The sequence below is a fragment of the Manis javanica genome, chromosome 4 (genome assembly GCF_040802235.1).
Source record: "Manis javanica isolate MJ-LG chromosome 4, MJ_LKY, whole genome shotgun sequence".
NCBI classification, from domain to species: domain Eukaryota; kingdom Metazoa; phylum Chordata; class Mammalia; order Pholidota; family Manidae; genus Manis; species Manis javanica.
In genome coordinates this window covers 157279971-157350719 of record NC_133159.1, presented here as the reverse complement: position 1 = coordinate 157350719, position 70749 = coordinate 157279971, and the positions used below count along the sequence as shown (strand labels likewise).

Here is a 70749-nt window from a genome sequence, read left to right as displayed (position 1 = left end):
TGATCCGTCCACCTCACTTCTCAGGGAGATCCCTGACATCATCGTGTCTAAGTGATCAGATTCTCCAATCCGCACATCCCCACTCCAGGCCTTTTAGAGCAAAGCTACTGACAGGCTGGACTGCAAAAGGTACGCGCTTTGTTCAGTCACATGGCTAATTCTTGGCCTGACCCTTTGGACCACTTCCTTAGATCTCCCTTTCACTTAGACTGGACACACCCAGGCCTGCATGACACCAAAAGTTAATTGATAATGTGGGTAATTCGGCCAGGAAGATCACCTACGAGACTGGGTGGGGGGAGAGAAACTCTGAGGGGGTGGGGGGTTGGTGTATAACAGCAACCCCGAGAGATCTCCATGACATATTTCTCCCTGCCCCCATCCAAAATCCTCAGACCTACTCTCAAAGCTGCACAGGAGAGACAAAAGCCAATAAGTGGAGGCTCCTCTCACCCCAAAAACTAACAAGATGCTGCCTCCAGGGTATTCATTTATCCTCTCTGTAAAATGGGCAGATTCTCTCTCTCCCTGTACCTCATGAGATAAAAGATGTGAATGTACACAGATACTTGGAAAGTTAAAAAGCATCATACAAACTCAAGAGGGCTTTCTCCCATGCCAAAGTTGGGACTTGAATCCAACCGCTGACTCATAGCCCAGTGTTCATTCTACTCGGCCACAGCTGCTGAGCAAGGAGGTAAGCGGTGTCAGGCCAGGGCAGGGCCAGCCCAAGGCAGCAGGCAAGAGCTTGTGAGTAACCCCCTGGGATGGAGAGTGTGACCTGGGAAATGAAGGCAAATCCTAATGCTCCCTGGGCTCTGGGTGAAGCTGCAGAAACAGCACTGAATTTCCCTCCTCTTGATATTAAAATGCCTCATAATGCTCTCTCCATGCCCCAGCTATGTTGTGGAGCTGGAAATTAGCATTCTGTTCCAATACACTGTGGCACCTTCGCTTTGGGGATTGAAATGATGGTTTTTAATAAGCTGGCCCCAGGCACCTGTCACCAGTAATGGAAGTTCTGCCCAGGGAAGACAGATCGCTTCTTTTTAAAAGACCACAGGGCAATAAATATCCCAAGTCATAACTCAGCTTCCAAATCAGGCCTCAGGAGAAGCACTTCCATCTTCTAGCACTAACCCTGGGGCTGCTGGGCTTACTGATCCTGAGCACTGACCTCACTCACAGCTCTTCCTTGCCTCCACTCATTGCGCTTGGTGAGATCTACATAGACATGCATCAGTGCCTTATGATTGCATCAGTGGAGGTAGGCTACAGGGGGAGCCAGAGCCATAAGTTTTAATGCTCAGCTATCAGCAAACTCAAATTTCTGCTGCCCCAAGGACCCAAGTCAGACTTTAGAATAAGCTCACTGCAGAAGCTCAAGCAAACGGAACCATACTCATTAATGTTATATTTTTCTTCTTAAATCTGACCACTTGCACCAGTTGTGGGGAATGGATACTGGTGCATGGGTAATTTGAATTTTAAAGACATCACAGAGCTAGTGAAGTGAAACATATACCTACCCTATAGTCCAGAACTTCTATAGGAAACGAGTCAATCTCTCCACCAAAAGACCTGTTCAAGAATATTCAGAATAACCAAAAACAGAAACAACTCAAATGTTCATGAAGAAGTGAGTGGATGAATTATTGTGGTATGTCCATATAATGGAATAACATAAAGCAATTTAAAGGAATAATCTACTAATACATGTAACAACGTAGATGAATCACACAGACATTTTGTTGAATGGCATAAACCAGACACAAGGAGTAAACACAATATGACTCTATTTATAGGAAGTTCAAGAACAGGCAAAACGAATCCATAGCAAGAGAATCAGCATGGCAATTCTCTCTGGAATATTATACTAGAAAGGGCCAGAGGGAACCAGCGGGGCATGGGAAACATTCTACTTCTTGTTCTGAGAGATGGTTATGTGGGTAAATATTCCTTGAGCTGTAGACTTAAGATTAATGCACTTTACTGAATTATGTTATACCTCAAAAAGGGGGAAAGCTTTTAGTGTAAAATACCCACAGTATATTTTTCTAACAAGACGTCTTTAATGCCTTTCTTCATCACATGTTAAAAATTCCACTTTAATCTCATCCTAAATGAAAAAGGAGTGAAATGATAATTTTAAAAAATCTTTAAATTACAACTGAATACAGAAGCACAGCAGTAACTGAGGTGACAAGTAATTTGAAAGATTTTTTTTCCCTCTACTCCAGCGTCCCAGGATTAAGCATATGTTCTGGCCAGCATCCACCACCACAAGATAGTGCCAATAAAAGGAGACTCAGACACCAGACACCATTCCACTTCCCCACAGGTCCTCTTCTTCACCAGAAGGGCAGTTGTCCGAGCAGCCTCCAAGTCCTACCTGCTATCCTTTTAGGTGAAAAAGTAGATACAAACTAGCTTCAAAGTGAATTTGTTTCCGAAAATTTTTAATTTTTGCAGTATATAGAAAGCAACCCGCTTCTATTTTGCATGACAATATTAGTCAGGTCAGCTATTCATATGTTAAGTTTAACTCTCTTTGTAAAACTCTTCAATGCTATTTTTATTCCTCTTCTACTCACAGGGAAATTCAAAGTCACATGCATGAAACTGTAAGAGAAACACCTTCTTTACTTAACAAGGGTTTGCACTGGGGTGAGGGAGAAGGACTAGGTTCTTTTTGCTCCCCCTCATCATGAGCTCTCAAATATTTACTTTTGGCCTCTATGAACCAAAGATAACAACCTAGCAAGGGGTGAATCCATTCAGTTTGGGTTGGTCTCTACCCGTTCCTCACTTCCTCCACTTATTTCCTGAATTGTTCTTTGTTTATGTAAACAGATAAAGACTTGTGGGACTGTACACAGAGAAAAGACAAATATCAAATGATTTCCCTCATTTGTGGAGTATAACAATGAAGCAAAACTTAAGGAACAAAACAGCAGCAGACTCACAAACTCCAAGAAGGGACCAGCGGTTACCAAAGGGGAGGGGTGGGGAGGTGGGGTGGGGAGGGCAGGAGAAGGGCATTGAGGGGTATTATGATTAGTACACATGGTGTGGAGGGGATCTTGGAGAAGATGGTGTAGCAGAGAGAAGACAAGTAATGACTCTGTGGCATCTTACTACACTGATGGACAGTGACTGCAATGGGGTATGGGGGGGACTCGAGAATATGGGTGAATGTAGCAATCACATTGTTTTTCATGTGAAACCTTCATAAGAGTGCATATCAATGATACCTTAAATAAGAAAAAAAGAGTAAAGTGCACAAATCTTAAATTTTCAACTAAATGAACTTTTCACATATGTACACACCGATGTAACCACCTCATGTAACCAGTGGTTACATGATTCCATGATCAAATAATGGAATATTTCAAGCACTTTAAAAAGTCTCTTTTTGTTCCCCTCCCAATCAATACCAGGAAGGGAGAACATTAACCTAAAAAATTTGAAGTATTTTATTCCAGGGAGATTCTATTCTCATCTCACTATCAAACACACTTAAGGATATAACAATGTTCTCTTTGTCTTTTATGGCTTATTTTTTGAAGTAAACATGGAAACTCTCTAAATGAAACGACTAATAATTACAGAAATTTTCCAACTGACGACAGTCCTAGAGGACTGGATACTATTCAATCATTAAAATCATGCTTTTAAAGAATATTTAATGACACTGAGAAGTGTTCATAATCTAATATTAAAATAAAAAGGCAAGATACTAGATTGCTCATGCAGAAGCTCAATTTTGAAATTATACACATATACAAGGGAAAACAACTGAAGAAAGTACAAGATTTGTTTGGGTAAACTTTTGGGCAGTAGGATAAGGTACAGTTTTTATTCACTTTTTAATTTTTAAAAATATTTTTTAAATTGACAATGAGAAGGTGTTACTTTTCTAATCAGGAAAAAAACTTTTCTTTTTAAATGTGGGGACAACTGAAATGACCAACATTAGGGAAATGGTTTTCTGAATTATGACAACTGATTTCATTGCATATTTTTTAGAAACGGCATTTAGAAGACTGCAATAACTCGGCAAATTTCTTACGACATAGGAAACATTGTGTTTTAAAACCAAGATAGTATGCGTATAACTAAACTGGGGAGGGGAGACACGGAAGTGGCTAATGACAGTGGTTACAAATTGTAAAACATGCACATTGAAATAAAGAAGGGAAAAATTTTTTTAAAGACAGTTGTGTATGAAGTTTTTAAAGTATGTGTGTGTTTAAAGCCCCCATATTCTATTTTCTGCAATCTGGATAGGTTTTTTTCAGTTTGAGGGGTTGTTTAAGGCAGGAATGTTGGGGTAATTATTTCAATGTGTTTAGTCTGAAGCTCTTGGGGAATGGTGTAGATGTGGCCTCTTTTACTCTGAATCAGATTCCTCAGAAATGGCTGTATGGAATAAACACTGTAAATCCCTAACTTTCATAAATTCTAGAACCGAACTAACGCTAAACTACCCAAGTGCCAAAGACTTAAAGACCGTTTCTGGGAAACTCAAGCTCTGAGACCTTCCCGTTTTTTGTTTGTTTGTTTTCCCCAAATAAACGGCTTTGTTTCCAATCGAATTTTCTCTTCTGCAAAGCTGAGCGGAGCGGAGGGCGGGGACGTGAAAATGAAACAACAGACTAAAATTGAAAAGCTTTTCCCGCAGCTTCTGCGCACCCCGCACCCCCACCCCCAACCCCGCCCAAAACACACAAGTACAGACACACAAAGACCGGATTGCTTAGGGCTCTCCTGGTCTGCATGAAAACAGTGGCCGCACTTGCCCTAAAAATGGGGGCCAAGTCTGCGAACTTGACCCAGGAGCCCCTGCCTCTTATCCCCAACCGTCCAACAAAGGGAAAGGGTTGGCTGGGTTCTTTCCAGGACTTTGTTCTACCCTGGGTTCCTTCCAGGTTGTTTCTTCTATCCAGAGGGGACAGAAGGATGGGGAGGAGGAGAAGACCACAAACCCCTTTGGTCCAGGTAAAACCCAAATTAGCGGGGATGGGGGTAGCGGAGGACACGGAGACGACCCTCCTGACAACTCTCTCAGGCCTCTTTTCCGGTTTGCCCCTGAGGACCTGCCTCCGGCATTTTATCTGGCCCCCAAATAAGGAGGCCAGGAGCTTTTCTTCGTTTCTCCGGGATTTAGTGCCCTCTCGGCCGCCCGGGGCCGCCGGGGCTCCCGGCTGGAAGGCCAGGGCCTGGGAGAGTCCGCGCGCCCCCGCGTCCACCCCGCGCGCCCCGTCGCCCCTGGACCGGACCTATTCAGCCAGGAAAAAACGCCGGGATCGAGTCTTTGATCCTCCCTTGCTCCAGGATCCTGGATTCTTTGAAAAAGAAAACAGCGAGCACACCGATACCGTCTCCGCGGGCCTCTGTGAGCAGCCCCTGCCGTCTCCCTGCGGCTGGGAAGGGCGCGCCGGGGCTGGAGGCTGCCCGCGCCAGTGTTTCCTCGGCCCCGGATGCGGCGGGACGAGGCATTTACAAGCTCAAGTTTCCAGATCCTGAGACGACCGAGGGCTCCGCGAGGCTCACCCGCCGAGGGAGGGCGCGTTTAGAATACGCAGGAGATGGCCTCGGGTGGCCCTCTAGAATGTTCTCTCATAATTCATCTGCTTTCGCTCCTACTCTTTTGCTATTTATGTATTTGTTTTTCCTGGTCATTAAGAAATCTTTAGGGGATTTTATTGCCTAACAACAAGGTAAGGAAACATGAATTATGATGAAAATGAAATGGTTCCATTACGTTGATCCTGATTAAAATATTGGAGTAATTTTCCCTGTGGCCTCAATAATAGGGTTTTCCAGCGCAGATCTGATGAGTTTTTCTACAGGAGGCAAGGATCAGAAAAGCTCGTTGATAAAGCAACGCAGGCTCCAGCCTCTCGCGTTCCAGATCCTTCCACAACCCTCCTCCGCCCCTTTCCCTCCACAGTCTCCGCGTCCCAGTCTAGCTCCCCAAGGGGTAAAGGAATGTTTATGGTCTGACTCAAGTTCAATGACAACACCCTGCTTGGAGGGGGAGGGGCAGCGAACTTCAACCATCAACCAGACAAAGAAGAGCTCAGGTCCCTGGCCACGCAACTGGCTGGGCCCACCTAGGATCGGGGGGTTTAGGGTCCCCGGGAGGGACACCAATCCCACTCCCCGAGATCTGTCTCCTTGACTCCCGCCTGGAGCCTGTGATGTGCAGCCGGTAGCGCCGGCACCAACTTTTGGTGCGTGCCTGCCTGTTCCGAGTGAGGTGGTCACAAACTGAATGGGAAAGAGGCTGATTCCAGCGCAGGCTTCGCCCTGAGTTCAGGACCCGGTGAGACACCCCTGCTTTCTACCCTGCCAGCTCTGACCCAACCAGAGCCTGGAACCAGACCATTCTTCTCTGCTACCTGACTTTTTCTGTCGCCTAATCCGATCCCTAAATGCCACGGGGAGAGGGTGAATCGTTCTCACTCCCTACTCTCATTGTCCTGGTTGTACTCATTTGCCCCACCCCACAATGTCAGAGGTCACAGAATATAGTGCCCCTGCCTCAGGTCACACCTGAGGAAGCTGCAGACCCAAGATCTGGCAGAGTGAGGGGTAGGGCTCCGTGGAAGTGGGAAGGCAAATGGCATCTCCATTGTCTTTCCTCCAACCTTTCACCCACAATGGAAGGGTTTGCATGCAGTAGACGTCAATAAATAGGTAGTGAACTGAATTAAATTTCCACTTGTGTTTAATCCTGTGTTTGCATTTATGCAAATCTGCGCAGTGCATCCAGGAGGGGCTGGATTTAGGGAGTCTGAGTGCACCTGTATGACATCAGGGGATGGCTCCACGTGGAAACAGATGTTTGTCAGTGTCCAGAGGGACTTTGTGAAAAGAGATATGTTGGGGCTCGGGGAGAGGCTGGACTTCCTATTCTCTTCTGGTTAGATGCTAAGAGCTCCTGCCTTGGGGGCCTGCCCTGCCACTGCCTTCTGAGTGACACCAGTCAAGTAACTTACTCTCTTTTAGTCTCAATTTCCGCATTTTGTAAAGTGTGTTCTCAAATGTGGTTTTTGACGGCGTGGGGGCGGTAGCTCTGAGGGGCCATGGGCAGGAGCTGGCTTGGAGGAGAGGGTCAGACAAGTCCCGAGTCTCTGCAGATTACCTTGCCTACACTGAGACCAATGAGTTAGCAGTGCCAGTGGCTCAGAACGGGGGCATGTGGCCCCCCGCTGTTTCTGTGCCGGGCTCTGAGCCCAGGTGCACCGCGTGCCAGTGGTGGGTGGCCCTTCCAGTTGCTTCTCAGATCCTGGCACTCACCATGCTTCTGAAAAGGGTACAGGAACGGGAGAAAGAAAGCAGAGGTTCAGAAACTAAGGTGCACTGCTTTATTTTTTTAAAACAGCCCCAGACTTCCCCTTAAGGGCGGGTTAGTGATAATTGTTTTCATCACAGCTCATTTTCATAGAACTTTCAAAGTAGGTATTTTGTAAAGTATCAGTATAGTTTTAAATAAGAATAATAACAATACCATTAACAATATTATTAATTTTGTCTGTGCCAGGACTGCATCCAGCCGGAGACAGAAGTAGGTCATATGGGGGCCCTGCGGCTGGGCTCCCACCCGCCAACCTTTCTCCCACCAAGGCAGTGCCCGTCCCGCATGCTGCGAAACACTTCCTTTGTCCCTTTCTGCCCAAGCAGCTGCCGCTGTGCAGGAACCCAGGAGGACGTGCCCCTCCTAGGTGGTCTCTTTGAGAGCCTGCCGCCCACCCTACGCTGTCCTCTGAGTTGGCAGAGGTCCCCAAATTCCTAGGAGGACATCTGCAGAGGGAGGACCCTCTGAGGCGGGTCCCAGACTGAGAGCGGTATCATCCTTGACCCACAGATCAGCAGTTTACCTTATTAGGGAGAAACACACTCTTGGAGGTAGTGAAATGGGCCAGTCTCTGGTCTGAGAAATGGGCTCATAACACTCTTGCTCCCTTTGCAAAGGTCAGGACCAGAATTCAGCTTGCCTCGAGGCTCTGAGTTTGGCAGGCACGGGGCCAGAAGCCTTCAGCCTCCGAACGGCGCAGGGCTCTGCTCACGCATCTTAGGCTGGCGGAGGAACCACAGGAGCGCAGCACTGGGTGCCCCCCTCCCAGCACAGTCTGGGGCGGGGCTCAGCGAGAGGGCGCACAGCCGGAGGCTCCCACCTCCCGGCTGCGCTGCAAGTCCCCGAAGACTGTAAAGTCGCCTCCCCACTGCAGACTGAGGCCTCCTCCTCTCCGCGCCAACCTGGACGGCCCCCTCTCTCCTTCCCAAGGCCGGAGGTGTCTCCTCCTTCCTTCACCTTTCTCCAACTTCCCATAAAGTGGTTAGGAGGGTAGGGGTGGGGGCTGTGGAGACCACCAGCCTGAAACTTAAAGGTCAGTGGCAAAGTCCCTGACCCTCTCCTCCCCTCCGGGCTCCGTCAGACGCTGCCTCTCCCTCCCCATCATTCTGGGGGCAATTGAACGCTTGCTGCCTCATGTCTCCCTCTCATTTGGGGGCAACCTAGGCGAGGCGGCAATTTAGTGGAACTCTCCTTCACCGTCTTCTCCAACCACTCCCCCCCCTTTCTACTCAAAAATAGCCGGTAGCTGAGCGGAAGAAAAGCTGGTATCAGCTGCCCATTGGACGTTTTAAAACCTCCAGGCCCAGGCCAGCGCCTGGGGAGAGGGGCGGGGGTCCCCCTCCGGTGGGAGGCCCAGGGCGGCTCCAGTGCTTTCTCCCTCTTTTCCCGAGGAGGGACTATACAGGTGGGTGAGAATATGGTACAAATTTCTTACAACAAGGGAACCTCCACCTTTCAACCCCTCCCCAGCAGTCGTCTCCGCGCTTTATTTCAAGTTTACGGTAACGGGTTCATTTATTTAATTCACTGTTGTAGCCCTGGGGTTTCTATTAGACGGAACAGGGGCGGAGCACGAAGAGGTTCCCCCCGAAGGAAGCTTAATTAAAGTGTAGCACTTAGGATTAAATAAAACTTTAATAAAGGGGGAAGGGGAGAGCAGCCTGCTCCGCGTTGGAGGAGGGGAGCGGGCGCCGCTCGGGCAGCTGCCGCAGACAAAGCTTCCGGCCCCGGAAGGACTCAGAGCTGGGTGAGGCGGCAGGCACCGCGGGGCAGAAGCTCGGCTGGCTGAGGCCTCGGCAGTTCCAGGACGGCTGGAAGCGTAAGCCCGCGTGAGCGAAGGACCCCGGAGCTGGAGCCCCGGGTGCCTCTCTGCTGGGCTGCTGCCGGAATCTGGATTCGAAGACAGCTTCCGCAGGCCTTCTACACAGCCGTCCCCTAATTTGGCCTCTGGAGGCCTAAAACCTGCTTTCAACTGAGAAAGGTTTTCGGTCCTGGAACCAGCTTAGACGCGACCCTTCGATCCTGTTTCGAAGCTGCTGAGACTCTCAGCCTGAGGATAACCGGCTCCGACTAAGGGAGAGGCCATGGAGGGCAGCTCCCAAGAAATTTATGCTTCACGGTGAAAAGAAGCCCGGTATATTTGTGCCCCTCTGCTTTTATTTGTCCGCGAGAATGTTGTCTGAATTTGCCTGTTTGTGAATTTCGTGTTCACACGTTGCAGTCTGAATAATTTTAGCAAAACACCCTCCTGGAGCTTAAAAAGTGGCCCTATTTAAAAGCAAATCGCTGCAGGCAATTAAATGTAGATATATGGGTTTTGTTGTAATTTAGACACTAATTAGTGAAAGATTTTTAAATAGTCAGTCTCGGTGGGAGTGGGTATAATTCTTCTCCGGAGTAATATTGGTATTTGGAAAGGGATTCCATAAAGGGGTTTAATACAAAACTAAACATTTTTTGCACAGGCTCTATACAAGTAAATCAATCAGAAAAAACTGGGGGGCCAAGGGGGTGTGTCGCTAATTGTTCCGGCAAGGAAGATAAATATAATACTCCAGTGGAACGAAGACCTGAACGGAGGGCAGATGGCGCCGCGGCCTTGCTTGAGGAGCCCTGACCGCCCTGTTCTTCTATTCGATGGAGCTGGTGCTGCGCGCCTTGCCGTCTTCCTGGGTCTCTCGGCGGCTGGCCCGATTCATCTGCCGATACCTTGGCCCAATTCCAGGCGACTCCGGATCCTGGCGCGCTCGCACGCAGCCCCGAACTCCCCAACCCCGGAGGCCCAAGGCTCCGGGCGACGGGAAGCAGACGCTCGGTTTGGGGGAGAAAGCCGAGCCGCCCAGCAGGCTTTCCTGAAATGGCGAGCTTCTACCGGAAGGGGGCGCCCTCGTCTTTTTAATAGTCGAAACACATTGGTAGAGAAACAAATCTCTAAAATCCCGAATCTTTTTTCTGACGTTATTACGAGCGCATAATCAAAGAGTCCCGAAACTTTAAGTCCCTGATCGCCGCGTAGAGGAGTTAGAGCCCTGGGAGTCCAGAGTCTCGAGGTCCGTGACTCCTTCAGGCCTTTAGGCCACCTCGGTTAGTTCAAGCGGCAGCCCTTCTTGTGGCCTTTCCTCTCCTCAGATGGGGTCCCCCCACCGTGGTGCTCCCCCTCATTTGCTCCACTACCTACCCACATGCCGATCCGCGCTGAAGTCCCGTCATTTCTGAAGCGGCGAGGGAGGAGGTTGCTCTCACTACCACGGAAAAGCTGGGGGATCAAAAGCTAGTCGCGTGGGACTTCGCTTGAGGGAGAGCGTGGAAGGCAGAAAGTAACCTCTTAGCGGGGCGCACCACCGAGGAGCTTAAACTGGACCACGGGGCTTGGTAGGTTTTCTTAAATCACGACCTTGCCCCCACCACTACCACCAAGCACACAACTCCAAGGAGACCCAAGGTGGGAGGGTGGCCACCCCCAGCCCTGGGCTCCTCTTTGGTACATAGATTTAGAAGCATCTGAGTCACTTCCCAACTCACTCCCAGGACAGGAGCCAGGACCAGGATTCCACCTGACCGCCAGCTGTACACAGGGTTTCCTGGAGAACAACGAGCCCGAGTCAGCTCCAAGCTGCCGTCGAGACTGTGGTCCTCCACCGGCTGCTCGACGCCCTCCGGGTGGCATCTCAGAACACGGGTCGGCGGGTCCTCTCCACTCGTAGCCTGTGCGCTGGATAGCAGGGAACGTGTTTGGAGAGATCCCCGAGCCCAGGCTGCAGGAAGACCCAGCCCAAATCCGCTGGCTCTTTGGCGCCACCGAGGTGGCGAATCCCACCGCGCACTGGGCCCAGGTACAGGACCTCAGGGAACCAGCACGGAGGTGAAGACTCTGTGTGAGGGTCTCTGGCTCTGCGGCACTGCCTGCAGTCAGTCTGTCCAGGTTTCTGCAGTTCCGCGCTATGGATCTCGGTCTACGTGGACGGGGAGATCAGAGTTGGTGCTAACCTGTCCTCCGGCCCAAGAATTCAGGATAGGTGGAATGAACCAGCGCAAAATGAAAAGGAAACGAAATCTGTAGCTATGATCGTCTAGGACGTCTGGGGTTTCCCACCCTGAGTCTGGGTCTTTGGGCTTCCGCCACACGCTGTTCTTTCATCCGGAAAAGGGCCTGCCACCATCTCCCAGGCCTGAGACCCAACTGTTCTTCTGGGTGTCAAGAGGAGGCAAGTAGAGGATACACGGGTGGTGAGGGGGCCATTTTCTCTCCTGCCCCACAATACCAGCATGTCTGAGACAGCGCCTGCTCGTAGGATAGGAAACTACACTCGTTCTGTAACCATTTGTGTCTGGGAGGGGCCGCGTCTACAACGCCTAAACTACCTATTTTATGCAGCTCCCAAATGCCCAATGATCCATGTCCTGCTTAGAACAGAACCACCAAGAAAACTTAAGAGAACTCCTGGAAAGTTTTGAGGAGGAAGTGAGAAATGGTGACTTATCCATGCACTTTCTCAAACTCCATTTCTTTGGAAGGAAGGACAGACCTGGGAGGGCAGCGCTGGACTTCATTTTCACACAAGAACAAAATCTAAGAGTTGGGGAGTGGAGACTTCCAGGGCCAGCGGGTACAAGCTAGGAGGTGGGCAGGAAGAGAGGAAGGGTCACCATCCAGCATTCTCCTCATGCCCCCTGCCATCTTAGAAAAATGCTAAGTAGGCAAAGTGGGCCCAGTACTGCCTTGCTCCTCTCCGGCAGTCCCTGGAATGGGGGATGGAAAGCGGTGCATGAAAGTGGTGCAGAGGAAGCTGCCCTGCTACCGGTCTCCTTCCAGGTTTATTCATGATCAGCTCAATGCATGGAAATGGTTTCTAAAGTGCTCTACAGAATCTAGATAGAAAATACGAGACTAATCATCATGGCTACTAGTACTGGTTATGGTGATTGTGGCCATGGCCAGGATGAAGAATTATGACTGGGACAGGTCCTTTGGATGGTGTTACTCTGGTGAACTGGGCTGTAACTCAGGGCCTCACTAGCTCTCTGGGACATAGTGGGTACCCAGGCCTCCCTGAGGAACAGCCCAGGAGCTATGGCCTGGAGAGAATGTCACCTGGGGCGGGGGCCCCTCAGCAGAGTTCTGGCTCCCAGCCTGGCCTTGTCAGGCTCTTGGTTTCCCCAGTACACCCCCTCTTCTCCCCACCCTCCCCAGCCAGGGAGCTCCCTCACGGAGTAACGCTGGTCTTGACCTTGGCAAGCACCTTCTTCTCCTTGACTCGGCGGTTCTGAAACCAGATGGTGATCTGGCGCTCTGAGAGACTGGTGGCTGCAGAGATCTTGCGCCTCTTGTCCTTGGTGATGAACTTGTTAGCCGAATATTCACGCTCCAGCTCGCGCAACTGTCCCTTGCTGTAGGGAATGCGCTTCTTGCGGCCTCGGCGGAAGGCGCAGCTGTCTGGAGGGTGCTGCGTGCTTGAATCTGTGCGGTGGGAGAGGGAAGTAGAGAAAAAAACCTTCAGAGCCCTGCCTTTGAGCCCAGGTACAGACCCAGGCCCCACAAGCAGTTATCCTACAGGGACACTCAGGACACCCTGCTGGTGCACGTGTGCTCCCACTCCCCCACTGCACACAGGGACCCTCAACTTTTAGATGGTTCTCTGATTTCTCCTCAACCTTGAAAAGCCCAGGCTCCTACAGGCCACCCTCAACCCATCAGTGCCCTCACACCTGCAAGTCTGCAAACTCACCCTCCACACATGGCCATACCTTTGCTCACGGTCACATAGGTCTACACTCACATGCATTTTCAGACTCTTGGCCACTCATATATTCTATAGACAAATTCTGTACAGAAGGGGACAAGTTTCTGCCCCACTCCCTGGCCCCCTGCCCTCACCACACACACACACTCACCCCTACATGGTTGCAGGAAATCTAAATTTTCCTTTGGAAAGTGAAATTTTCATCCAAGACAAAGTGAGGGGTTGTATTCTTTACAGAACATCCAATCTCTGTTTCGGCCCACCTCACACCTATACTGATGGAATTGAGTTACTTAGCCTTTTTGTAAAATTAAACTGGGATCTGCTGGGGAGAAACACCCTGCTCCCCATCCAAAAACAAAGAGCCAAACACTCAAACATATTGAAAAGCAGGTCTTAAGGCCTCCTAAGCAGATAGCATATAACTCAGGCCCCTCTGGCCTTCTGGGGCCTCCACCCAGGCTCTCCAACTGCTTGGATCCTCCTTCAGAATCCTAATAGCCAACGGAGGAGCACCAAGCTCTTCCTCACCAGCCCAAGTCTCTTTCCATTTCCTCCCAGTCAAATGCCAGCAGGGCCTACAACCCCACGCTCTCGGCGCCAAGGGGACTCAGAGAAGTGGGGGCAGGTTACCTGCAAATGCAGCCTTCCAGAAGGGACCTGGTGGGTTCTGTTCTCCCTGGCAACACATCTGGCTGTTCCAGCCACCGGTGAGGGCCCAGGGCTGGTAACTGTCCACAGGCAGCAGAGTGTCATGGCGAGGCTCACCGGTGGCTCCCAGAGTCTGCACCACTGACACATCCAGGTAACTGGCCATAGGCTGATAGGGTCCCGGGTACCCGGGATAGAAGGCAAATTCGGTGGGGCGGCTGGGGTACTCCTCCCCGGCAGAGGGAGCCTCGGCGGGGTAGGCGGCTAGGGTGGCCGCCTGGGCACAGGGTTTCAGCGAGCTCCGGGACACTCGGCAGGAGTAGTACCCGCCTCCAAAGTAGCCGTAAGGCACCGGAGCTGCGGACGCTCCCTGGGGCACCCCGGAGCATGGGTGGCACTGCTTTGGCGGTTCTGCAGAGCCTGGCAGATCCAGGGGGGCGTAGTTGACAGCGGGCATCAGCGTAGGCGCGGCCGCTGGGTGGCTGGCCAGTGGGGAGTGGGCGACTAGATTCCGACTCCCTCCAGCTCCCAGCAAGCCTTCGATATCCTTGGCCCCGTCCAAGGTGGCATAATTGCCGGGCTCCATGGGGACGAGGGTCGGCTCATGGGGTGCTGGTGGTGGAGGATTCAGGGGGCACCCTGCTCGCTCTCCCCACCCAGGCCCCGGGAATCCAAAGCGTTTTAAATCGCTTCCAGCTCGCACGGCGCCTGCACCCGCTCGGCCTGGCCGTCCTGACGCAAGAGACGCAGGTGCCCGGGCACGCGCGCTGATTGGCTGCGGCCTGGGGAGAGAAGCTCATAAAATCTTCATGGCAGAAATTGCGAAAATACTTTACCCGCGCCCCAGTCTCTCTCTCTCTCTCCCTCTCTTCCTCCCTTCCTCCCTCTGTGTCTGTATCTCCTCTCTCTCACTCACTCACCCTCCGTCTTCCTCTCACTCACCCTCCGTCTCTCTCTCTCTCTTTTATTGCATTTGAAAACAAGAGAGAAAAGAGAGGAAGTGTTCTTTCGCTGCTTTCCAATTTGGAGCTTACCCAGCTCCGAGTCCAGGGGAGGGGAGAAGTGGGAGGCGGAGGGAGAAGGGACAAGGAGCCTGCCCCACCTCCTTCGCCTCCTCTCCCTCCCTGGCTCTCTGTCTCCTCTGCTTTGGCAGGTTTAACGAGAGAATAAAAAAGCTCTCCCTATAAAGTGTCCATCTCGTGGGGGAAGGGGAGTCGGGGGGTGGGGCCAGGAGGCCGCTCGGGGCCTGAAAAGGGAACCTGGGAATGCGTCTGAGTCAGAGGAGGCTGGGAAATGGAGATTTAAAAGTATTTCTGGGAGCCCCTTGCTTTGGATCCTGGATACTAGCATCCCAGTTCACTCCAGGTGTCTCTCACATCCTGGATGCACCCTAATAAGCTGCTCTGGGGCCCAGGGGAGTGCCTGGAACGCTTCTTCCCACGGGACCCCAGCTACAGTCTAGAAGTTGCTCCCGGTTTGGGGTGGAGCAGAGAGAGAGGGAGGGGACCACAAGCTCCAAAGGAAGAGCCTGGAACTCACAAAGTTCCTGAAGGGGAAGTGGAGTTTCTAGAAGTGGCCTATGAAAGGGGGTCTGGATTTCTGGTTAGGGGTGGGGAAAGAGACAGGGAAACACACACACACAGAACCTGTATATTCAGAGACAGAGAAAGGGAGAGGAGACCCAGGGAGGGCAGCACAAAGAGGGAAAGAGGGAATTTAAAGGAGGGGTTGGAAGAGGATCTTTTAAAATCTTATAAAATCCTGAAATTCCAGTCAGAACAGAGAGGCTTTCTCCCCCCTTTCTGGGATCTAAGGAATTTGGGGGAAGGCAGGCCTGGCTAACTGAACGTGAACTAGTTGCAGGGGTTCTAGATCCCAGGAATGCCCAACCCTGGCCTGTGTGAAGATGCCCAGACTCTGCCCTGCCATCGTCCTCTCTTCCAAGAGGCCCAGGAAACACCCTGGCACTGGTCCACTCCCACCCAAGCTAAGTGTCCACAAAGCCCAGGAACCCTATCTGCTTCTTCCAGGCTTTAAATATCCTTAGAAGGAAAAGGGAATGGGAGAGGAAGCCCAGAGCTCCGGAGGAGTTGCTTGCAGCCCCTCTGTTGGGGCCTATAGTGCAGTGCAAATTGGGAGGCTCAGATGATTGTTTCACAAATCTGTCTTCAGAGGTTTCCTTTTCCCTTCGCTACTCCCTAATCAAATCCTTCTAAGTCCACTTTTTCTAAAACCACCCCCCACCCTGCAAGGACAGGAATTTTTCCATTCTATGCCAGGGTCATGGCAGTTTTATAGAACAGACCACCCTGAGCTCTAGGTGGACCCAGCCACGCTCACTCACCTGAATCTGAACTTGAGCCATCTTTCGGGAAAGGCCCCGTGCAAACTGGAGTTGCCCCAAGCAGTAGGGCTGTAGTGGAGATTATAGATCACTGTCCATGAACATTGCTAATAATGGAAGACATCAAGCATGAAATCCTCACTAGGTTTTATTGTATTTGAAAACAACCTGAGAGAAAAGGAAGATGTCATTTCGATGCTTTCCAGTTTCTTATTATAACCATTTGTTTGTCTAATTATGAAAGACAGAAAGACCAGTATTTTTTAACTGAAGATTAAGAATTTTTCTCTGGTTTTTACTTGATAATTGACAGTACAGGCATGAATGGATTCCTACACTTAAAAATAATTTAAATCATATCCTATGACCCAGTAATTCCATTCCTAGGCATATACCCAACAGAAATGAATGTTTATGTCCATCAAAAGGCATGTACTAGAATATGCAAAGCATTTTATTCGTTAGAGCTCAAAAATAGAATAGAAACAATCCAAATGTCCATAAATAGGAGACTAGGTAAATAAATCATGATACAGTTAAAGAATGGAGTATTCCATGGCAATAAAAAAACTGCTACACATGGATGAATCACACAGATATGCCAGTGAAAGAAGCCAGACACAAAAGAATAAATTTGTAGGATTCTATTTCTATGCAGTTTAAGAAAAGGAAAAATTAATCTATGGTAATAGCCATCAGAAGGAAGTACCTTGGAAAGACGGACTCCTGATTGGGAGGCAACATAAGGAAGCCTTCTTGGGTGCTGGAAGTGTTCTCAAGGGCGATCTGTATTCTAGTTTCCTGGGTGTGATCACTTTGTGAAAATTCAAGCTGTACACCCACTGTTTCTGCACCTTACTGTACATCAGTTTTATTTCTAATTTTTAAATATGTAAAGATTCATAGCAATATTGCCTGCCACTGTGTTTTTGGATATGTAGTGTTATCCATGCCCATGAAAATAAGCAGCTAAAGTGCACGTAACTGCATCGTGCAGCACAGAGATGACCAACTCAAACTTTGTACTGGTGAAGTTCTCCAGCTATGCGGGAGACCCCTATGTAGGTACATTTCAATACAAATAAACATTATGGGTTTTTTGTTTCTACAATTTATTCAGCATCTTCTAGATCCCAGGGAATAGTTCTGGATATCATAATAATTAATATATGAGCTTGTGTTCCCATTTCCTGTACATGCATATTTATGTATGTGCATCTGTCTGTGACCTATCACAGACCTCAACTGGAGTCAGGGAAGATAGGATTAAGTCTCCTTATCTGTAAAAATTAGCTGTCTCCTTATGGGGACAGTAATTCCTACCCCACAGGAACGCTGTGAAGATGAAATGAGATTTTTGGCACATGAAAGTTTTTATAAACTGAATAAATATGACTTCTATTTTTCTTTTCATATGTGTAACTGTGTCTAATGAACTACAAGCCATCTGTTTTTATTTGAAAAGAAAAGGACAGTGGTCCTAAAGAGAACTGGTCAATTCTCATTTGCTTCTCTCAATCCCAGAGTGAGCTGGAGGTTCCCAGATAGGGAAACTGAGGCCTCAGATCCTCTAAATCCTCCGTGGCGCTCCACGTGAGTTCAGGGCTGAAGTCTCCGGGACAACCCAGGCATCGTACCTCCCAGCCCAAGGGGCTGAGACAGCCCTTCCCCCCAGCCCCACAGATTCCTTTGTGTCCGCCTCCAGGACTCCTGAGCTCCCTTTACTGACCTAGCCAAAAGTGCTGAAAGCCTCAGCTGCTCCTTTACATACCGGCCAGACACCTCCAGGAAGGTCAAGGCCAAGTTGAAAGTTAAGAGTCTGTTTACCTCCGGGAGCCCATTCAGCACGGCCCCACAGACCGCCTGTGACCTTTACAGCCTGGCCTTTGAGCGCGGCCGCCGCGCCCCCGGGAGTTCCGGCCCCGGGAACTTGGAACCTCCTTGTCAGCTCCCGCCCCCGCCCGGGCTCGGACCCGTGACGCGGGGGAGGGGGCGAGAGGCACCCACCCGCCCCACTTGGGCCATTTATGAAATTATATATCATTTTTGTAAAGCAAGGTGAGTGCCCACTGCCTTCGTTCTCCCAGCTGGAACAATGTAGGTGGTGGCGACGACTGCGGGCCCCCAGGTCGTCGGTGATGAATAATGAGAATTTATTTGCAGGGGCGACGCTTCCCTTTCTGGAAACGTCTGGGCTCCGCCGCCCAGCCAGACTGCGCCGGCCTGGCTAAACGGCTTGGAGTCGCTTCCTTTATGAAAATGGCCTAATTGGGGGGTGCGCTCTTTTCTTCCTTTCTTTCATCTCTTCTTTCTTGCCGTCTGCATTGTCTCTTATCTGTCTTTAGTCTCTTGGTATCTTTCTTTTTAAATATATATTTATATTTCTCTTTCTGCCTTTCTTTCCTTCAATTTTAGTTATCTTGCTTTTTGTGCGTTTGTTCTCATTTCTTGTTTTTGTCTTTATTGCATACTTTCTGCCCCCTGCCCCAACCACTATTTTTCCTTCAGTTACTTTCTCCCTGTCACTTACACAATTTTTTTCTTGTTTGCTTCATCCTCTCATTTTCTTCCTTTCGTTTTCTCTTTTTTCCTTCCTCCTTTTCTGTCTTTCCCTCTCATCTGTTTTGCTGTTTCTCTCTTACCTCATTTTTGCTTTTCTCTACTCTTGTTCTCCCAACCCTCATCCACGTTTTGCCTTTCCGGCCCTCTCATTTTTCCATTGTTCTTCTCCGAAGTCTGGAAAGGGCCTGCGGGGCTGTAGCTCTCCCTTCGCCGGAGAAGCCTGTAGGGCAGCCTGGAGCAGTGTCGCTGGCCCGGAGCCCTGCCAGCAACTAGGATGGCCCGGCCTGGCTGGGGATGAGGCAACCCAGCCCTTCTCCGTGAGATGAAGTCAGGAGGGCCTCTCCTGGCCTTTGAGAAAAATCTTTGGGACAAACTGATGGCGGGGTCCAGGAGCTACAGGAACCAGAGATTGGGAGGCACAGCTTGTCAGGAGGCTGCCCTCTCTGTCCCTCTCACCCGGGCAATCCTGGGACATCCTCTGGATTAAGACATTCTCAGGACAAACCCAGCTGCTTCAGAGATGGGGGCCAAGGGACACAGCTATGAAATTAGACAGTTGTGGCTTCCACTATGGGACAAGTGGATCTGAGGTGCAATCGAAAGATGATCTGCTAGTGGGAGAGGATAGCTCCGACCACACAGCCGCTGCTGCCTGCTCTGATGGCTTCTGGAAATGGGAGAGCACTTAGCCAAGCCCAGGTACTGTGAGTGGGTTCCGGAGTGGAGAGAGGGAGGGAGTGATGAAGGGGGGCCAAAGGGGGCCAAAACAGGGTTGCTGAACAGAGACTAAAGGCCTCCAGTCCTCTGGCTCTGCAGCTCTGGGTCAGAGCAAACTGCCTGCTCCTTGCTTACCATTTGTGCAGTGTGCTGAGTTGAAAGGCCCGCTGTCGCCAGAGTCGCCAACCCTCTCTTCCCACCCTGGGCTTTGCTGGGGAGGCTGATCTCAGTTATCCACCCCCTGCACCCAACCCAGAGAAGCCCTTCCTGGATCTGGCCTAAATCATTAGGAATTTGGGGCTGAGACTACAGAACACAAGTCTTATGCTAGGTTTTGTTAAGGCTACAGTGTTTCATGGTTATTTTCCCTCTCTGCACCTCTGTATTCCTATCTGCCCTGTGTAAGGCGGGAAGGGCCAGACCAACCAGTTGCTCCTTAAGTATATATGTGAGTTCACTCTGGGCACAGAATGGCCTGCAAACAGGCAGGAGCAGAGAAGGGAGCATTACTGGAGATCAAGGGTGTTAGTGTGGAGGAAACAGTGGAGGGAGCCAGAAGGAGGCCACTAGGCTTGCCCACTAATCATTCCACGTGGAGCCAGGGTGGGGCACAGTTATTAGGTCCTTGAGGGAGCCCAGCCCTGTGACCTGGTCTCTGTGGGGCAACTGTCACGGGCTGACTCAGTTGGGACAAGCAGCCCCAGGGTGTAAACTCCATAGCAGCTCATTAAATTGAACCAAATCAGTGCAGGAGATCCTCCACCTCCACACTATAATTCCCTGAGGAGCCCTCCTAGCCTTCCCTACCATACACACACTTGGAGGTAGAGAAACAGGGGTGGGATGCCAAATGGGGACATGCAACCAATGTCTTTGGTGTCTGCTGGTGTCTGCAGCAGCTAGCTTCCTTTGGTCCAACCTCTGGGATCCTGGGTGGGACTTGGGAATAGGGAATATTTCAAAAAACCTACCTCCAAGTTCAAGAAAGCAATCTGAGTCACAAACTCTCCCTCCCCCATCTCCACCTTGTTTTTTCCCTCTAGGAATGTGGATGTAGGTGATAATTATCAGGATAAATGCTGGTTACTCTCAGGGCTGCTGCTCTATAGACCCTGCTAGAGACAAAGACTGAGTTTTCACTCTTGAAATCAAGAGGAATATCTGTACCAAGGCTCTGGCCCCTAGAGTCCTAAACCCAACTATTTGGTTTGAAATGGAGCTGTAGGTTTGAGGCTTAGAGGAGAGTACAGTTTGAGATATTTGATTTCTTGCTCTGACTCCATTTCTCTTGCTGAGAGGCCTGAGACCCTTCCAGTGGCCTAGAACTTCACCATCCTGTGGCCCACATCTCTCTCTCTCTGTCTCTTCCTCAACCCCATAGCAAATGCTTTTTCCTTCTCTGTCCACTAAGTTATCTGTTCGAAGAAACAAAGTTGGGAGAGAGAAAGGCAAGCATTTCATACACACACACGATGAAGCAAAGAAAAATGTCCCATATTCCATGACTTCCAAACTTGTCCTGTTCATGCTGCTCGTAGTTCCTGTCTTTGAAGGTGCATACTAAGATGGGAGGGAAAGTTGCCACAAACAACTACCTCCTTAAGATTCAATAGAGGCTTGAAAATAACTCTAAGAGTTGTTTTGGCTGTTCACACACACACACACAGACACACACAATCTGCCTTCCTGAAGCCCCTGCCTCAGATGTACTTCGGAGGACAGTCTATCTTAGCCAGGCCCCTCATTTCTCACTTAGGCAGGCCCTGGCCAGCTATTTACCACAGACCCCAACAGCCTGTGAGGCTGGAGACTCTGACTGACTGTCTATAGCCTGTCTACAATGACTCTGAATGTGCAGAGCTGATATTGGACCATGGAACCCCTTTGTCAAAGTGAGATTTGGGATTGGAACAGAGCTGAGGCTTATAATAGGTCTTGGCTCTGGACTGCTTGGGCTTAAACTAGTACTTCTCCAGGCTCCTCAGAGGTTTTCTAAGAGTTATGATAGAGTAATGAAGTGTCTTTCAATTTAAATTGGAAAATTGCCTGCCAAACTTTTTTTTAACAATATGAATCTCCATAGACTTTACAGCTTTGTCCATGATTGGAGGGGATTATAGCTGCTATTGGCCCCGGATGCCAGAAATCTTCCTCAGAGAAATGAAGATCTTTGCTCTCCTTGCCCCACCCCCATCCCAAGTTGCTTTTATGGCTGGGGTAGGGCTTGGGAGGAGATTCTGATCTTGGAGGCTACTGCATAGAAACTAACACCAGGGACTAAGGATCTAGAAGTTTAAAAGGACAGAAAAACTTCCTTCTATGAAATCCTTAATTAGGGCTATCTCTGATTGGAGGATATGCGGGGCTCCCCTTTCTCTTTTCTGCTTTTGAAGAATAGGAAGATCCGATTCCTTGTTACCCAAACTGGTCAGTTGGTATGTGGGTTGGAAAGATCATTAGCGATCATCAGTTCTAGCCAGCTATGTGCTCAAGTGGCTGGATGGCAGATGCTGAAGGAAAGATGCTGTCTTCCCAAGTCGGAATGAATTGACCTCAGGAAAACAATAGCCAGTTCTGTGGCTCTGAGCTGCTGGAGTGGGAGCAGAAGAAGGGATGAATAACACAGAAGGTAGACAGTGTTGGAACTTCCAGGGATGTCCTGAGTGTCCCTCTCCTTGTCTCCCCAGGAGAGTCCCAAAAGTCAGGCAGACTGGAGCATGAGTATGTAGATCATCCACAAGTTCGTTCCACGTTTAACCAGATCCTCTGGGGCCAAAGCTTGGTCACAGGGGCACCCCCTTCCAGGCTAAAGGATTGCTAGTCTGTTTGTTCCAGCTCCGTTAGGCAAGGCCAGGACTCCCAGTTTCTTATTCCTAAAGTCAGCCTGGAAACCTTCCCTAAGAATAAAATGCATTTCCAGGAGCCCACATAGAGGCCTACGGAAGTCATGGGAAGCAGACCCCATCTCTTCATGCCCTAAAATCTCTCAATAACCCAGGATTATGGGCACAGGTCCAGCCCAGATCTCCAGCTGTCTGCATGTGTGTTTGGGAACTGATGTGGGTAAGGACTGGGCACATCTGGCCTCGAGTTGGAATCCCCCACACCAGTCAACCTTGGGCTCTGCTTCATTTGTCCCCTGCCTGCCCCATCTGCACAGTTTTACTAGCCTTAGGAATCACAGTCCCAGGGGTGCAGGCCAAACCTTGGCCCACAGGAAGCACAGATGGACCGTGGACAGTCCCGCAGCCCAGGGCCCTTCCTGGCCTGAGATCCATACATTTTAGGTGAGGTAGGCTACTCCCACCAGATAGAATTCATTGGAACGAAGGGGACCCAAGGACTTTCTATCAAGATGAGGGGCGGCCTAGGACTTCTCCCTTTTATCCAAGAGCCTTAATTCCCTTCCTTCCGCGTGTGTGAACACCTGGACGGGCAGATTTTTCAGTGTTGCGACGGAAGACACCGCACGCAGCGAAGTTTACCCACCGGCTCTTGGACGGCAGAGCGGACCCGCAGGCGTATGAGGTCTCTAACCTCAGACGGTGCAGCTGGGGAGCGTGAAAGCCGCCTCCCAGACCTCCCTTTCACCCACCCACACACCGCCTCAGTGCCAGAAGGCGCACCCTGCCCTCCAGGGGTCCTTCTGAGGCGGAGGTTCCACCTCAAGGCGGAACTCCCCGCTGGTTCAAAACCTGCTTTTCAGCGACGCACTGCCGGCTGCCCAATCCGGGTTTTCCAAGCAGCGGTCCCTGGACGCTGCTTTGGCCAGCACCTCGCGCCCACAGATCCCTCCACCCCTGTCCCGTTGCTCCTCGGGCTAACTGGGGCGGATACTTCAAAATCCTCACACACACCAAAACCGAAGGGCCGAGGACCGTAAGTGCCCTGTATGTACCTTTCATTCAGTCCTTACGACAGGACCCTGTTAGGGGGGCGATTGTTACTCCTGTTTTGTAGATGAGAAAACTGAGGATTGGGGGATTAATTTGCCCAACTTCTAGAGGCTGCTGAATAAGTGCCTGCTCCAACACCGGGCTTTGCCGCACCCAAAGCCGGGCTCTTCCTATTTCACTTTCTTTTCTCTATTCAAATACCAAGTCGTTTCCAATTTTTTTAATGGAAATAAATCTCATTAAAAAATACAAAGTGACACTAAAAATATACCTAAGATATTTGGACGTTAATTAAACCGAAAGGGGAAAAAACAAATTGCTTTGGGGATAATAAAATGTCTCCAAAATAATGGAACCTTCTGACACACATTTTTGACCAGTGACCCCTAAAACTACCAAGATGCAGACTAAGTAAGTTAACACACCCACACCCACCCCACTCCTGCCACTCTGTTTCACTTTGGAGCTGAGTCCATATGAGTGACTGGGAGCTCTATGTGGAAATTTTCATCTATAGGTGAATCAGCTGAAACCCCAACTCCTTAACCTCCAATGGCCTTGTTGCCCACACCCACAGAACTGCAGAGAAGAAAACATTGTGGGAGCCATCTGGTGCTAAAACACTCTGTCCTCTCCCTGGGGAAAAATGGTTTAGTGAGCCTGAAGATTCTGAACTTGATTCCATGGAGGTCCTCAAAGGCTCACCCCTTGAAACGGATAGTGAAAGTGTGTGTGTGTGTGTGTGTGTGTGTGGTGTGTGGTTTGTGGTTTCCTGGGATGTGAATCCATGGCTTTATTGACTTGTTTTCTAGTGGCAAATTTCATATATACAGAAGAATATAAGACCCATCATTCAGCCTCAACAGTTATCAATTCACGACCAATTTTATTTCAATTTCTTTCTGGAATATTTTAAAGCAAATCCCAGACATCATTTCAAAATACTTCAGTTTGAATCTTTAACACATTAGGATGTTTTTTTTTCTTTTTTTCTTTCTTTTTAAATAGAACCTCCAGGTGATTATCACACATAACAAAATTAACTACAATCCCTTAATACTATCCACATTTCGTTTCCTCGGTTGTCTCAAAATTGACTTCTTACAATTACATTTGACCCTTAAACAACATGGCTTAACTGTGCAGGTCCACTTATACACATATTTTTTTTAAATTAAGAGATTGGAAAGTTTTTGGAGATTTGTGACAACTTGTAAAAACACTTTCTTTTTTCTAGCTTAGCTTAGTATAAGAGGACGGTATATAATGCATATGACATACAAAATGTGTTAATCAATGGTATGTTTTTGGCAAGGCTTCTGGTCAACAGTAGGCTGTTAGTAGTTAAGTTTTGGGGAAACCAAATGTTATACCCAGATTTTTGACTGCATAGGGGTCAGCGCTGCTAAGCCTCTCATTGTTCAAGGGTCAGCTGTAATTTGTTCAAAATCATGATCTAAACAAAGTCCACAAATTACATTTAGTCAATATGTCTCTTAACTTTCTCATAAACTGCAACAGTTTCCTCCTTTCTTTTTTTTCATGCCATTTGTTTTTTAAAAACCTGGGTCCCATGAATGGACTAATAGTTACCAAAGGGAAAGGGACTGGAGAGGATGGGTGGGAAGGGAGGGACAAGGGCGGGGGAAAAAGAAAGAGGGAAAAAAAAAAAACCTGGGTCAGCCCAGTTCCCAAAGGTATTGATCATCCCTACCCCCCCAACCAAACTCTATGTTGCTCTATGTTGGACCAAACAACTTATTTTTACAGGCTCCCACCCCACTGTCCACTGCAGCCAGTGTGCACAGGATGGCTGCATGGTTCCCTCTGCTCCCTCACAAAGAAGATGCAGCCCCTGCCCCACATCATGACTCCCCTTGGTTCCCTTGTTGCTCTTGAAATGGGGGATCTCCCATCCTCTCCTACTCCCAGGCAGCCAAAAATGGAATCCTCTGATGAATCTTTGGGTTTTCCAGGTTTCAGCGAATGTCAAAGCCTGAATACACAGCTCCAAAACTAGAGGCAAGATTGCTGCCACTGGGGCAGGACTGTCCAATTTCCTTCCTTGAGGATGTCCCCAAAGGCTTCCATGCTTCCCAAGAGAACCAGAGAACATAGTCTGTTTCCCAAGTGGAGCAGCCAGACTAGCTGTACTATCTCATATTCTCTCCTGCGCCTAGGGCAGCATTGACATGGGGAGCTTGAAATGCTGCCCTGCTCTGGCACATGGTACCTGCTATGTGTCCTTGGGCTGGTCATCTCCTCTCTCTGACTCTCAATCTCCTCATCTGTAAAGCAGTTGTCTCTGCCCAACCTTCCACACAGGGCTGCTTGGAGACAAAGATGAGGGAAGTGGAGATTGTAAAGGGTTTGACGTGTATGTAGCTAATGAGTTGTTTCTCTCAGAGTTGGTGGTGTCAGATGATACAGTGAAGATTTCTGCTGGGGGAAGAGCAACTAGCCTACAACCGTGTTACATCCTCATGTCTGTGGAGAAGACACCCCTGTACAACATGTCCCACAAACTAGAAGACCTGAGCTTGGTTGTGCCGTCAGAGAAGCTATGACCTCTCAGCACAGAGAAGAGTACCAGGGTGCCCACTCCTCTTTCCCAGGAACTGCCAAGGAGCCAGGAGCCAGGACTGTCTCATCTCTGAATCCCCCCTCCACTGCCACACCCCTTCCCTCTTTCCAGAGCTCCCAGTCACCTCGAAGCCCCAATTTATCTCCAGGAGGAACCCAAAAAAACACTGGCTGGGCCCCAGGTACAGAGCTGAAGGGGGTCCAGCCCAGCTGCTATGAATCAGCTCTACCCTTCTGTGAGCCAGTGCAGAATGAAGTGCACACATCAGTGAAGAGTCCTCACATTTCTCATTTCCAAACTACACCTAGCTCATAAAAAGCATGCGAATGTAATAAATTCTCCCCTGCAGGACATGGTTTTAATTAATTATTGGATGATTCAAGGTGACTCATGTGTGAAACACAATTTGCCCTCGTAAACTGAATCTCACATAATCTATCCTGAGTAACAGGCTGCGTATTCCCATCTGAGACTTACACAAAACTTACGTTTATCCTTCGAAAGTCTAGTGGTGAAATAGATGTGTGACTTTAGCCTAAAGAGAGCTCACTCAACCAGCTAGGGGTACTAAGAGACTGAGTGTAAGCACACTCACACATATGCATTTATCTTTTTTAGTCACTTGTTTTACAATATCTGCAAAGGACATATGAAGCCATCTTATCACAGAATAGACATTGATGCTGAATTTTGCTTCAGCCCCCAGCTGCAGCTCCTCCTGTTGCTGGGGCCTCTGAAATCCGGTCTTTATCATCCAAGGCTCATATTTGCCTTACATCACAAGGTTTCCACTGTGCAGCATGGAATAGCTCTTGTCTGGGATTTATACTCCTTTCTAACTTAAAAGCCCTTTCCTCCAGGCCTCACATCTACAAAAACAGGCTCCTTCCCAGAATGACTGCAGGATCCTTATAGAGCCATCAGTACTGCAGGGCTGGTCCACAGAGCCAGGGAATCCATATTTTTTAAACCTTTCTGAGATGGTGGGGTTGGGAAGCCATTCATTTAAAGAGAAGCTGGAGATACAGTTGTAGGGGGCAGTCTGGGTACTCTGGGCAATGACACCTGTTTGTTAGTCTCCTTCCCCAGACCAAGGCGGGACAGAGTGAGGGGATGGGGAGGGTGGAGGGGGTGCTCCAAGACCCTCTTTGAGTCTCCCCCACCCAGAGTTCAACCAGAGAAGGGGTGGGAGGCTCTGGCATTGTGTCTGGGTTTATGCCCCAGAGAAAAGTGGGGGTCTTGGGGGAGAAGAAAGGAAAGGGCGATTCAAGGAAACCCAGCAGCCTGGCTTATTTTCTGTTTAGTCTTTGGCCCCTGAGTTGGGTGTGGAAGGCCTTGCCAGGAACCCTGCTGTAGCCAGTTCTGAGCTAAGAAAGGCCTCCTTCAGCTTTTTCTTTCTTCCCCCTACCCCCTGGTTTTCTTTTCCCTTTTGCCTCCTTTAATTTCCTTCCTTGATTTGGATGCCAGAATGTATTTTTTTTGTAAAAGGGGGGCTGGATTCCAAACACCACTCAGTTCCCTCTGGACCCCAGAACTTTGTCCTGGCTGGTCCCTGCAGTCCCTCAGGTGCTTCCAAATGGTGGGTGAAGCCTGTGTCTTGGCTGGAGTCTGAGCCTGGAAATTTTGTTTTCCGCTCATTGGCCTGGCCAAAGGGACTCCAAACTGAAACAAAATATAATCCTCTTCCCTCCCTGGCCCACTCAAATTTTCAGTTTCAAGAGGAAAGAAATTTGTTTCAAAGTCTGTGGGAATCTCAGTTAACACAGGCAGTGGCAGGGTCACCCTCCCCACAAAGACAAACCTGTCTGCTCCATAAGGCATTCTGAACTGCCCCCAAACACCTGCCTGGAAAAAGATTCACAGACAGCATCTGTGTCCTCACACACACATGCTCTGATTGAGCCTTTGAACGAGCCAATTAACCAGTGACAGGCCATCTCTCATCAGAGCTGAGGGACTGAATCCAGAGGAAACTCCTAGAGAAAGGGATGCAGTCTGTGACAGACAGGCAGACAAGTGGGAGCACATAGAAGAAGAGGGACGGAAACTGGAGTTAAATTCGGGCATTTCAATGCACACAGAACAGAGGGGAAGTCCTAGCAAGCTGGACAGGAGGGCCACAGGGCTGGGATCGTCCAGAACCCGTGTTGAAGGACACAGATCACCCAGCCCAGCACCCACTAAGCTGGCTTTCTAATATGCCAAAACGATCAGCCAGCTTGGCCAATTCCGTGAGAAATCAGCCAGAGCCACTATTTGGCTTTACTTCCACCAAACAAAAGTCGATTGGTTAGACTCCTCACTTTCTCTGAGTTAACTCCATGGGGAGTTGCTTAGGACCCCTTTGCCCTTATCTAGGAGTAGACCACACACACACCCTCTACACCCATGGGGGGACTCTTTCCTCTACTGACTGTTGGAGAGAAAGAGTTCTGGTTGGCTACTTATAAACAAAGCAACCTAGAGTGATCCTGAAGTTGTAATCAACTCTAATCTCTTTGATCAGGTTATAGGCCAAAAGCAGGACCAGAGACCCATCCAGTTTTAAAGTCTCCCAAAGCCAGTGCATTTTTGTTTTTATTTTTATTATTAGTCTTATTCTTGGTCATCTTCTCTTGCTTGGTGCAATAGAACCACAGCCCCACCTACACCAATAAGGCTGGAGCATTTAGGCAGATTCCAACTGCCCCCTCCCCCACTCCCATTTTAACAATACAGTCAAATGGGGAAGGGGACAGGATGCGGTGGGGACAGGAATAAGATTCCAAGGGCCCTGCTGGGATGACTGATTTTTGCTTCACCTGGCAGTTTCTCTGGAGGAGACCAAGCACAGGCAGGAATCCCCAGGAGGGAGAGAAAGGAGTAAAGGGAGAAAATTGCTTGTTTGGGGTAAATCCGGTCAGTTTATAATTCCTGTCATGTTTGGACCAGTTTAGTCTCTGAGGGGCCTCTCTTTGAGGAGACAGCAGAAGCTTGGGAGGTCGGCCTGCTGGGTGGGAGCTTCCTGTCCTCCAGCAGCTCCTCCCCTAGTCCAGATGCTCCTCACTTGCTACGTGGGCCACACTTACCTGACCGCTTCCCCTCACACAATTCATCTTCCAGCCTTGCCAAGGACCTTGCTGACCAAGAAACCAACCCCAAGAACTTGACCTAATGCCAGCAAATCTTTTTAATCGTTCTGTACCTCAGTTTCCCTATATATTTTTTTAACACAAGAGATTCTGAACACAGCTGAGCTGCCGGTCTAGTAGGGAAAGGGAGGATTTGGGCAAATCTGTGGGAAGAGGGTTTGATCCCCAGACCCATGTCTGTCTTGCACGGGTTGGAGATGGTCGCTGGTCACCCGAGACACAGAGGACCGGCTCCCAGAGTTGCCCCAACCGAAGCGTGTGGGAGAAATGGACCCACAGGCGCCCGAGAGGTCGCCTGGCTCTCGCCCCACGTTCTCCCGGGCCCTGGCTCAGTTCAGGGGAGGGGGGTAAGAACCCCAGGCCCACCAGCTTCCTCACCAAATATTCGGATAACCCGCACAAGGGGCCAGACGGTCTTGAATAATGCACAGTTGCCAATCTAACTCGGTGAGATTGCCCGGAAGCGAGCCCAGCGGTCGGGTGGGTGGAAGGGTCGGGGAAGACGGGGTCCTTGCTGCAGCCCTCCAACGCTGGCCTGGGCGTCGGGAGAAGCCACAGAGGGGTGCAGTGGGAGGCCTTTCCTTCAAGGAGCATTTCGTCCCGTCGGGTGCATTGCAAGCTCTGCCCGGGCTCCGTGCCCAGATGCCCCGGGGTCCTTCCGGAGTCGCCCACCTCGGCAGCTTGCATCCGCGGGCTCCTGCTGCTGGGTGGCGGAAGCCGCATCTCCCAGGGCAGGCTCCGCGGATCCGCGGGAAGAAGTCCAAAGATCCACACAGCCAGCCGCCCCGCAGGCGCCGGGAGCCCCCGAAACAGTACCTGTATTTCAACTTGAAAATGAACTGTTCAGAGTTGCGCCTTTTTGGTCTGAACGGTGAAAATAAGTTCACATTTTCACTTGTCAGTTGGGGATCTTGGCCGTGTAGACCAGGTCTGGGAGCTAAAAAAAAAGTTAGTACCCACCCCGATGCCAATGAAAGCTTTTTATCCGGACTACCAGCTAAATACCTGCTTTAAGCATTGTTTTCGTTGAATTAAACTCTGATAACTTGCTTCAGAAAAAAAATACTTTATTTTTAAAAATTTAGTCAGCAGTCTGATTTTTATTCGTTCTAATTATCTGAGAAGTCCACTTTTAAATTGTTATGAAGACTGTAGATCAGATCTTAGAAGCAGAAATGTAATTCGTTTTTAATTTTTCTGTGTTTGCAAAGTTTCCATAATAAACTTACGTTACCTATATAAGTAAAAATAAATGCTATTAAAATACATTTTTAGATTGAATTAAATTTAAAAATTTAATCTCTTTTTAAAAAATAGGTAATGAATGCTAAAAGAAGAATTCAGAGGTTACAAAAGGGTATATATTGAAAACAAAAGTAGTTCTTTCAGCTTCTTACCTCAATTCTCTTTTTCAGAAACAACCACTGTGCTCAGAGTCGTATGTAACCCCACAAATACAGTCCTTAAGACAAATGGCAGCAAATCATACGTAGATTTGTATTTTATTTTTTTGATGCATTAACGGTGGCATTATATCTTCACTAATACTTCCTTTTTTTTAGTAGATTCACTTGGTGCAATAATCTATTTAACCAGGCGACTATTGATCGATATTTAGATTGTTTTCAATTTTCTCTTCCTTTTTCTCTGCTCGTGTACATAATATACACTGCTCTGTGTATACATGCAAGTGTGTTTGTATGATAAATTCTTAGAAAAGGGCTGTATTAAAGGCTTTGTGCATCTTTAATGTTCACCAATGTTGAACCGATTTTCATAATGTTTAAAGCAATTTGTATGTCTTTTTTTCAGAGAACTGTTCATGCCCTCCCGTTTTTCTATTTTTTTTTTTGTTGCTCTAGTTTCTTACTAATTTGTTTTATGATATTTTACTAAAATGTGAAATTGCAGTTTTCGTTTTGTCAGTGGAGTTACACTGTGACAGAGGATTTAAAGTTTATTCACCTCTACTACTGGAATTTTCCCAGCAATTTTTTCCTGGAGGTGGAAAACAGAATGGAAGGAATGGGGTGTAGGTTTCAGACTATTGCCCACTTGGATTTTCTCTTGTGGAATTCCATCATTATTGGAAAATGGGGAAAGATTTTTTTCTTAAGTCATTTCCCCATCTTCCTCGACTCTCCATAAGATTAGAAGACAGAAACGTCCCACGTTGGACTGTGCTGGCGGAGCCCGCGTGAGCGCTGAGAGCTGAGACCTCGGGTGGGGCGCCTGCGCAGCCTCCCTCCATCTAAGCCTCAGCCCTGGGCAAACCCCTCCTCAGCCCCCAGACTCTTACCCAAGAGCTTACAAAACACCAGGAAAGTAGAGTGGAGTCTAAGATAGTCTCCAGGAACCTGGAAGATGGGCTTTTGGAGATTCTACCTTCCTGCCCTGGAGGAGATGAGGGTTTCTCCTCTCAGATTCCAGTTCTCCGGGAGCTAAGAGAAAGCAGCCAGTGCCCTTGGCCTCTCGCTCCCGGGACCTAGAGATCACTGCGCGCTTATTTCTGTCCCCAGAGGATGAGTGGGACCAGAGACTGGCAGGAGGGTTGGCGGGGCTGGAGTTGGGGGTTGAGCGAGGGAAGCGGGGAGTCGGAGGGATCTGAGAGGCCAGCCAGCTCACAGGCCGAGTCTCGCTCTCCCAGAGGCGCCCGTCAGCCGCGGGTTCACCGCAATGCGCCTCTTGCCCCCCATCCCGCCGCGCAAACTCCAGGCGGGGGCCTCCGCCGTCCCAGGCTTCGCCGCAAATGCAGCCCTTTTCAACCGCCCCGAATTTTTCGCTGATGTACCAGCCAGCCAGCCGTCGCCAGCGTTTTTCTGGAGTGTTATTCCACAGCCACGCTTTGTCACCACTTTCAGGAATTCTTCGGAAGACGGAATAGTTTGCGTCTATTTATCGTACTTGTCATCAGCTAAGAAACTGGGCAAAAAACTGTAGACAGACATTTAGAGAAAAGTTCAGAAGAGAATTTTAACCCTGCAGAGTTCCATGGCTGAAGCCAGGTCTCCCCAAGAGAGGGGAGGCCATTGCTATTTACTGAGCACTTACTGCGTGCCAGACACTGGCTAACAAGTTCCAAGGTGGGGAGACGTCGTAGTTCAGGTCAAAAGATTTAGGACCGTGTTTGAAGTTGAAAACTTTCCCCAAAGTTTTATTAAGTTTTATCCCCTCAGAAATTTTGGAAGTCAGGTATGGACTTGGTAAAACGAAATTTAAAAGGTTTTTATAAATATTCAGTTAATGACTTAATATCTATTTCTTTTTTTGTCAAAAGCTCTTTCTCCCAGGCTAGGCTGAAGGGGCTTTCTTACCTAATTTTTGGCCATATGGCATTTAATTTTTTGGTCCCATTTTGCATTATTTTAGGTGAGAAAATGTTCCAAATTTATCCAAATTGCTTGAATTTGTGTGAACTGCACATTTAAACTTAAGACCTCAGCTCCTATTTAGAAAGGGAGGTGGTGCCTCCAGAAAGGAAGAGCTCCCCATTCCCACCTTAGGTCCCTTTTGTACTCCCCTGTGAATGTCACTTCTCCGTGTCCCTATCCTGCCTGGACCAGAGCCTCTCTTTCAGGTCTTTTTTGGGAGCCCTCTCTTTCTTGGGAGAACGGGTGGGGGGAAGAGAGTTAGGGAGGGATTTGAGGGCAGAAGCCAGGTCGCTGGTGGCAGAGGGGCTGCCCCAAGCCAGCAGCTGCAATAAGAATGACTATCGTTCTAACAGTAGTTGTCTCCACCCCGGACAGATGGTCTGCTAACCTGGGGCCATGACCCACACAGGCTTTGTCCATGCTCCATGATACCAGGGGAAAACCACAGTCATCCTGATGTTCCCCAGCAACTGGTTGTTTTGGTGTAGACATTGTTTCCTATCAGTCTGATCCACCCACCCCCTTGCTTTGTGTAAGCAAAATTTAAGAGGCAAAAAGAAATAATAAATTGAGACCATTATTTGGTTATGCAGTCCCAGTGGGCAATCTGATACTTCTCCCTCCCTCCATCTTCAGGGTTGAGCAAAAAGGGATTTTAAGCTTCAATTTCTGAAATCATTGTTGACATTCTCTGCCATTAACCTCCCTTTCTCTTCCTTACTTTTTACTGTTTCCTGGAGCTCTTCTAAAGCACAGTCCATATGGGAAAGGCAAGTAATGGCAAGGTAGAGGGTGAGGGAACACTATTTTAGGCTAACCGGGTATCACAGAGAGTTGGCTCCTGGTCCAGAAGCATGAGGCCAAATGTGTAGTGTGTAGGAGTCCAGTGCCTGGGGGAAGTACAGACACACACCCAGGCGACCCCTCAGCTGGGGTCAGGGAAAGGACAGGCAGAGAAGTCTAGAAAGGCAAAGAAGTTAACAATGTTTGGCCGTCTGGGGTCTTATCAGTGCGCTGGGGTCATGCGGGGGCCGAGGCAACGTGCTCAGCTGGCCTTTGGGCTGTGCAAGTGAGGAGGGGCTGCCTGGAGGCCAGTGCGCCCACCGATGCAACCTGGGACCACGTGGCATGGGGTTCTGGGGACCCTCCCTTTTTCCTCCGGAGGGGAGGAAAGGGGGAGCTGGTGAAATATTAACCCCATCTGTGTTCTGAAAGAGGGAATCCGCCCTCACAGGACGTGGAGAAGAGGGAGAAGCTGCTGCCCCATCTTCCCCACATCCTGGGCATCCCTTGCAAAGGGTTTGAACCCCAACCCCTGGTGGGGGGCATGGTCTAAATTCTCAGGATTCTTCTGCCTCCTGACTCCTTCCCAGGAGCTAAGAAGAGTCATTCAGCCTGGTGGGGAGGTGGAGGGAATGTGAGCAGAAATCTCCAGCCTTTGGGAAGGGGACACCTTGGGAAGGTCAAGAAAGTCTTAAAGTGAATTAGGGGTGAAGGTAGAGCGGATTATGGAAACCACCTTTCTGTAGCTCCCTAACTCCACCTCAAACCTGATGGTAACTGGGGTGGAGGGTGCCCAGGGACCACTTGGAATTCTCCTATTTAGCATGCATCCAGTGCAGTCAGAAGAAAGGGAGAGGTGCCCGGGTAGGCTGGGGAGTCTGAGATGCGTTTACTGGCTGAGCAGGGTGGGGTTTCCAAGCCTTTGTCACCATCCACACCCTCAGCCACACTTGAGCCCACTGGGTGGGGGCTGGACTCAGGTGTCTCCCTGCAGGCTTCTAACCTCAGCACCATCCTGGCCTTGCGCGAGGGTAAACATCCTCTGCTGTTTGGAAAACTGGTGGGACAAGAAAGGTGAGGAGGTGGCAGGGAGAGGAAGGGGTAAAGAAGGCAGGCTGAGAGGACGGGTGGTTCTGAAATCCTCTCTCCCCACCCAGGAGTCCAGTCATGTCCTTCCTTGGCGGCAGCCACACGGCCTACTGGAAGACAGGGAAGGAACATCCCATGGCGCATTGTTTCTCTCCAACTAGATAAAAATCAGTTCATTCAGGCCTTGGAAAAGTGACTTTGGAAATGGTCCAGGCTTGGGGGATGGGGAGCAGGAAAGGGATGGGGGAGGTACCAGCACCACCCCATTCCCTCAGAATCACCTGAAGGACATCCCTCTGAAGGGAAACTGTGCATCTGGGAAGGGTTAGGAGCAAAAGCAGGACAAGTGGAAATCCTTACTCCTTAGGGAGGGACTTGCTCGCCTAACTTTAAAAACATGGTTACAGTGGCTATCATTTTTAATGTCAAAGATGGTCTGGAGGAGCCTGTTTTGACTCCCAGTTCAAAACCATTCTGGGGCCATGGGCTGAGTAAGGAGAGGCTGAGGTCCAGCACTGACCCAGATCCCACTCCCCTCCAGCTTCAGGCCCCAGCAGCTATCTTCATCTCCCTGGGCATAGTCTCCACGCCTGTGAAAAAGGGATAGTACTGCCCGCTAGTGAGCTGATGCTGGAATCCAATCAACACAGATGCACCTAGTGCAGCAAAGCCTGAGCACTTGGTGGCCACACTACTGTCCCGCTAGCTTCAGCTTCCTGCTGGACCTTGCCAAGGCCCCAGTTGCATGTGTCCCAGATAAACCCTCAGCCATTTACACTCTGCTCGATCCCAGCCAAGGGACCAGAGAGACTGAGAAGTGAAAGGAAAATTCCTACTCAGCTCCAGTCTTCTCCAAAAGCCCCATGAAGAGAAGGGAAGGAGGGAGGGAGCTCAGTTCCCTTTCCTCTGGCATCCACACCAAGAAATCCAGTGGCTCTGGGAAGAGGTAGATGCCAGTAAATAGAAGCTACTGTGGACAGAGAAACTCCCAAAAGTCTGTTTTCAGCAGGCTGTGTACTTTAAAGATGAAAACAATTCAGGAGCACCAACCACTTGGCTGAACATTCTTTCTGAGTCTAGGGTATCAGAAGACCTTCCTGGACTAGCTAAGACCCAGAGGACGCTGAGCCTCCGTTTACTCTGTAAAACTGGGTAACCACCATTCCCACCCTGCTTCTGCAGGACTCCTTGTGGGGGCAGTGACAGAACAGCGGTGGCTGCGCTGGAATGCTCTGTCCCCCTGCGGGGCGTCACACTGATCTCCCCGCTAGAAACGAATCTGAGCACTGCAGTTCAAGTTAAAGCCCCCGTGGTCTGGGAAGGGCCTCACCCAGGTCCCCTGTGGCCTTGGGGTCATGGCCGTCAAGCTTGCCTTCAACACAGATGGGTTTTCTGCGCTTCTCGGGGCCCTTTTCTTACCTGTAAATGGGGATGGTAGCCCCTTCACCAGGTGGTTTGGGAAATAATAAAGCTCGTAAAGCGCTTTATCCCAGTGCCTGGCACATAATACACGCTAAATAAACAGCAGGGACGCGTGTTCTTTAGTAGATACCGGAGACAGCCCATTTCAGCGCCTTGGGGAAAAGGTTTCATCTCCGCGGCTTCGGGAGCTGCGAGGGAGCGAGAGCAGCGAGAGCGAGGCGGCCGGTACCGGCTGCTCGGTCACCCCAGAGCGTTTCTACTGGGCTCTCGGGCGCAGCTCCCCAACCTCTTCCTCCTCGCAGCCCTGGGCAGATCCTCCTCGGATTCCGCTGGGACGAGGGCCCAGCTTCTCTGTAGGGCCCGCGGGCCCGCGCTGCGCGCTAGCCCAGGGCGCCGGCTCCCTTGCTGGCTCCTGGCGCCGGGCCCAGGCTCTCAAGCGGGAGAGCGCGGGGGAAGCGGCCGGGGGTTACGGTCGACCCGGGATTTTCCTCCGCCAAGGAGCACGGGGCTCAGCGCCCCGAACCAGCTGCGCTCCTCCGGTCGCTTGGGACCGCAGCAAGGGCCTGAGTACTGGGGAGCGAGGTTTTCTTCCCCGCGCGCCCTGATCTCCAATTCTGGACAAATTCGCCGGGGGGCGCCTTTCCCGCGCGTATTTTCTCCAACAGAACCCCCAAAGGAGCCCCACACAGGCCTGACGCTCCCCGGCGGACCCCAGCCCGGCCCTGACCTCCAAGTCCTCTCTCCAGAGACGGGCTGGAGGACGTGCTCCACTCACGCCCTGCACCTCCACTTTCCCAGGCCCCTTCTGACGAATGGCGTTTTCCCTCAGGGTCCCCAGGAGCAAAGCACAGGAATTTGCCGGAGGGAAAAGACTAGTTACAGGGTCCGAGTCCAATGAACAGTTCTTCTTTCCTTCTCCCGTCCTTCCTTCCCCTCAAACAGGCATGTTTGAGAATAATCAGGAAATTTCAAATAATCATGAAATCTGCTGAGGAATGGGGACCCAGAAGGGAGCAGTCAGTCCAACAGCTGGCTTCTCTTCTCTCAGCAGGAGCTCAGTCACTGTAGCAGATATGAATATAGCTACTGTGCATCTTACCGTAAAATACAAGTTTCCCAACCCAGTGGCAAGGGATATGAATTTTCATAAGTACATTGGGCCCTAGGGACACCAAGAGGCTGCGGGTCATAACAGGGTCTATTCAGGCTATGTCGAAATTACAACATGAAGACCAGAGGTCTTGATTCAGATCTCCTATGTTTAAATAACGAGGGAAAAAACACTGCTGAAATATGCAAATAATTGAAAATATTTGTCAACAGACTCATCTCACTGGCCCTCCATTTGTGTTGGTGAGCGTGGCAGACAGAACCGGGAAGTCAACTAGTTATTTCCTGGTCGAAAAACAAAACACTGCACCCCAAACACACACACACTCCTTTGAGCCCCTTCTCAGCTATGAAATGAAAGAACTCAAGTCCCCTTTAGACTGTGGGAACTGACACGGGAGAGAGGTGTGGGGTGGAGAGGCGGGAGGGGAGAAGGGTTAAGTGCAGCAGACACTGAGTCAGAAGCCCTGAGGCTAAGTCCTGGCTCAGACTGATGACTCCTAGCCTCCTTTCCTCATCTGTACAATGGGGATATACAGATCTCAGAGGACTATTGTGAAGACTACACAAAGTAATATATGTCGAAATGCTTTATCCTTATCAGACTTTCCTTGACCTGTGCCAAACTGAAAGGGGACCATGGCAAGGAAAGTAAGGGTCCAGCTGGGGTCCAAGCCCAGGGTTGGTATGAGCATCTCCGTGGCTTCTTGACCCTGACATTGGGCCTAGGGACACCAAGAGGCTCAGCTGGCTCCGTCTCATCCTCTGCTAGATCTGAGGGGAAGTGAGAGTCCATTGCAGCAGGCCTGTTTCAGCCCCTGTTTGCTCTGGCCACATTGTGATGGCCCTGCTGGGTTTGCCAACAGGATTTTGGTGTTTGCTATCCCTCCTGGCATGACTGCTGAGGCAGCTGGCATTCTGCTTCTGATTATCATGCCGACCAATGTTGCTCATAGCAAGAGGGATCTGTCTCAGTGCTGCCTGTTCCAATTTCCTGCTGCTTCCACTGTCTTCTCAGATGGATGGGGTCCCTTTTTATTATCATTCCTAAGACTCCTAAGCTTGGGAAAGAAGGGTGGTGGAGGGACACCACAGTCTTTATCCTTAAAATGGCTGCCCAAGAAGTACATTCTCAAGGATTAAGAGGATCCAGGAAATAAGCCAGGAAATGAACTCAGAGAAACCAGGCACCAATCCTAGATTTTTAAAGGACTTCTTCTGCTTCCCAACAGTTCTTCCTTCGTGCTTTCTGGGAACAGTAGATGTTCAGGAGTAAAGAGGAAAGGGGCTATTGCTGAAGGTCACCCCAGACCAGTCAGAGCCCATGGCTTGGGAGTCACGATGGAAGCATGATTAATAGGTGCCTGATGGGAAGAATACACGCTCAGAACAACCACAAGGCAGCTCATGGAGCCTTCCAGACATGTCCCCAGCACACAGTGTGTGCTCAGGAGACATAGAATACCCTCCATATGACACAGTGCCTACTTGGCTTTCCCAGGCTGCTGGCTAATAACTTAGAGTCATGGCTGGAGAATGAAAAATTATTGAAAGCAATGTTTAGTAAATTGCAGTTCCAAGGTCTTCATTGCCTTCCTAACAATTTGAAAAACCCATTTCATTGCTTTTTTAGATTCCTCAAGTTAAAATGCCACTGTGTGCTGTAATTAAGCTAAGTGACATGCCAGCTGTAAAGACAAGGGTTGTGAATGATTACATTCGGCTCATGTAATCATCTGGAATAAGTGGGGGAGGATGCTTGGAACAGCTGCCAATCTGTCTGACTTACGCTCTCTGCCAGGGTGGAGGGAAAACTGGAATCTGAAATCATTCTTTTAAGGCTAGGGAGAGTCCCCGTCCATCTGAGGTGGGCTAGGGGCTGAGCAGTGTGGGGTGAGCCTGGTAAGTGGCTCTCATATGTAGCTATGCATTAGAACCTCTGAGGGAGGTTTCTAAATCCAGGTGAACAACCACACACCCCTATCCAGATGGACTAATTTGTTCTACTGGGGATGGGCTGGGTGGACACATGTCTTTTAAGCTGCCTGGGCAGTTCTGATCCTGGAGAACCTTTCCAGTCCAAGAGGGCTATTTTTAACCATTTGCTCTTCAAGAAAGTCATTTTTGTAGTTAGAAACTTTTATTTCACTGCTGCTCTTTTAAATACATCTGGGGACAGGAACTCCTCCACCTGCTTTATAACACACACTCTGATTTCCATTCCCCAAAAGCTCTTTCTCCCAATGTTCCTATTTTCCTTAAGGGGACTTCATTTCTTGGAAGCCATTTTTGCTCTTCCCTTTTCCACTCACTCAGCGGTTATGTCACAGCTCTATAATGTTTTTCTCACCTGCCCCCTTCTTTTCTTTCCCACATTTAGCCATGCTGAAATTCAGGGGCTACAAGGGCTTGAAACCTGGGCCACCATAAATATGTCCTAACAGCTCTCCAGCTTCAGTTCCTCCCCTTGCCAATCATTCATTCAACCATCTACTACCAGGTTCATCTTTTTAACTAAAATCTCTCTCCCATTCAAAACCTTCAGTGGTTTTCCACTGCCCACTAAATTAAGTAAATAGTTCCCAAGATAACATTTTAGACTCTCCACAATGTTAATTCATTCAGCAAATATTTCTATTATGTCCTGGGCACTAGGCTAAAAGCAGAGAATATAAAGTTGTAAAGACATGGTACAGTCCCATGGGAAGACAACTGCATACCCAAGTTCACCATCATGAGACATGTAGTAATGGTGATAAAAACAAAAGACCCCAAGGTCTCCAGTATGGTCTCTCAAACTATCTTTCTGCCATCATCTCCCAGTTTTCCTTTCTGATCTAAGCAAATTGGACTAGACTTTACTTTGTGGTTGTGTTCAGTGTTGTTTTTACTTTCTCCCAAGCCTCTACACCTCAGTTCCATACCTACCTCATATCCACTTTTTAAAATCCTGTTTATCTTTTCCTGCCACCTCAAATATCACCTCCCCCAATGAAGCAGACTTGATCCTCCCAGCTGGGTGCAGGGGCATTTCCTTCACATCTACTGACACTCTATTTTAGTGGCTTTTAACTCAGGTTAGTTATCTGTGGACCTGTCTTACTCCATTGCACACTCCATGGAAGAAAGAACTGACATAACATTTTTTGGTCCCCACAAGCATTCAGCAGACAGTTGATCTGCACAACCCTGCAGGTGTACAGGCAGGAGGTAGGTGGGGCTTGGAAGGCAGTTTCCCATCATGCCTTCTCATTAGATAACCCAGAACTGTTCAAGTCTCTAAGAGGGACTGGTGATATAACATGGTGGCTGCAAAATGAAAATGCAGGGCCCCTTATTCAAACATTTTCAGTGGGCTTGGAGCTTTCTTAATGAGGGGTGCTCAGGAGAACTCTCTCACTTCTCCCTTAATCATTCTCACTCTGGATTTAAGCTCCACACCCTGCAATGAGCATAGTAATTTATGAATGTACACTTTAGAGGAAGACACATCATTCCTGTAGGTCAATGGAAGAAATATCTGCAGGCTGGGCACGCTCACATCACCTCTTTCTTCACTGGCAAGACTGAGTTGGGCTGGCAAAGGAGGTGGCAGGGAGATGTTTTGGCACTGCGGTGGCTGAGGTGGGAGAAGGTCTGGTCTTTACTTGGTGGAGTTACCACTGCCCCAACTTCCTTACTTGGGAGCTCTGAGTCCTCCAACGTGCCTCGCCCTTTCTGTTTTTTCTCTCTGGAGCTGAAGACCAACTGACATAGGCTTGTTGGTGGGCTGAGGGCTTTGGACTCCTGGAAATTGTCCTTCCCCAGAACACTCTTTCCCTCATGTTGCTCTGTCTCGGGGAGTATTCCAGATGATGGTACCACATGAGGGACCCACTGGAATGCCACTGGTGGGACAACTGGGGTATGTCCTGGACAGCACCAGTAACTCCCAGAAGCCATGGTCCCACAGCACTGTGAGCTAACTGGGAGGGCGCAGAGGGCAAGGCTGCTGGCCTCAGTGCTGCTAATGGGAGAAAAATTATGAGACCAGGACATCTAGGATGAGAAATAAAACCTTCAGTTATTCTATGGATACTGTAGACACTGTAAGAAAAGAGAAATCATTTCCTGGGAGTCAGAGATGGAAAGGGAAAAAAATTGGCAGAAATTCAATCAGATTCTGGGGAAAAAAAAGATTTTTCTTAGATTTTCTTTTTAAATGGCCTCTAGAATATTCAAGTCAATTAACTCATCACCTTTCCTATCTAGTGGGTCAGAAGGCGCTCAGGTGATTCACATCCACAGTCACCAGAAACTCATTTCACCTACACGGCACTCACGTTCCTGTGTCCTCACAGCCCCGAATGTTTGATGGGGAGCACTGAGGAGCAGTCAAGGGGGCCTGGCCCCGGGTTAAGAGTGTAGGCTTAGGAATGCTCACCATCTGTGTGCCCTTGGGCAAGTGACCTATCCCTCTCCAAACCTTGGTTTCCTCATTAGAAAAAAGAGAACGGCAATGGTACTCCCCACACAGAGTTGCTTTGAGGACCTAGATACCTTACGCAAAGCTTTTAGCACTCCCGGAGCAAGCACGCCCTGGCCTGGTCCGCACTGAGCTCATCACCCTCAGCCTTGGCACCTGCGCCATCCTCATCCTCATCGTGGTGCCTACCTTTTATTCAGTAGGTATGAATAAAAGCCACTTCAGCAAGCTTTTAATCATCCTTAAAATCCTAAAAAATGAGGTGTTTATCCCCTAAAACGCAACTGCTGATGGATTTGAAATCCTGTGGCCGATCCACTGTGAAAGTGGCTTCAGAGGAACAGTGATGAGATCACAGTGATGGAAGTGGAAAAATGGAGGCTTTTGTCGGTCTCTGCTCCTCACATGGCTCAGGATGGGAGGTTAAGTGCACGGCAGGGTGGTAAGGAGAAGAGGCTCCGGGTTACTTGTCCAGAGCCCATCACTGTGTGAGCCTGGGAAAGTCATTCAGTGTTCCCAAACCTTGATTCCCTTCATCTGTGAACTGAGGATAAGGTAATAATGTCTGCCTTGCTGACCTCACAGCATCAACCTGAGGATTACGAGATATGATATGTACACTTTATGTGTGGACAGTGTTATCACACCTACCAAGAAAGCCCCTGATGTATAATTCAGCCCCCTGCTCTGCTCTCTCTCTCTTTTATTCAACCATTATTTATTATGCAGAAGCACTATTCTCACACCGCACTCTACCGCATTTGTAAATCAATGAGTTGATAGACAGGCATTCTGCTGTATATAATTAGACTTTTGAGAGTTTTCCTTGTATGTGTCACTCCTTTGTGGTCTGATTAGGTGGGAATTTTTAGAAGCCATTATCTGACCTAAAAGCAGAGCAAGAGCAGCCCTGGTGTCTGGTGATCCCACACGGGGTTCTAGCAGGCCCTGTTTGGTCCTGGCCATCTCTACTACCTGCAGAAACGCCTTCACTGAAGAGCCATTTATCATGCCCTCCACTCTAACTGAAGACCTATTTTAAAAATGCCGTTTAAAAGGACTATAGTATGGCTTTAAGAGATTGGGGCTTGGGAATCAGAAACATCTGACTCAAATCCTTGTCCTGACCCTTAAAAGCTTTGGGACCGCCTGAACATTAACTCTTGTGCAGCTTGAGCTTCTGTGTTTTTTCTTTTCTAAAGTTACAATTGTGATTGGAATAAAATTAGATAAGAAAGATATTTAGAAGAGTGCTGGCACCTATCTAGTAGGCTACAAAAAAGGGGTAACTATTACCATCATTAATACTCAAAAACACATCAATGTCTTCAGCCATTGTCCACTACGGTAATAAAAGTCTATAATAGAAGACTCCACATGACAAACTGATCTTAGAAATTAGAGCCAGGAAAAGAAGTCTCTTCTTAAGAACTATCTGAATATTTATTAGATGAGTAAATTTACCTTTACTCATTTAGGAAAAATTATCACAAACCTCTCTGCCTACAAAATATTAGTGCTTCTCAGGGAGTCTGAACCCCAGCTGCACTTTGCTAAAGAATGACGCAAAGAAGCAGAATCTGATGTGGGAGCTATTCACCAAGGTTCAGCTGAGGAAGAAACTCTCCTTGCAAAGCTGGTGCTGAGCAACCACCATGTTGAATGCCAGTGTGTGCGGAGATGTGTGAACAGCTTAGGGAATGGGGTAACCAACAGAATCAATCCTAACCTCTGGGCAGTACTCAGTCTGGGGCAGGGGGTGAAGCCCCTGCCTTCAGAGAAACCCCAGTCTAATGGTGAAAACATAATCCATGTCCTCAGGGAGTCTCTACTCTGACTGGGGAGACAAAAACAGAATGTTATGTTTGACCTTTTATGTTAAGAGGTTCAGACTCAAATTCAGTGGTCAATGAAGGAAGCACTTTATCGCACTGTCTTAATGTAATTATCTCCTTCCCTTTCTCTGTGTGAGTTCTGATCATTGTTAACTTCATTTTAATGGTCCTGTGGAATAAAAGTTTTCATCGTAATTTGCCCTATCATCCCCTTTTTTAAACAATAAGAGCATAAATAGCAATAAATAAGTAACCATATCTTTACTTAAAATTCCAATATCAGAAAATTATGAACAGAGGTGGGGGGTGGGTCTGAGCTCTGTTAGGATTGGGGAGCTTTGTTCCAATCTCAGGCCCACAGGTCAGGTCTAGCTGTCACAGGTTCCTCTGTCCACGCCTGGGCCTAGGTATAGGAGAGTCCTCACCACCTCATGTACTCAAGAAAATCTCCCAGGGTCCCCCAAGCCTCTTGTGCCAGGAATCACAGGGGTGTGGCCTAGGAAACTGGGCTTCACAGGCCTCTACATGAGTCATATAATCATGGAAGTTTGGGAAACACCAGGCCTTTTTTCTCTGAGAGTGGTGAGAGGACCATCAGAATCACCCAGAGGAACTTTAAAATGCAGGGTTTTTTTACTGGAGGCCCCGCTAGGAGACCGACCAGATCAGGCTCTGGAATATGCATCTTTATGAGCACCCCAACTGATGCCTATGCAGTGTGAGCTACTGGTCATTAGGGGGCCATCAGACTGTCTGGTCACAGTCTGCTGTAGGGGACAGGAGGGAGGGAGATGATTAAAACGTTTAGTCTTATTCTCTAGGCAGCCAAGCAGCACAGCCACCTTTCCCCCCAATACACCATGCTATGTTGTAGAGTTCTCCTAAGTTTTTGCTCAGGCACTAAGGTTCTGACATAGGGCTCCTTGATATCTCCTTGGTCCTTCCACACAGTGGAATTAAAGCTTCTCAGAGGTCTTTGTTTTCAAACCTTCTCAGGCTCCACTGTCCTGTTGTTCTGTCTGCCCAGTACATATCCTTACAGAGCCAGCTTTTGGGACAAGCGGCCAGGACCTAGGCCAGGCTGGCCCAGCATGAAAGGTGCAGACATCAGCCCCTCACAGTTGACATAGCTCTGCTTCTGGGACTAGCACTAGTGACTGTCCCAATTTCAGCCATAAATGGAAGACAAAGAAAAGTGTACCTACAGCAGTGGGACAGATCAGTCATAGCAGAAATACACATTGCAAGAGGGTGGCATTTTGACTGAGGTTAGTCTTAACTGTCTACTTACCTGTAAGCTTTTCATCAACCCATCTATCCACCTGTCTACCCAACCTTCCAGAAATATATCTACTCAAGGCACATTGAGGGACTATGGGCAAGCCTACCTAGTTCCTCTCATATCCTTTTGGCCAGAAATCAGGCAGGGACTGTATGCTTCCTGATCCTGTATACGCAGGTCTCTCAGAGCACCTGCAGGACTTCTGCCGGGCCTCCGATCCAGTCGGGCTGGTGTGGCAACCACCAGCAGATCTTTCAGAGAAACATTCTGGCTGGAAGAATTCTGCAAGAGGAGAAGGGGGGACACATCCAGCTGCCTCTTCTCCCCAGAGCTTCGGGTGCGGAAGTAGCACTCCCGGGGCAGGGAGGGGTTTTCTGGAAAGGCAAATCCATTGGCATCATCAGTTTGTCCTGTTGGGCTCCGCACAAATTCCTGGCTAAGGCCACCTCCCACTAGGGTCCCCTGGCCAAAAACTGGCTGAAGGTCCTGACTCAGAATCAGTCATTGTTCCTTTCCTCCAAATAGCTTATCTTCCCTGATTTTCATACTTAATGCCCCTCAACTGGCACAGACTCAGCTGAATGGGCCTCATCTGAGTGAGAATGAGCACATGTTAAAGAGGACTTAGAAAAAGCATTCTATTTTTATCTTCTTGTCTTCCCAGTAAGACTGGACATTCCTTAAGGACATGAATGGTGTCTTCACTATTAGACTGGGGGCTCCCTGAAGGCAGGGGCTTTACCTCCCTTCCCCCAGACCAGGCACTACTCCATCTCCTAAGCTCTTGGCACGTCCCTGCACGTGCCGGCACTCACGTGACTGGTTACTCAGCACCAGCTTTGGGTGGCAAGAGACCGGGAACAAGAGCTTCTTCCTCAGTTGAACCTTGGTGAGTAGCTCCGACATCAGATGCTGCTTTTTCACATCATTCTTCAGCAAAGCCCAGCTTGGGCCCAGGCTCCCAAAGAAGCCCTGCGGTTTTGTTGGCAGAGAAAGTTTTGACATTTTCTCCTGGATGAGATGCTGAGGGATCTGCTGCTGTTTGCATTTAGAGGGCACCATGCTGTCTATCTCCGGGGTTCTACATTCACAGCTGGTTGTCACGGTCATGCTTGACAGAGCCTCAGGGGAGTCTGAGACCTGGGTGGTGGATTCTGAGGTAGTTTCTACTGAGGAGAAGGGCTAGAAGAGAAAACAGTCCAAAATGAGATTGCGGAAAGCAAAGGGTTCCTTCTGATGCCATTCTTGATTTAAACAAAGCTATTAAGAGCTGGGTTCAGTAGCAGCAAGAAAGAGTAGATTAAATAGTTTCCTGACCAGGAATTGGTTACACACTAGAGCAGAAGATGGTGGGAATATTCACCGAGCTTCCCTGGGAGATCTTTAAACATGAGAGAGATTTTAAACACTAGAGACTGGCAATCAGAGAGAGAGGTATTATTTCAGTTATTAGATTAGCAACAATAGAAAGCTGTTAGTAGGATATGGGGATACAAGGACTCTCATGCACTGCTAATGAGAATGTAGAATGGCACAGCCATCCTGTGAACCATCTAGAAGTAAAATTACAAATACCCTTTGAACCAACAATTCTGCTCCTAGATAAACATGTGGAATAAGTTATTAAATAGCCCCATAAAAAAAGGTAATGTAGACCAATGTTCCCAGAAACATTATTCACAATAGCCAAAGGGTGGACACAACCCAAATGCCCATGGACAGATGCATGTATAAACAAAATGTCACACACACATGCAATGGAATGCTAGTCAGCCTTAAAATGGAATGAAACTCTGATATATACTACAACATGAATGAAGTTTGAAAATGTTATGCTAAATGAAATAAGCCAGATACAAAAGTACAAATACTGTATGATTCTACTAATATGACGTACCTAGAGTAGTCACAGGGAGAAAATAAAACTGGGAGCAATGAAATAAGGCAGAAAAATATTTGAAGAAATAGTGATCATGAACTTCTCAAATTAGGCAAAAGATATCTATTTACAAAACAAAATAAGCTTAAGACTCCTAAATAGGATAAATACAAATAAAACTACAGTCAGACACATTATAGTTAAATTGCTGAAATCCACAGATAAAGAGCCAGAGAAAAATGGCATATGTCATACAGGGGACAATGTTATAAATACAGTTGACTTTTCATTAAAAAAGAAAAAGACCAGGATAATGGAACCTTTTTAAAGTGCCACAAGAAAAAAAATTTCAAGCCAGAATTTCTAGATCCAACAAGAATGTCCTTCAAAATGAAAGCTAAATAAAGACACCTCAGATAAACAAAAACAGAAGATTCATCACCAGCAAGTAGATATGCACTACAATAAACACTCAAGGCAGTTTTTCAGGCTAAAGTGAAATGACAACAGACAACAGATAGATGGATAGATAAATAAATAGATAGATAACTATAGATATATATTGTTATATGTATATATTAACATAAATATAATTTGAAAATGTATCTCCTCTCTTAATTCTTTTAAATACTATGACTGTTTAAAGCAAAATTTATAACACTGTATTGTTTATGGGATTTATGATGTATGTTATAGAAAAAAGGGATTAACTTTCCTATGTTTAAAATTAAGTGCATTACCTCTAAGCAGATTCTGACAAGCTGAAGATGCATATTGTAATCCCTAGAACAACTACTAAAAAAAAAAAAAAGCAAAACATTAATAACATTAATGGAATAAGTGCTCCAATTAAAGGGCAGAGGTTGTCACACTGGATAAGAAAACAAAATATATTTACGTATGTCTATTAGAGATTTAAATATAATGAGAAAAATAGGTTGAAAGCAAAAAGATTTAGTAAAAAAGATATACCATGCAAACACTAATCATAACCAGCTGGAGTGGTCATTATAATTACTATCAAACAGATTCTAACACAAGCAATATTATCTGTCTGAAAGAGGATTTTTCCATTTCTTGATTAACAAAAGGGTCAATATATCAAAAAGGCAAAATAATTATAAATGTGTACCTAATAAAAAAACTTCAAAATACATGAGACAAAATATGACAGAACAAAAGGTAAAGTAAATATGCAATTGTTAAGATTTTAACATCCCTCTCTCAGTAATTGATGTAAAAAGTAGACACTAAATCAGTCTGGATATGGAAAATCTGAACAACACTATCCATCACAATGATCTAATTGACACATAGAACACTATACTCAACAACTGCAGGATATACATAGAGCATTCACCAAGATAAATCATTTGCTGAGCCATAAAATAAGTTGATAAGTTTTAAAACACTGAAATTTTACAAAGCATTTATACTAACCACAAAGGAATTAAATACTAAACTAATCAAATATCTTAAAAAACCCTAAATACTTACAAATTAAAGGATATACTACTAGATAACTCATGAAGAAAAATGAAATCACAAAGAACTTAGAAAATACTTCAAACTGCATGGTAATAAAACTGCAACGTATTAAAAGTGTGGTATGCAGAAAAACTAGTGTTTATGGGGAAATTTATAGTGCTAAACTTACATTAGAAAGGAAGAAAGGCTTAAAATAAATAACTTTCCACTTTAACAAGTTAGAAAAAGGTGATCAGATTAAACTTAAAGCTAATAGAAGGAAATAATAAAGATAACACTGGAAATCAGTGATATAGAAAATAAACCATAGAGAAAATTACAAAGCATACAGTTGGTTCTTTAATGAATAAAATTGATAAAGCCATAGTAAGAACAAGATAAAGAGGAAACACAAATTACTGTTATCAGTCATAAAAGAGGGGATATCAGCATGGATTGTGCAGACATCAAAAGGATAATACAACTTAAAACAACTAGAAGGGACAGTAGTTTGGTTCTGGCTCTAGGTAAGATGGCTTAAGCATATTGCATCCTGTCTCATCCCAATGACTGTATCTATAAAACCTGCACAAAATGCATGCATAGAGTAGCTATTTAACAGTTCTGAAAAGTAAACAGTAGCAGGCAGGTGGAGGAAGATGAGAATCCAAAGTACCAGCAAGTCAGTGGTGAGTTTAGTTTCTCCTCCAGTACCCCCTGACCTGGACTTAAGGCAACCTAAAATTCAGAAGTGGGTTCTGGGAAGTAAAATGAGAGAGCTCCAGGAGAAGCCCTATGGTTTTGCCTCAAATATCTTCTTTTCTTTCTTTTCTCCACTCTGAGTCCCATCTCCATGAAGTCCTGAGGTGGTGGCCCCAATGGTAGCGACAGAGCTACCAGCAGGACCTGAGGAACCTAAAGATCTGAGGGAGGAGAACCGTCCTCTCCAAGTGAAGAAGCCATGGTCCCAAGGGGGTAGAGTGACTCCCTAATATTTTTTTCTCTCTGTGACCTCCTGCCAGAGGGAGGCTCTGTTCATTAGCAAACTGAATTCAGCAATCTGTAAAAAGATTAATATATGATGGCTAAGTAGAGTCTATTTCAGGAATGCAAGCTGGTTCAATATTAAAAAAAAAAAAGGTCAATATGATCCACCAAATAACAGTTTAAAGTAGAAAAACAATATGATATTATCAATCGATACCAAAAATGCACTTGACAAAATTCAATATCCGTTCATGATTTAAAACAACTCTCAGCAAGCTAGAATATAAGTGAACTTCTTCAACTTGATGAAAGACATCTATAAAACCCCTAAGACTAACATCATACTTAATGGTAAAAGGCTGAAGGTTTGCCCTTTAAGATTGGAAAAGGGCAAGGATGTCTACTCTCTCCACTCCTATTCAACATTGTACTAGAAATACTAGACAGTGCAATAAGCCAAGAAAAAAATGAAAGGCATAGATTAGAAAGAAGCAAACTGTATTTCTCGAAGAAGACAATTGTTTATGACAAAAATTCAAAAGAATCAACAACAACAAAAAATACTAATGTATAAGCACCAAAGCAATTCAATAAGAAGAAGGAAAGTCTTTTCAATAAATAGTGTTGGAACTAGTTATACATAATGGGAAAACAAGCCCTGGTTCTCATCACCTAGCATACTTAGAAATTAATTTGAAAGGGCCAAGGGCCATAGACCTATACACAAAGCTTAAGCCATAAAGCTTTTAGAAAAAACCTAGGAGAATATCTCTGTGACATGGAAGTGCATGAAAGTTCTTATGACACAGAAAGCAACATTTTTTCACTCATCAAAAAACACTATAAAGAAAAAGAATAGGCTTTTCCAGAATATATAAAGAATTACTGCAACTCAAAAGTTTATTATATTAATAAAGATAATTAAAATAAAATTTAAAAAGATTATTATATTAAAAAATAATCCTATTTTTTAAAAGGGATGGAGACAAACCTTGAACAAACTCTACACAAAGTATATGATCAATCAGCAGTTGACAAATTGCTCAACAATCAATCATCAGGGAATTACAAATTAATACCACAATATGAAATCACAACTTAACTATTAGGGAAGCTAAAATTTAAAAGACAGATAGGACCAAATGATGACACAGATGGAGCAACTAGACCTCTCATTCATTGTTGGCTGAAAGGTACAATGATACAATCATTTTAAATAAAGACTTTGGAGTTTCTTATAAAGTTATACATAGATCTACCTTTTGACCTAGCTGTCTTTCTCCTAGATAGTTATCCAAGAGAAATTAAAAAGTATGTCCGCAAAAAAAAAAAGAATTTGAACATGAATGTTCATAGGAACTTTAATCACAATAGCAATAAAATTTAAAAAAACTGGAACAACCCAAATGTTCATCAACAGGAAAATGATAAACTGTAGTATTTTTGCACAATGGAATACAATTTAGCAACAAAGAAGAAAAAACTATTAATATACTCAACAACATGAATGAATCTCACAGATACAATACTGAGCTAAAGAAACCAGACACAAAATAATAAATACTATATTATTCCATTTACATAAAATTCTAGAATTGTTATAACATTTTTCTGTGTTGATGGATAATAACTGCACTAGAGGGAGTGAGACTTTAATAATATGGGTAACTGTTGAAACACCGTGCTGTACATTTGAAACCAATATGAGATTGTATATCAACAACACTTCAGTAAAAAACAAATTCTAGAATTGGCCAAACTAATAGAAGGTAAAAAAAGTCAGCTAAGATAGGGATGCCTTGGGGAAGGATGCAAGGGAATAGGGGTGGGGTGGGGGTGGGGCCGGGGGAATAGTCTGGGAAAGGATTGAGGAAACTTTGGGGATATATAAGAAAGTTCTTGAATTCCACAAGTTCTTTTGGGTTCCTAGACCCAATTCCAATGTGTGTGGGGGGGGAGGGGGTCTTCCCACACCGGACACCAAGCAATTCTCAAACACCAGCAGCACGTCTGTGAACTCAATTCAATTCTGACACTATCTGTCCAGAGAGAGCACCAGATTCCCCAGGTTAAGGGCTCCATCCTCAAGACTGCCCTCCACTCCCAATTCCAGAAACAAGTCACAAAGCCCAGACTGTTACCTGTGCTTCTGACCAACTGGCTACAGATCAGAGGTTCCAACCACCTCCCCCTTCAGTTCCATTAATTTGCTTGAGCGGCTCACAGAACTCAGGAAAACACTTAATGTTTACCAGATTAAAAAAGGACACTGTAAAGAACAAAGCAAAACTGAAGGAACAAAACAGCAGCAGACTCACAGAACCCAAGAATGGACTAACAGTTACCAAAGGGAAAGGGATTGGGGAGGATGAGAGGGAAAGGAGGGCAAAGAGGGAAAGGGGGACATCATGATTAGCACATATTATGTAGGGGGGTGGGGACATGGGGAAGGCAGTATAACACAGAGAAGACAAGTAGTGATTCTGTAGCATCTTACTACGCTGATGGACAGTGACTGTAATGGGGTATGTGGGGGGAGACTTGATAATAGGGGAGTCTAGTAACCATAATGTTGTTCATGTAACTGTACATTAATGATAGCAAAATAAAAATAAATAAATAAGGACACTGTAAAGGACACAAGTTTAACAGCAAGGTCTCAAATAAAGGAGCTTCTATCCTTGTGGTGCTTGAGGCCTGGCTCGGTGGCACACAGAAGCATTCTGGTTCCCCAAGCATGAAAATCTCTCCCACAGAGAAGCAGGATGCAAAAACGGAGATAGGCTCTTCTACTGGGTGTTTGTGAGGGCTTCACTGCATAGTCATGATTGACTAAGTCATTGGTTATTGGCTGGTTCAACCTCCAGACCTTGCCCTTGGGTGGGGTCCAAAAATCTCTCATTAACGTGATGAGACACCCTTTTCACCTTTGAGGCCCTTAAGTGTTTTCAGGAGTTGTGGGTGAAGACCAACTATACCTGGCCAAATATGTATTCCTTATAACTCAGTATACCACAGTTCTATATTGCGATAAGGGTATGGGTTACACAGGTGTATTTATCTGTCAGAATTGTACAGTTAAAATTTGATCATTTCAAGGCATATAAATTTAATCTTAGAAAAAAAAGAAAAAAAAGAGGCTCAACAAGAAAAAAAATAGGACACAAAATGAGGCAAATAACCCAATCACATTAATAAATTTTAAATGTAAGCATTTAAAAAATCCCTACTTTGCAAGAAAACATACTAAAACAGGAGAGTGGGAAATGAGCATAGGGATAAAAGGGAAAAGTAAATAAATAGAACAGGTAAAGGCCTTGAATGAACCAAATATGATACAATATCCTGAACCAAGGATTTGATTAAATCAATCATCTACACATGAAATTTAAAACAAGAAAAAGATAATAAAAGGTTGCTTTATTTAAAAAAAAAATCTCTTTAGAGTTAAGTACTACTGCTTTAGCTCTTAGATTAATGAGAAAAGAACAAAGGCAGTCTTAGAAAGTGGCCATAATATTAAAATAGCTGCTGCTCACTGAGTCCTGTGCGTACACCACCACTCTAATGGATCCTTTCATTTAACCCTCACAGTAATCCACTGATAGGAACTATTATTAAAACTCAATTTTTTAATACATTTTTTAAAATATGGGGAGCCTTGAGGTATAGGGAATAGAGTGACTAGATGGAACTCGTATATATAAAATAAAAGGAGATTCTAGGGTCCAAACAGAGGCAGCTAGATCCCCAGAGCATATTGTTTACTCAATTTTTTTTATTGTGGTAAAAAATCACATAACATAAAATGTACCATCTTACCTGTTTTTAAGTGTACAATACAATAATGTTAACTATACACACATTGTTGTGCAACAGATCTCTAGAACCTTTTTAACTTTCAAAATTGAAACTCTATATGCATTAAACAACTCCCTTACTTCCCTGCCCACAATCCCTGGCAACTACCATTTCAGTTTCTAAGAATGTGATGACTCTAGATACCTCATATAAGTGGAATTATGCAGTATTTGTCCTTTTGTGACTGGCTTATTTCACTTTGGACAATGTCTTTTTAAGTCCTTTGCCCATTTTTAAGTTGCTTTTTTTTTTGTTGAGTCATAAGTATTCTTTATACATTATGGATACTAACCTCTTATCAGATATATGGTTTGCAGATATTTTCTCCCATTCTACTGTTTATGTTTTCATTCTGTTTATTCTTTAAGTTTAATGTAATTCCACTTATCTATTTTTGCTTTGTTGCCCATGCTTTTGGTATCCTAGCTAAGAAATCATTGCCAAATCCTATGTCATGAAGCCCCAAAGCATACTCTCATAAAGGGGTTTATCCAAGCATGGGTTGCAAACCTATTAGTGGGTCATGAAACTAACTGAGTAGATTAGAACTAGTATTTTTAAAAGAATAGAATAGAATAGCACAGAACAGAAAATATCATGAGTCACCATAAGGACTATAGCTAAGTATTGTTCCAGCAACTTTCTTCCAGTTGTGGGTGTATGTGATGGACTATGAAATAAGATGGATTTCTACTGTGGACTATAGTTAGAAATTTTAAAAACTGTGCTATTCCATACTGCACTTGGACCAAGCAAAGGCCCAACAGTGCTGAAGATTGTCCAGTGGCTACAGTAGAGTCATCACCTAGTCCTTGGTGGGCCTGACTGTGATGAACACAAAAGAACCGGCTGGAACCTCAAGTGACACATTCATGTGGCAACTTCATTTCTGCAGAAACCGAGAATCAGCGATCACATTAAATTACTATTTTTTATGTGAATTTTATTGGTGCAGTTTGTTTTGGTCTGGTTTTGTAGTCGCATAGAACCATAAGAACGAAGATTTTATATCTGGTTTTATGCTTGCATATATTTACAAAAATAACTTAAGTCTACAATGGGGATCTTAATGTTTTCTTTCCTTCAAGAGGTCTCCATACATCAAAGGATTGTGAGAAATGCTGTTTAGGGAATATACTGGGTTCTATAGTGTCCCCTTAAAATTTGTGCAAACCCACAACCTCAGAATGTGACCCGGTTTGGAAATAGGGTCTTTGCAGATTTAATTAGTCGAGTTAAAATGAAGCCATTCTGAATTAGGGTGAGCCCTAAATCCAATGACTGGTGGTGTCCTAAGAAGAAGGTCATGTGAAGCTAGCTACACCAAGGAGAAGCCCAAGGAGGAAGGCCATGGGATGACAGAGGCAGAGACTGGAGTTAGGCTGCTACAGGCCAAGGAACACCAAGGATTGCTGGAAACCACCAGAATCTAGCAAGAAGCTAGGAAGGAGTCTCCCTCAAGAGCCTTCCTATGGAGCATCGCCCTGCCAACACTGTTTTCAGACTTCTGGTCTCCAGAACTGTGACAGAATAAATGTGTGTTTGAAGCCACCTAGTCTGTGGCAGTTTGTTACGGCAGCCCTAGCAAATGAGTACAACAGGTGGTGACCTGCCTAAAAAGGAGGGATACATACGATGGCCTTTCTAAAAGCCCTAGAAGTACAGGTCTGTTCTCCCAACAGGTAGGCTGTTTCACAACTTGGGCTTCACAAGGGGCAAAGTGAGGCACAGGAAGGCTAAGTGGCTTACTCAAAGAGCCATAGTAAGTCAGAGACAAAGAAATGACCAGAAAGCAAGGCTCCCACCAACACCCGCTGAGTTCAGCCCTCTAGGAGGGGAGACTGCTCTACTCACCACAGTGCCAGTGAGCACGTTCACTGCACAGGCAGATTTGGCTTCCTGAATTCTGGAGACGGGTTTACTGAGCTCCAGCCCAGGGCAGCTGAGAAGGCTTGCATTCCTCAGGTCAGGTACAGAGCTGCAATACCTCATAGATGCAGGCTCCGGAGGTGCAGAGCCACCCTCCTTCTGAGGGGGCTCCTGGTCAAGGCTGCTGTTTGTCTCAGTTGTCTTTGCGTCTCTGACACTCAAGAGCAAGTCAGGTATGCAGGACACTAATGTCAATGGCTGGAGGTACAGAGAAGGAGGAAACCAAACACACAGCCCCTGGGAACCCAGCTCTGCACGCCCGCAGGTTCATCTGCACCCAAGAGTAGGTGCAAAGGAGGTGAGGAGGAGAAGGAAAACAATAGTAGTCTAAGGCTCTTAACCTGGGGTTCAGGGACTCCTAAGAGCTCATGGATGGTTTCTTGGGGGCAGTTTTAAAATTATATCTTTCTATATGTTTTGGTAAGAGAGTCCATAACTTTTATCAGATTCTGAAAGAGTCTATGACCCTAACAAAGTTATTAAAAACAAAAACCTGCTCTAATCCCGTCCTTTCAGGTAAGTCTTTGAGAAAAAGAAGGTAGACGAGAACGTCAACTGAATCTTTCCACGAGTCAGAAGAGGGAGCTGGGCAGAGAAGGGGGAATCCGAAGACTCAGATCATAGGACAACTGGACAGCTGGCCCGCAGCCTGGGGACTGGTCTGCCCTCTGGGCAGAGAGCAGGCTGGAAGCACCCAGCTGTGGTCAGACGTATTCATCCGCACAGTGTAAGGGGAGGTCCCTGGCCTGCTGCAGGGAGCACTCCAACCCAAACTGGAGCTGGGGACCATGAGTACATGAGGTTGTGGAGCCCACTTCCCATGTGGGGATCGTGCTCAGCCTCCCGGCTGCTTTTACTCCTACTGAAGGAGGCAAGAAGGAGACCAGTGAGAGTCATCTGCCTGGGTGGAGGGATCCTCTGCAGGACGCCGGCTCCCCTGCCTGTGGCCCGGCCCTCTATGCAGCCCCACGCCTTCAGTATGTCTGGGCTCTACATAGCAGTCTCCTGGGCACCCCCCCGTGGCCCGGCCCCAGCCGGGGAAGGGTGCTGGGCACGTGTGCCCCCCTCCCATCTGGGTTTACTTGTTTGGAGGCATGGGTGGTGTCGGCTTTGTCTTTGTGCCGTTGTTTCTGTTGCAGGCTGTTTCTCTTGCCTCTTGCTTGCTCGCCTGCCGATTCCCCCTGCATCTCTACCTTCTTCTCTTTTGTTCGGAAGCGTTTTTTCTCCTGTTTTCGTCTCAGCTCCTGAATCAGCTGCCTACCCATTGAGAAGCAGTGAGTGTCATGTAGGTTAGGGACAGGCTGTTGATGTGGGCATTCTCCGTGAGGGGCAGACAAGACTGGGCAGAGGAAAAGCACTCCACATTTCCTCCCCAGCGTGACCAGTCAGCACAAATGATTCAAGGTCACAGAGCGGGAGGAAGAGAATGCAGTTCCTCCAACCATGCCCTTCTTAGTCTGGGGAACAGCCCCCGAGGAGAGATGCACAATAAGGGGGCTATACCCCATGCCACCACACCTCTCTCTCCCCACCTACCAGCAGGCCAAATGCCATAGAAGGTGGGTGCTAGGAATTGGGTCTGGTTAGGAGGCCAGAGTCAGAGGCTGTCATCTTGGACCACTTCATAGTCTGGGCCTCTCTGGCCAATGATGTAATAGAAATCGCACAGCCATGGGAGTCAGGAGACTGGGGATCTAGACCCTGTTTTGCTATCATCAGCTTGTGGTCCCTTCTCTGCTTTGAATTCCCCTTTCATAATGGTGTGTGAGGATTGGACTGGAGGTAATGACCCCCTTCCAGTTCTTAGATTTTATATCTGCATGAATCCAGGAGGCAGCTCTGAGGGGCTGGGAATTCTAGAGTGGGGTGGGGATGCCTCTCATGGGTGAGTTTCTATAAACAGTGACACGTCTATGTAAGAACACCCCACACTAAGGAATATTACAATTCCTGGTTCTTGGGAGACTAAAGCAGATGTTCCTCTGACAACTTCCAGGAGAGACTGAAGCTCTCTGCCTGGATGGAGGCATCCTCTAAAGGACGCCAGGCTCCCCCTCCTGTGACCCAGCCCTCTACGCAGCCCCACGCCTTCACCATTCCGGGGCAGTCAGCCAGTGACTGGTCAAGCACAATCCCCCCACCTCAGCACCCCACCCACCTCACTGTGGCAGCCTTCCTACCGGGCATGCACCTCCCGAGCCCTGGAGGTAATGGTATTCTGGAAGAGGGAGTTGTTGTCCTGGAAAAACGTCTCATATTTCTCTGAATTCAGACTGGGATAAATCAGGCGGAAGCCTCCACAGTTTTCCTTCTCATACTTCTCCGTTTTCTCTAATCGCACAGCCTGGAAACCCTTGACCTCCTCAATCCTGTTGAGACGCAGAATAACAGGGCTTCAGTTAGATTTTCTTGGGACAAAGCCTGCAAGGGACATGGCCAAGCTGAATGTAGTCCAGGGCCAGAAGGAGGCCTCGCACACAACAGCGGTCGATCAGTATTTACTAAACACTGATCTACTGAACTTGTGACTGTTTTCCTGAAAGGAGATTCTAGCCCTCTCAGCAGTCTAGGCTCTGAGAGCTGGTCAGAACAGTCTTTCTGACAGCTCACCTCACACAAAGAACTCCATTTCCCTCTTGGTTTAGTTCTGAGGAGGCAGACTGTCGCCACCTCCCCATCCACAGCCCTTATTGCCCTTCTCTGGAGAATGGCAGCTTGTGTTTTGCTAAATTTGAGGGCTTCTTGGATGAGTTTTTATGAGCTGCAATGATCTCATTCTTCCTCACAGCCCCCAGGGGAGGTGGAGGTCAGGGAGGAATGATAAGCCCCCTTTACAGCAGAGAATCAAGAGCCACTGAGCTATCCAGGGCCAAGATGTGATGAGGAGACTGATTGAGAGGAGGCCCTGGCTGCTCTTAGCTGACGCTGCCTCCTTCCCACGGAGCCCGGAGGAAGCTGGTGGTATAGGCAAGGCCCTCTAGAATCCCAGGCAGCACACTCACCGGGCTCTGGGTCCACCCCTGCCCCTTCCCTGCAAGGTGACCTCGTGCAGGTCAGCTCCCCTTCCAGAGTTCTGGCCTCTGCACCCAAACAGGAGCATGCTACCTACCTTCCCACCACCCCTCTCACAGGGAAGACTGCACACGTGAGAGTGCTCTGAGAAGCACAGAGCCACCCAAACATAGATAACATTGCCAAAGCAGCAAAGGCATCTCTTTGATGAGGTTCAGTCTTCTGACACTAGAATCCCTCCGCAGAAGGAAGGCCCCTGTTGAAAGGCCAGTACTGCCCGGCAGGGAGCAGGGGACCTTAGCTCCGGCCAACTCAGTAGTGTGGAAAAGGACAGACAAATCTTTCTTCTTGCAAAAACAAAAGAGTGGTTTTACTTTTTGTGCTGGTTAATCTCTGAATCCTTATGTAATAAGAAAGAGCACATCTGTTATATATAGTTCTATCTATAACTTAATCTCTCATTTTTAGGAGCAAAGAAATATCCACGGTACAACTGTTCAAGCTGCCACATTCTGCAAATATAAACTAATTTTCCATATAGAAGTATCACGAATTAGAACTGACTCCCCTCCCCACCAGCTCCAGGCAAGAGCCTTATTTGTTCATTAATTACTTTTAAAATGGAGCTTTAACTGACATATAACATTGTATTAGTTTCAGGTATATAACATAATGATTCAATATTGGTATATATTGCAAAATGGTTACCACGGTAGGTCCAGTTAATATCCATAATCAGACATGGTTTCAAACTTTCTTTTCTTATGATGAGAACTTTAGAGCTACTCTTTTAGCAACTTTCAAATACGCAATATAGCATTATTAACTATAGTTGCCATGTTGTACATTATGCCCCCTTGACTTGTTTATTTTATAATTGGAAGTTTGTACTTCTTGACCCATTTCACCCATTGTGTGTACTCCCCCACCAAGAAAGATGATAATTAGATTATTATACATATACAAACTGTTAATTATTATTTAAAATGATGATATGCCTAGATTCATATAACTACAGGTTAGATTATTTTAATAAGTAATTAGATTACTTTAATAATCTCTAACCCAAATTACAGTGCCAGGCACTCTGTTAAGCCTTTTATATACAGTCTCTCGTTTAATTCCCCAACAACCTTATGTATCACTAGCTCCATTTCACAGAAGAACACTGAGCCTCAGAGAAGTGACATAAAGGCTGCAGAGCCTGAGGCTGTCAAGCCAGAACTTGGACAAGGCAGGCCAGTCTTATGGGGAGCCAGGAAGTCCAATAGAATGGGGTCCCCAGGATGTGGAGTCACTACTATACCTGGTCTCCCGAGAATGACATTGCTGCAGGAATCGCCCCCGTTGTCTCTCCTCCTCCAAGACTTTCTTTTTGTCACAGCTTCCCAGGTTGATCAGCACCAAGGTGTCATACAGCAGACTGTCTTTCACCTCTTTATCCAACCAGGAGTCAGTGGAGAAGCTCGGGGAATGGTTGACCTGTGAGAGCAGGGTAGCAACTGGGGGCTGGCCTGTCTAAACTGAAAGCAGAAGTGGCCCCAAATGCCAGCTCCAGGGAGCTCCCTAAGCTCACCTGGGACTCTGGCCACCAAGGTGAGTGGAATGGAGAGAGACAGAGGGTCTGCCCTGGAGCTGCAGTGGGGGAAGAAGGAAGTGGGGCCCCTCTAGTTTAACTGGCCCTTATTTCAGTCCTCCTCTTGAGAAGTGCCAGGGGTGCTTGTCCGGATTCCTCTCCACCTGGCCGGCATGTGTGCTCTCACATACCCTGTGCATCCCACAGACAGATGGAAGGGGGCAGTCCAAGGGCTAGGCTGGGAGGAGGCAGGGAGTAGAAAGGAGAGATGCATCCAGGATCCTAGCTGAGATTAAGGGAGACAGGTGGGAGGAGGGAGAGGACTCATTCCTGCTCACACAAAAGTCCACGTTCAGAGGTATTATGTGGCATTTGAAGATGTCTAGCAGTTTCTGAAGGCTCGTGCCTGGCAGCTAATTCTGCTCTTTGTGGAAGAGCTCCAAACAGCCATATTGTCCTTACCCATACCTGGGCCAAGACTGGGAACGGAGGAAAAGCAAGGCCCCAGGAATCTGATCCATAATTCTGGTTTTCCGCTCCAAAAACTGACTGTCAGCTGGAACTAGCATCTCTGACTTGCACCTCATTCTCCCACCACCCCCTTGTGATGCATATCTAATTGCCACCTAAGAGGGGTGCTGAGCACAAGTCTAATCTGGCAGACAGACCCTCACATTCAGAAGCTTCTCTTCCTCCTCCCACCACCCCATGGTCTAGGGAGACGGGAAACTCACTTAGTGGCTCCCAACCCACTCTGGTGGCCACAGATACCAGGTGGCTGTCTGTTGGTACTTGGAACTGAGGGGTCTAGCCCCTGAGAGCTCAGCCTGGCAGCTCCCGTCTGATCTTGAGCACCATCAACCCAGCTTCGATGAAGAACACCCCCTTTCTGGGAGATAATTCTTTTACAAAAGGCAGAGCTGTCATTAGAATCACTCTGTGCCTGAGATCAGGGTTTTTAAGTCTGGGTAGACCTCAAGGTGCCAGGAATTCTCTAATTCCCAGCCGTCCAGCCCCCTCTGGTGGCCACTTCTCAGCTAAGGCAGAAGCCCCAGGAAGCAAGCACTAGGGGAGGAAGTGGCGTGGGAGACTGAGCTGGGAGGGCAAAGGGGTGAGGATAAAGGTAACAATCACAGGGACTCTCTGCGCCCCTCACCCCGGCCTCCCTACCTCCAACAGCCAGGGCTTGAGTCTGTGGTCCAACAAGATGTCAAAGCCCAGAATTTCAAAGCAGGCACTGTTGAGTGTGTGGTTGGGGAAGCAGGTGTGGTAGTTATGCTTGATGATGGGCTGGGCCGACATGATTGTCTTGATAATGACATCCTCCATATCTCTCCATATCTGCTCCACGTTGTAGCCGTGGCTCTCCATGTACGTGTTGAAGGTGGAGAGCTTCCTGGAAGAGAACCACAGGCCATGAGGCATGACAGCCCGTGTCTGGTCATCTAAGGCCACAGCATGCTAGAAACCAGAAACTTCTAAAAAAGTCCAGGCCCCAGAGCCAGGGGGCATGGACACCGAGAGCCAGGTGAAGCCAGGTCTGTGTCAGCTCAGGAGGGGCCTTCAGGAGCCACAGGGTCATGCCCCACAGGCCTGGAGTGGGCACAGATATAATGACATGAGAGGCTTGGCCTGGGAACTTTCACTGTGACACAGAAAACACCCATGGGCTGGGGAAGCAACTGGGTATCCTGTGTGGAAAGCTTAATGAGTGGATAAAAAATAAAAAAACCAACACCTTACATCATGGATTTGATTGGCAATGGTTTCTGAGCCTTTGATGTCCATTAGAAGCACTTAGGGAGGCTTTTAAGAACATTGATATCCCACCTCAGCCATCTAAAGGGATTCTGGGGACACTAAAGACACAAACATTTATTTTAGGGATGCCCACAGGGAAAAGACAGCCCCACCGCATTTCCACAGCCAAGGTTATTACCAACTTTCCTGGGCAGATGGGACAGCCCTGATTTTCAGTCACAGGCAAACCAAGATGGCAGATATCAAACCCTATCACAGACCTCAGAGGATGACTACCCCACGTGGAGAGGTTCATGAGGAAACATCCGAGAGCATCTCCAGTCAGCTCTGAACTGGGCAGAACCGAGAGGATGAATCTGATGGGCCCAAGAGGAAATGATGGGGACAGACACGCACTCCCTTCACGTGTGCACATGTGTGCACAGAGAGCCAAAGTGGGAAGTGGAAATATGGGAGGAGAAGAGGCAAGAGCGTGAAAAGCAAAGAAGAAAGTGAGAAGACAAGAGACTTGGCTCACCCAAGGGGATCAAAGAGCTCAGTGGACCTCAATGAAGCCAAAAAGGAAGAAGCAGGGTCAGCCAGCCAACGCATATTTGCTAAGGGCCTGCTGTGCGTGCAAACCTTGTGCAATGAGAAGGTCCCAAGAAAGCACCACCTCTGTCACGGGAAGCCTAAGAACCATATATGGACAGCACATATGAAACAAGGATGCACTATATAGAGACAGATAAACAAAGGCCACTCAATATAGGCGTCCACATCCTCTACTTGTCACGGTCAGGGAATGGAGTGTTGCACATAAATGAATTTTCCAGATTGATTAAAGCCAACACTTTATTTAATTTGCCTAATTGGAAAATAAAATTTCCCAAAACAGATTATACACTTGCCTGCCTTCTTATAACAGACGTTATGAATCGTAGTCTCTTCTGCATGACTCAGGCCCCTCATGCTGAATATACATTACAGTGCAGTCTCATAACACCCAGTGGTTAGTCAATACGCCTGGACACACCAGCTCATGCTGGGCACGCTGAACGATGAAGAGGTCTTTGCCCCAGAAGCCTGCCAGGTTTCCAGTTTTTCTGTCTTCTCCTTCACTGCTCCTACTGATAGGTAGCCTAGTGGCGGATTTACAGCTGGTCTCAAGCTGGGGAGGGAGGAATTTGGGGCAACTGAGGCAGGCAGCATGAGAAGCAGATTGTCTCAAAAGATGAGGAAGAAGAGGAAAGGTGAAAGGAAAAGGGAGAGAGAGAAGGTACAAAGGATTCTGCTCAGCAACGTGGAACCACCCAGAAGGCCAGGGCACCATTCTAACCCTAGGGAGCATAAGGACACTAGACAAACATGCACACCAAGCAAAGAGCAGTCATGGCCTTTGGCTGATGATGACTGCAGGGGAGATGGGAGGCTAGAGATAGAAAGGTTACTGTGGGTTGTTACATGCAGACTCTACTGGGGTGTCCTTAGAGGTGGAACCCAGCCCCTCACCTGAGAAGATGGGTTTTGCCTACATTGCAGTGGTTTCATGCCTGGACCAGAACCTAGAACCAGGTCAGAGGAGGCAACATGGAAACTCAGTGAGACAGAAGGGCCTTCCCATGTTTTTGGTTGCAGCTGAGCAAAGAGAGGTGGGAATGAGTCATGCCTGTATTATCAAATGTGGGCAAAAAGTGTCCTGGTAGAAGAGCATGCTGCGAATAGCATAGGCTGCTTGGCCTAGTGGTTAAGGGCATGGGATTGGGAGTTTTAATTCCAGCTCTATCACTTGCTGCCTGTGCGACCTTGAGCAGGTTGATACTTAACCTTTTTACACCTGTTTCCTAATAAGCAAAATCGGGATGATAATAATGATGCCCTACTTCATAGTGTTGTGAGGATTAAATGGATTGAAGTATGTAAATTTCTTAGAGCCAGGCCTGGCATACAGCAAGCGCTAACAAATAAAATGTTGACTATTTGTGTAATATTATGTAATAATAGTGGAAAGTGGAGTCTGGTCAAATTATAGCAGGCTGAGCAGATGAGTTTGAACTTGATACTCTAGGAGGCATACTGGTTGCCTGACAGTGGATGTAATGAGTACAGTAGTCTCCTTATGTCCACAGGGGACATGTCCCATGACCTCCAGAGGATCGGGACAGTACCAAGCTCTCTATATACTATGCTTTTTCCTATACATATACACCTACAATAGTTTAATTTATACATTAGGCACAGTAAGAGATTTAACAACAATAACTATATAAATGTTATATAGTGAGTATAACAATTATAACAAATATACCTTAATAAAAGTTATATAGATTTGACCTCTTCTCTCATATTGTCTTATTGTGCTGCCCTCCCCCTTCTTTTGATGATGTGAGATGATAAAATGGCCAGGTGATGAGAGGAGGTGAGGGGAATGACGCGGGCATTATAACACAGAATGTTAGGCTGCGTATGTCAGAAGGAGGAGGATCCTCTGCCATGGGTAAGTGACACTGTGGATAAGAGGAGCTACTGTATGAGAATGTATGACACCACAGCCTCTGCCTACATACGGGTTATTTTTTTGAAGCCCATTTATTGTACCATCTCAGTAGAGCCTTCCAGCATACCTGTGAGGCTGGCCAGCCAGTATTCATATTTTATTATGTCATTCTACAGATGAGAAAATGGAGGCAAAGAGAGGTTAAGCAGAGGTGCCCAGAGCTAGAGGGAAGAGCAAGGGGCCAGTGTAGCCAGGGTCTGAGGCTGAAGCGAGGTCTGGGCGTGGTGGGAAGGAAGGGACACAGGGACATTTGAAGGAGAAACCTTCAGGATTCAATGACTCACTGGAAAAGGAAACATCCAAGATGACACTGAACTCTCTAATCCTGCAGATCGGAAGGGAGCAATGGGGCATTCGCGCCGGGCCAGCTGGAATGCTGGAGTGGGAGCGAGGAGAGAGAATGCATCCATGCTGGGAAATAGTGAGCAGGAGCAACACGGAGACAGCCGGGCACAGCAGAAGAGAGACGGGCCTGGAGCTCAGGGAGAGAGGCTGAGCCAAGCGAGGGCAGGGTGGAGGCCAGGGGAGCAGAGAGGGTGACAGAGAGGAAGAGCAGAGGGGCGAGGCCAGACCTGGGGTGAGAGAGAGGTGAGGAGAAGGGAGAGGAAGGATGGAGGGGCACACAGAGCTGCAGAACTTCTCCACCCTCTCACCTTAGTCCTGGCACCCAGAAGACCCCAGAACACCCCCTCCATCATGGCCTGAGGGCTCACAGCCTGCTGGCGGGGTGTCAGTCTTCATGAGAGGAGGGACAGGAAGGCTCTCCGATTACATGCCCTCAAACTGAAGAAAAAGAGCAGCAGCCATGAGTGCTGCCCATGCTGCTGTCACAGGTCACCTGAGTTCCACAGTGGCCCTGTCAGGTGAGCAGGGCATGCAAGGACAGGGCAGGACGCCCCACTGCCCTCATTTTACAGACCAAGAAGTGGAGGCTGGGAGACATGAAGGGACTTGCATGAGCTTACTCAGCGGGTGAGAGTCTGAGCCAGGACTGGAAGCCAGGCCTCGCTGAGCACCAGTGCCCAGTGCACACTAGCCAGGGGTCCAGGGGACCTGCAGCTGGGTGGGGAGAAAACAAAGCAGGGGAGCTTCAGGCAAGACGGGGGGCTGGTGCCCTCTGGAAAAGGGCAATGTCCCCTTCAAGCAGGCTTAACCTAGTGATTTTCCTCTGATGGTCTGAATTCAAACAGATTGCCTGTTTATCAGTCCTTTAAAGCCTAGTGCAGGGAAAAAGCATACATCCTGGAATGAGACAGACCTACCTTCCTGTCCTGCTCTAGTATTTATGGCTATGTGACCTTGGGCAACTTACTCAACCTCTCAGAGACTTGGTTTCCTCCTCTGTAAAGTGGAAGTGGTGGAAGTGGCATCTAATTCATAGTTCTCCACCTACGACGAGTAGATTATAATGCCTCTGCCGCAGTGTTGTGAAAATTCAATGAAAAAAAACGCACAGAAAACACCCAGCATGCATCCCAACATACAGGAGGACTCTTCTTTCCCCTTCCCTTTTCTTACCTGGCCAGGTTCACATTTTTCAAACCCCTTTTTTCTTAAAATTCAAATGAGACAGGATCAGATGAGAACATGAATGTAAAGGCTGTTTGGGAAGATACTCAAGCATTCCTGTCATTTTTTTGCCTTCTGGGAAATCTTAAACCAGCTAGCCACATGTCATGTACACCAAGCATCATGACATATCATTTGAGAATCTCTGTTGGAGCAACACCCCAGGGAGCCACAGGCCAAGAAACAACTGGCTGGCATGTTCTCCCGTGGCAGACAAGTAATCAATAACTATCTGGGGGTTTGCAAATGTCAGAATAGCCAGCTATAGTAAGAGTATGTTTTTTTTTTTTTTTTTTTTTTTTTTGTGTGTGTGTGTGTGTGTGTCTGTGTGTGTGTGTCTTGCTGGGGAACCGGCTCATGTTTATCTCTCCTTCCACTCTTACAGGGTTTACGATGTGGCCTTCTTTTAATGATTAACAGACAGAGGGCAGAGACTAAGGAGTCTGTTCTGGGTTTAGAGGCAAAGAAATACTTTCTGAGACCATGTGACCCAAAGATGGGAACTCTGATGGGGACTGATGGGGCTTTGGGTTGATCCCCAGAGCGCGGCACTGAGACTGGTAGGGAAAGAAAAGAGAAGTAAGCTGCTTCCTTACCTCTTGCTGCCAGAGTGAGCATCTCGAAGGAAGTTGGAACTGTGCTTATTAATGGAGTAATTAGTCAGGTGCATGCAGATATCATCCTGGGGAAAGACACACAGTCTGTGGGGGCAGGAGGAAGGGCTTCCCCCTTCCTCTCTGTGCCATCCCCTGGCCCTGGGCTTAAAGAGATGGGAAAGACAGGGCAACTCCCAGGGCTTACTTAAACTGGCAAAACAGAGGAAGTACATAGGAGCATCCTACAGCCTGAAGCATGAGAAACTCCAACTCCTCCTGAGATGTGGGGTGCCCTGCCTAAGGGGGGCCAGAGGGTGGGGTGGGGGAGAAGCGGGGTCTCGCCCATGGCCTCCTGTCCTTGAGCACCACAGAACTGTGGCCCTGGCTTCGTATGCAGGCAGACCTGACCACAAGTCCTTGCCTCATCTCTTTCTTGTTTTGTAATGTCAGACAATTCCCTTATGTTCTCTAGGTTTTCATCTCCTCATCAGCAAAATGGAGATGAAAATCCCTATTTCCGAGGGCTCCTGGGAGGGTAAATGAACGAACATATGCAATCTGGCACCTAGCAAGCATTCAACATGTGCCAGCCATATCCACAATGTCTAGGGAATGTGGATTTAACTAGGATGTTTTATTACCAAGGGAGGAAGGGGGAGGTGGCGTGTCCCCTGAGCTCACCAGGTTGTCTGTGCAAGGGTGGGAGTAAGAGGTGGTGGCAAAACGGGCCAGTCCTTCATTGTATGCAAAAATCCTGAGGGGGTCACAGGATGTCATCAGCACATAAATCCGCAGGTCAAACTTGAACCCATCAATGATGAAAGGCTGGGAGGAGAGGAGTCACACAAGCATCAGAGGAGAAATTCAAATTTGGAGCTCGTTGGCACCCCATCTTGTTTTTGTGGAGTCAGCACAAACACTGCCTGATGTTACAGACTGCGGGCTTGGCCAGTGTTGGGGAAAGGGACAAGGGGACTTGGGCTCTGTAGCCCACCATATGACCTCGTGGAAGTCACTAAACCACAATGTGCTTCCGTTTCAAATGGCACAAGTAACCACCTCTAAGAGATGCTGTGATGAAGTACATGCTGTGACCATGCAGGACTATGTTACTGTTGCAGTTCTGCAAGATTCACCCTGTAGTGCTGACCTGCAATGCTGGCCCATCCTTCCCCCTCCATGCACACTTCCACAGGGCTCCCTCCCTGCAGCAGACTCTACTGCATGTCATGGAGTAAAGCTGGTTACCATTATCCCTCCAGGACCACTCTCCTCCCCCAAACGGTGGGACCTCCATAGACCAAAGGTGCTCTCTTAGCTGTCATGTTGGAATCAAGGGGCCAGCCTGATAGGGCCAGACTAACGGACAAGGGTATAGGGTTGAGGGACGCTCTGGCCTAGCACATGTCATGTTCCTGTCAGAAGGTTTGGTCTGACAGTCCAAGCCAAGCCAGAAGACTGGACTCAGCTTCTCCCCCTACGCCCCAGCCTCCATTCCCTCATTTCCCATTAGTCCAGTGAAGCTAGAGCCTGACGTTGCCGTGGGCAATAACTAACTAATCACAATGAGGAAGTACCTTGGAAATATAGAGCTGACAGATCATATCCTCCCCTGGTTTGATTTCTTTCACCGTCCGGGTGATGAATATACCTCTCCCTTGGCAGCCCGAATCCGGTTTACAAATGTACGTCTTATTTTTTCTTAATCTGCTGTAGTTCTGCAGATCTCCCCAGCTATCAGACCACGAGGGAGGGAGCAAGATACACCTTTAGCTGGGGAGCAGGGAAAAGGAAGGCCAGCTCTTCATAAAAAAAAAAAAAGGTATCCAATGTGACAACCCGGAGATCTGGAGCTCAGAATCTGGCTCAAGCCCTCACAAGTGACATCTCCCCACTCTGGGCTCGGCTTGTGCGCTGGACGGCCTCCACTCCAGCTAGAGTATCAGAGGGCAGATACTCTCTGAATACACTTTGAAGAAAGCATATTCAGAAGAAAGAAAGACACTGATCTAACGCATTATAAATCTCAGTCTTGCTCTACTTGTTTTGCATTTTAACCGCAGAGAGCCCTGTGACCACTGGAGAAATCACTTAACTGCAGTGTTCTGCAGTGGCCGTGAAATCTGGAGGCACCTGTTGACCTGATACCAAACATGTCTCCTTTTAAGTTCCTGCTAAGCCCTGAAATTTGTTCCAAACAAGCTAGAAAAGTCTGGGAACCTTGGAGCTCCTGGCTTGGGAAAGAACTCGGTGGAGAAGGGGGTGGGATTCCTCTGAGGCTCTTGCCATGTGAGTATGATTCTGACGGCAATGCCTCTCTGCTCCTCCCTGTACCTGATCTCAAACATGAGAGTGTACTGAAGCCATGCTCATGTTGTCTTGTATTTCTCCTATTTCTTGGTGATGTGGTCCAGAGTGTCCTGGACACCAGGAATGGGTGTCCAGTTTCAAGATGGATAAAGGGAGACCAGAGACGGGGAAAGGCTGACCACCATCACAGTACTGCCACAGGACAGAGGTCAGGCTCCCCTCCCTCCTCCAAACCTGGGTGCTAACCATTACTGCTCTCCCCCCCATGTGCTCATGGTCCTTAAAAATTCAGAAACTTCACAGTTAAAAAGTTGGAACAAATCCAAAGTCAACAGATTTCAGGGTCAGAACAAAATCTTACCCCAACTGTAGGCACAGGCTCTAAGGCACTCAGCCCCTAAATGTCATCTAATTTTATAGGTAGAGGTTTGCGTTTTCTCACCCTTGGGCAACCCTTTACCCCTTCTCTTTCTGATCAGGAGAGATGCATGGGAGATCCTACGGGAAGGGAAAATAGCACCCAGGGAACCAGTGGCAAGAAGGAAAGGTACATCGGGTGGGGAGTGGAGAAGGGAGCGTGGTAGGCACTCACTCAGCAGGAAGACACCAAGTCCTAGGGAAAAAGTGGAAATCTTTAGGGAACATCTTCAACATGCGGCCCATATTCCTGGCCAGCAAGTCCTTGCGACAGATTTCACTCATCCCAGGGAAGTGATTGATTTTCTGCAAAGGAAGCCAGAATTCAGGAACAATGAGGGACTTGGGAGTACCCAGGAGTGTCCTCCAAGGGGATCTCTTTTTAGGAGTCCCTCGGGGGACACTCCTAAAAGTGGGGGCCTCCCTGAGGACCAGCTCTGCCCCAGATACCTGGTAGCTCTTCATTTCCATCACCCGCTCCAGTGACACTGAGTAGTCAGTCCAGAAGAGAGTCCAGTCTTCATTTTCCCCTCCTTCTCGAAGCCCATACAGTTGGGCGGCCCTCCGCACTGCCATGGAATTGGAGGACACACCTGTTAGCCCAGGAAGAGGGGAAGGAGCGTGGGGTTGGGGGGGTTGTGCTCCCAGGTGCTCTCAGACCACACACTGAGGCAAGACACCTCAGCTCCTTGGGACTGGAAGCCATCTTGCCCTGTCTGGAGACACCATGGTTGAGAAGGGACATGGAGAATACCAAGGAATACAGCCTATGCCCAGTGAGCCCTACAGAGGGATGAATGTTTTCCCTGCCTTCCCCTTGCCAGGAAGTTGGCCTCTGGTGTTCCTCCAAACACTAAGCACAGAATGTTCAGGGAATATCAACTAATCTTTAACATCAGCCAGAGTCAAGCATAATTAGTAAGGCAAATTGACAAAAAAAATTATATAATACATTTCAAAACCACACACATGCTGCCACAGCTTTGTTCCCCTGTCCCTGCTGGTATTAGCAGCTGGGAGCTGACTCAAATGCCTTCAAGGGCCTGGAAAGGAAGGAGTGGCTGCAGTGACCAGGGGAGTCAGAACCAGCCTAAAGCATTCAAATTCGGAACAAAAACACTGCCACCACTGTGCTCTGTGGTACAAAGTAGGTCCACAGGTCATCTTCAACCTACAGACTGCCAGTCTGTAACTGCTGCTCTAAAGAGGAGTGACAGCTGCCTTCTCTACAATCAGATCCCCAAATTACCATATACAAGAACTAAAGACAGTTGAAGTATATACACCATTGTGCTCAACACCCTTATTTTCTTGGAATGAGATTCCCAACTTCCTCAAATAATTAATTGAGCTGGGACAAGCCAAGAACAGGAATTGGAGATGTCCCTTTTCATCCTCAAGAATATACAAGCATGACCCTTCCCAAGCCTTTGGGGGAATCCAGTGGGTTCCCAGGGTGGATTCCTTGAATGCAGATGCTCACCACTCTCATATCGGCAGCTGGATAGATTGATCACCAATCATCTGGAAAACAGAAAAAGGAAACCAGCAAGACAGAGACAGACAACGTTTGTCCGAACAAGTGACTGCACCCAGAAACGTCCTGCCCTGGGCAGAGCTGCATGAACTCTCACCTGCCACGCTAAGCCTAGTTTGACCATCCCCACTCCTGAGAACACCGAGCCAAAGTGGTGGAAACACGGGCTCAGAGCACTAGTACACTCCCTGGGAGCTAGAAATTCTGCATGCTGATTGTCAGCTAATTTTGCAGGCAGCTTCACATTAACATCACCACCTCCTCAATCGTTTCACTCCAATGGCCCACCAGGAAGAGGCAGTGCCTCTTTTGGTCCAAACACTTAATGGTCTCTCTCCTCTTGACCCACATAAGGGAAGCTTGAGAAAGTGGACAAGCTTTCAGACACCAATCAATTTGAGGAATGATTCATTTTCCCCCGGACAAGGCATGACAAAATATTAAATACAACCTGAGGGCAGAAGTCACAGTCAGATCCTAAAAAGTCAGCATTAGTTCTGTTATATTTAAAGCATGCTAAGTTCCCAGGACAATCTGTACTTTCTTACAACAAGGAAATTGTCTCTCCCCACACAATTAAAAAAAAAAAGGCATTCTAAACACAAATAGAATGAAGATTAGGACAAGGTGTGGTTTCAGATCATGCACACTATTATTTGGTTCTATAAAACTTAATAAAAGTGGATTCTTTTTATATGAACCAAGACACCTGTGATTTTGACAATCTGAGCAGTTTCTCCTTTACACTCTCATTGGCAGCCAAGGCCCCTCCCCCTCCAGGTCCCTCTGCCCTCTGCTCTTAACGACATGGATCCCCATTTCCCATCTTTCAATCCTAACCTCTTTTTCTTCCTCTTCTTCTTGCCTTGCTGCTGGACATTTGGAAGCCCCTTTTGGGCCCCTGCGTCCTCTCTCACAAAAGCCAGGGTGACGATTTCTTTCGGATCTCCTGTGTAACTGTCC

At 47.5% G+C, this 70749-nt stretch overlaps 2 protein-coding genes and 2 long non-coding RNA genes across 4 annotated transcripts; 2 read left to right on the top strand and 2 right to left on the bottom strand.

Moving 5' to 3' along the window:
* The first annotated feature begins 4757 nt into the window (after positions 1–4757).
* Positions 4758–5799, top strand: LOC118968510 (uncharacterized). Its single transcript, XR_005056242.2, has 2 exons — positions 4758–5001; positions 5338–5799. It is a non-coding gene; the product is annotated as an uncharacterized lncRNA (long non-coding RNA).
* Positions 5800–10340: 4541 nt separating this feature from the next.
* Positions 10341–14424, bottom strand: HOXB13 (homeobox B13). The gene is made up of 2 exons (XM_017650428.3): positions 13741–14424; positions 10341–12824 (listed from the first exon to the last, which is right to left on the bottom strand). The coding sequence occupies exons 1-2, from the start codon at positions 14342–14344 to the stop codon at positions 12571–12573; spliced, it is 858 nt and encodes a 285-aa protein (XP_017505917.2). The 5' UTR covers positions 14345–14424; the 3' UTR covers positions 10341–12570.
* A 3696-nt stretch (positions 14425–18120) lies between these two features.
* LOC118968507 (uncharacterized) lies at positions 18121–26212 on the top strand. Its single transcript, XR_005056240.2, has 2 exons — positions 18121–19363; positions 25684–26212. It is a non-coding gene; the product is annotated as an uncharacterized lncRNA (long non-coding RNA).
* Positions 26213–44451: 18239 nt separating this feature from the next.
* Positions 44452–70531, bottom strand: TTLL6 (tubulin tyrosine ligase like 6). Its single transcript, XM_036999171.2, has 13 exons — positions 69733–70531; positions 68700–68818; positions 68425–68555; positions 67100–67256; positions 66204–66347; positions 65523–65608; positions 60231–60456; positions 58791–58966; positions 56653–56841; positions 55555–55729; positions 54398–54670; positions 45165–45531; positions 44452–44723 (listed from the first exon to the last, which is right to left on the bottom strand). The coding sequence occupies exons 2-13, from the start codon at positions 68718–68720 to the stop codon at positions 44452–44454; spliced, it is 2217 nt and encodes a 738-aa protein (XP_036855066.2). The 5' UTR covers positions 68721–68818; positions 69733–70531.
* Positions 70532–70749: the final 218 nt, after the last annotated feature.

Excerpts from the sequence above, each read along its gene's own strand:
- TTLL6 (XM_036999171.2), bottom strand. The coding sequence starts at position 68,720 with ATGGAAATGAAGAGCTACCAG. Across the intron at positions 54,671-55,554 it reads CCACCCATGCCTCCAAACAA|CCATTGACATTAGTGTCCTG; the intron begins GTAAACCCAGAT and ends CTGTACCTCCAG. Across the intron at positions 45,532-54,397 it reads ACGTGCTCACTGGCACTGTG|CCCTTCTCCTCAGTAGAAAC; the intron begins GTGAGTAGAGCA and ends TTTCTCTTCTAG.
- HOXB13 (XM_017650428.3), bottom strand. The coding sequence starts at position 14,344 with ATGGAGCCCGGCAATTATGCCACCTTGGACGGGGCCAAGGATATCGAA. Across the intron at positions 12,825-13,740 it reads CTGGAAGGCTGCATTTGCAG|ATTCAAGCACGCAGCACCCT; the intron begins GTAACCTGCCCC and ends CCCACCGCACAG.